We start from the raw sequence: 68602 nt of genomic DNA, 5'->3' as shown, positions 1-68602 counted from the left end.
TTAATAGTGCTTTCCCAATGATCTCAGTGATTGACTTGGGCTGTACGTAATATACATGTCATATGATCACATCCGGCTGTAAATACAAATTGGGCAATCGGGAACAGGGCATTTAAACAAATGAAACTAAAAAAGAAGCTCAGGGACACAAATCCTCCAACAGTTTGAAACCAGCAAGGGATTGGAGGAAGGAGCTGGTGATATGGATAAATTCTGTTTGGCTGCTATGGCTGGGCTCTTCCTCTCCTAACTACTTGAAATCATAGAATTGTAGAAATGGAAGGTACCCAAAGGGTCATCTAGTTCAATCCCCTGCAATGCAGGAATCACAACTAATGAATCTATGAGAGATGGCCATCCAACCTCTGCTTAAAACCTCCAAGGAAGGACAGCCCATCAACTTCCAAGGTTGCTGTTCCACCGGGGGTGGGTGTTTGTGTGTGTATGTGTTTGTGTGTGTTTTTGCACCTGAGACAAACAACAAAATGCTCCCACTCTAGGGAAGAAGGGGTGGGTGAAGATCTACATCAGGAACAAGCAGGAAATGAAGAAGAAGAAGAAGAAGAAGAAGAAGAAGAAGAAACGGAGGAGGAGGAGGAGTTTGGATTTGATATCCTGCTTTATCCCTACCTGAAGGAGTCTCAAAGCGGCTAACATTCTCCTTTCCCTTCCTCCCCCACAACAAACACTCTGTGAGGTGAGTGGGGCTGAGAGACTTCAAAGAAGTGTGACTAGCCCAAGATCACCCAGCAGCTGCATGTGGAGGAGCGGAGACACAAACCCGGTTCACCAGATTACAAGACTACCACTCTTAACCACTACACCACACACACAGAAGACACATGGGCAGCATTGTACTTTGAGATTGGCTGTCTTGGTTGATAGAAGCAGCTCTTATTGTCAGAAAGTTCTTCCCAATGTTTAGTCTGAATCTCCTTTCTTGTAATTTGAATCTACCTTCTGGAGCAAACAAGCTTCCACATTACAGCCCTTCAGATATTTGAAGTTGACTATCATAATCACCTCTCAGTTTCCTCTTCTCCAAGGTGGAACATACATCGTTAGAAGGGGGAAGAGAAGGGAAAACAATATTTCTGAGCACCAACTAGAGACCAGAGTTGCGGATTTCCTGCCCTTCGAGATTTTTCCTCTTCACCGCCTTTATTTCAGCCTGGTTACCTCATGGCAAATTCTATTCCAAGGAGCTCAGTAAGTAAACATGGGGTGGGGGGGAGTCAGGGATCCATCACAGCTCTGCAATGTACATGGAACTTCCATGCAGGAGCCCTCCTGCTTTGTATGTTCACCTGTCAATTTATGGGGGGCAATAGGAATGCAGGCAGCAAGCAGCAGGGAAGGAGGGGAATTCAGGTCACATTTTAATTGTAGCCTTCCTAATTCCCAGAACATTACATAAGCAGAAATGCAGTTACCCTTCAGACTTCTCTGAATTTTCCAATTCTGAAAAATGTATACAAATACGCATAGTGAAAATAATGGGAAAATGCATTATATAAGGAGAGATGTCATGCAAAAATGTGTCCATTAGCTCATTAAAAATGAGCACTAAAGCTCTGACAAAATGATACAAAAATATGAACTGAACTTACAATTGGAATATTCAGAAACTGAGTGAGACCAAAATTTACAGATTGGCTGATTTAGCGCACCAATGCCTGAACAGGGCTTTTATTTATTATTTTTTTGCTTTAAGCATGGCTTGTTTTAGGCTGAAACATAACTTATTTGGCATAAGAGGCTTTTGTCACATTCGCTTTGTGGTCTTTTGGGGCAGTTGGAGACATTCTCCAATGCCAAGCCTGATTATTAAGCTCTCTTTCAGAATGGATGGTTCGCTATGATTCTAGCTCAGTTAATGAATCCCTTCATCTGTCAGAGAATAAATCGGAAGTGTCACCTAGTGCTCCTGCCACTGTGACTGTCCCAGGCTCATTCAAGCATCTCAGACTTCTTCTGGACACAGCACAAGGCCTGAGGGTGTCTCTGGAGCACTTTTAATAGTTGCTTCCACACAATGTCTCAAATGCATGTGGGGGGTAGTGGAGGGTGAAGGAAATCTTAAGCAGCAAGGAATCCTTGTATCTCAATTTGCTTTGGGCTTAAAAGGAAAGATACAAATCCCTGCTAATGAGATTGTGCTGCTGCTATTTTCTTCACTATCCTGAAGGAGGTAATAGCCTCTGGTCATCTGGTTTCATTGGCTTAATTCTTTAGGGCAGCCTTCCCCAACCTGGTGCCCTCCAGATGTTTTGGTCTACCATGACACAGCTGACACGGCTGCTATGGGGTGGGTATTTATAAGCAATGAGGAAAATGTCTGAGATTATTACTCTCAATTCTGTTACGAGCAGTGACAACAGTCAGCACTGATGAACTCATTTGCCACTTCATATTCTGGGTGTCACCCTTCCTTAGTCCCCCTTGCATAGCAGCAAGCTCCTCTGGACTCAAATTTTCCCCATCAGAATTCCTGTCAGGGCTGCCCCTACCCCTCAATTTAATTCACAGCTGCCAAGCAGTGCCTGTTCACATAGTGTGCTTAGAAGAAATGAACTTATCTAGACTTTCTCCTGTATGGTATAACTAAATTTAATTGGGTGGATAGGGCACCTGAGTCTCTAGTCTCAGTAAAATTGTGACCAGCGCAGCACAGCACAAATGTAGCTTGTTCTTTCTGGAATAGACACAAGGGATCAATTTAAATGAAGAACCATTATGGAATAGAATGCTATTATGCCTAGGAAATGAAAAGGATATTTATTAGGTGGAACAGATAGACTGCCCAAGGGGTGGGTGGATGTGTCCATTTCAGCTTCTCATTTTTCCACCCTTAAGGTCAGCTTGTCCCATTACACCATCTATTTGCAAATTTTTATTTTAAAAGTCCACATTTTGAAAATGGTATGAATTTGTATGCATGTTTCTCCTAACATATGCATTTTTTTTTGCACACAATTTGGCCTAGTGTGCACATTTTTGCAAGCACATTTCCCTAATACAAATACAGTTTTATAGTTACTTTCACTAATGTATGCCCTTTTGTGTGGACTTTTATGGTAGGAAAACTGCATCATTAAAAAAATTCAGATGTGCAGATTATGAAGGGTAACTGTGTTCAGGTTCACTTATTGCTTCAGGAAGTTAGAATCAGGAAGGTTTCTCATTTTAGTGAACCAAATGAATTTCTACTCCATTCCTTCCCATAGCTGTCAACTTACAGATTTGAAAATAAGGGACCAGCAGCCTTGAAAATAAGGGACCATCAGCCAAAATAAGGGACCTGCAGCCTCACCTGTTCCAGGCACTCCAGTCTTCCTGTCCTCCTGCAGTCTGATCAAACTCATGCTGGTAGCTTCGAGAACATTGTCCAACCAACTTTGTAACCAGAGGTTCAACTGAATAGAATCTGAATCACATGCACCACAAGGCCTATGCAGCCTCAACTTAAGATGGCTCCCCGGCCTGGCTTTGCACTGCAAAGTTTGCAGCAGCACGTGCAACAAAATGGCATCCAGCATTCAAAAACCTCCTCAACTTGCATTAACTAGCCACACACAAGGCATGCAAGCTCCACCCCCCAGTCATTCTTAGACTTCTTATTGCGTGAGCAACACAGCCAAGCAACACAGTTGGAGCCTCCCTCCTCCCTGGCTGGCAGGGAGGGAGAGAGAGGAGCTGCTCCCTTTGAAATTTAAGGGACATCATTTAAGGGACATTTAAGGGACATCCATCAATAAGGGACAGCAGCAGGACATGGCGCTGGAATATGGGACTGTCCCTTCAAATAAGGGACACTTGACAGCTATGTTCCTTCCAGCTATTGATATTCATTCTGTTCCCTCAGTGGCCTGAACTACAGAGAGAGGGAGGGAAACATAATAATATATGAGCAGTGAAAAGTTCCTCTTTCACTGTGCTGTAAGTACTTTAAAAAAATTTAAAATAAAAGGGCATTATTTATATTCTGCTGGAGTAAGGGGAGTTATCTGGCAAAGGCGAGGAAACCAGAAGTGGGTTTGTTGCAGAGGCACTTGACAGCGGGCCCACACTCAACTTTTTCCTGAATGAGGGGGGTGAGAGAAAGAGATTGCAGTTGCTCAGTAGTGTCAGAAAGGCACTTGGCACATGCTGGGATGTACTTTTCTTCCCATGCTCCAGGACTCGGCGCCAGTGCTCAAGTCAAGGTGCATGGGCTGAGGCCTGGTAAGTCTTGGTGCAAATTGGGTCGATTGCAGAGTGCTTGTTCAGAGAGGGGAGAGTCATGAGAAAAAGAAGCTGCTTTGTTTTGAAGAGTTGCTGCAAAAAGGGGGGGGGGGGCTAGGAATCAGCTGGTATGTGGAAGAAAACAGAATGCCTGTGTTCTGTGGCTGAGTTTCCTGGCAACAGAAGGGGGAATCAGTGCTTAATTTCTAGAAAATTCCTTGGGCTTTCACATAAGATCTGCTTCTGGGAAGGAGAAAGGCTGCAGTTGAAGGAGAAGCACTCTGCATATGGCAAAAGGTACTTGTATCATTAAAACGCAACACTTATTTCTGCTTAAGAATTCTCAGCTATGAAGTCAAGATCAGTCACTGAATCATTGGGCAGAATTCTTAAAGGGAAATATATTGTGCTCTTGCAGTGCCTTGGCTTTCCTCAGTTCAAATATGGGACTAGTATATATTAAATAGTATAAATGCATACAGTGGTACCTCAGGTTAAGTACTTAATTCGTTCTGGAGGTCTGTTCTTAACTGGAAACTGTTCTTAACCTGAAGCACCACTTTAGCTAATGTGGCCTCCTGCTGCTGCTGTGCCGCTGGAGCACGATTTCTGTTCTCATCCTGAAGCAAAATTCTTAACCTGAAGCACTATTTCTGGGTTAGCAGAGTCTGTAACCTGAAGTGTATGTAACCTGAGGTACCACTGTAATTCATTGTTCCAGCACATACATGTATCTGAAGCATTGTAGTCTGGGAGTTGCCTCACTGCTTTTGTCTTCTGTCTTCATGGACTTAGTCTATTGCAGTGGTAGGCTGAAGGTAGATTGGGATCTAGATTGGTTGATCTGGGGCTGATTTGCTGCAAATCATCTGAGTTTACAATTAGCAGCAACAAAAATGCTTCCCTCCTTCTTTAAATTAAGCTGCTGGGATGTAGGGGGTGGGGAGGAAACCAGGAGTGGATTTTGTGTAACAAGTCAAGAGTTATGGTACTAAAAATCAAGTTATTGCATTGATCATGTGCTCAGAGGCATGGTCTCTTCTTTAAGCCTATGCTGCTTGACTCCCCCGCCCCCAGCCACCACTTTATATCCAGCTCTGGTTCATGGACCTTGAGCTTCTAGGACAAAGTAAAGTACAGTAGATCATGTACGCTTGGAGTTTGCCTACCTCCTAATCTATGGCATTCACCCACTTGTAAAGATCCTGTTTGCTGCTTGCAGCATGTTAAGAGTCTCAATTGTCTGAACTGTGTTGGCCCCACCATGCCATTACTGCTCATGCTTTTCTTATCATCTGTGAAATGTTGACAGGGAAATAGCAATATAAATAACCAAGGTGCTTATATCATGATCATATATTGAACTCAATTAAACACTTATTTGAACCTTAATTCCCCCCCCCAATCATATTGAATTGTTGTTGATCTGTTTTAGTCTGTATTTAGTTGATATTCCTCAATTGCTAACTTCTTGTAGTTGATTCTTTTCATTCAAGACAATACATTTCTTTCAACAAAAAAGAAATTGTGTGGCTAATCGCTGGAGAGTCTCTTGGAAATGCTGTCAAGGCAGTAGAGGATTGTCCACTCCAGTTCATGTTGGTTTTGTGTTCATTTAAAATGAAACTGATACATGCCTTAGTGGTGAAGACTCTTAAAAGAAATGATGACTCATATGAAGACCATTTCATGCTATTGAAGTCTCTAGAAAAACAAAAACGAAAACCTTTCTGAACCTTCTGAGTTCAGGAGAGCCAGTTCGTATTTTATTTGCACAGCAGAGTGCAATGGAGACAGAAATCAAAACATCTCTATATTTAGTGTGCCTTCTGCATTAGCTAGTTACTGCCTCAGGCAAATGTTTAACCTATATTTGTAAAACTACCCCATAACTGCCAGTGAAGCAGGGAATCTACTGCTCCAAATCCAAACACAGTAACACAGAAAGCTTTTCTGTTGAACAGACCCATTACTACTAGAAAGAGGTGGAGGGAAAGTCTGGCCTGTACAGTATCAGTCCATCTAAGCATCTCAACATGCTACTCTACTGCCCTTTTCAGGTAATCAGGTTTCAGTGCAGTGGTGATTCTCATCTGTCACTGTTAATTGCAAAGCCAGTAGTGAGGGAGTGTATCAGGCATCCATAATCCTACCCAGAATTAAGCTGCTGCCCTTGCTTTTAGACTCTCCTAGATGAAATGCATGTGTTGATTCAAATATATTCATCTGAGTGCAACCTTCGCCAGCCCGGTGCCCTCCATTTAGGACTATAACTTTTATCAGTCCCAGCCAGCTGGGCTGGTGAAAACTACAGTAAGAATTCAAAATGTGCATTCGTGTATGGCAATTATCTGCAAAACAGTGTGGCTTACGTAAGACAACTAGCACCCATCTTTCATATGAGGATTCTGCTTATGTGTCACACTCAGCATGGAAGACGCCATGGCCAAATCTGAGGAAATGGTTTGTGACATGGTACAAGAATATCTCGATTTTTGTTTTGAGGAATGTCTACCTATGCAAATCATGGTTATGGACCATGTGTTTTCAATGGCCTTTTCTGTGGTGGGACCTTTATTTTGGAGGTGCAAATGGTATAAACTTGACTTGACATTCTGGAGCCAATCTAAGGCCCACCTTTTTACCTGGGCTCTTATGAGTAGCTATATGCCTATGCAGCTATAATGTGGTTATAATGTACTGCTGATTATCTGTTACAACTGATTGTTTCATTGGGTTTGTTAGATGTTTCTTTCTTTTATTGTTTATCACTGTTGGTTTTTTTAACGGTCGTACCTTGGTTTTCGAACAGAATGCATTCCAGAAGTCTGTTCGACTTCTGAAATGTTCAGAAACCAAGGTGCGGCTTCCGATTGGCTGCAGGAGCGTCCTGCAGCCAATCGGAAGCTGCAGAAGTTGCGCTGGACGTTCGGCTTCCAAGGCAAAGTTTGTAAACTGGAACACCTACTTCCGGGTTTGCAATGTTTGAGTTCCAAGTTGTTCATGAACTAAGCTGTTTGAAAACCAAGGTACAACTCTTATTATTACCAACTCTGGGATTCACACGAAAGGCAGGATATTATTAACTAAATACATGCAATGTCTATAGTCTATTTCATATAGTCTACTTCTAAAAACAGGCAGGCAGGAGACAGGTTAAAGCAGAAGTTTTGCTCTGGCTTCAGATCAGGTGAGCTAATGATAAGGGAGGTTGTGCTCACGCTGTTTGCCAAGGTCTAGCTCTTAACTTTCTGAAGGTGTACCTAACCTTCAAGAAAACCATTCTCCTTGGGGAGGAAGACTACAGCTCTTTTTGTACTGTGATAACTTGGCCACAGTAGTTTACAGGCCCTCCATGTGCCCCTATTTTCCAGGGATGTTTCTGATTTAGATAAGCCATCCCAGTTTCTGATTTCATCCTGGAATGTCCCACTTTTTTAGGAGGTCCCTATTTTCATTGGAGAAATGCTAGAGGGTATGGAGTTATCCAACCTCTGAGCCATCTGAAGAAAATCTTGTATAGGGAAGGTTTTTAATTTTTTAAAAATGTTTTATTATGTTTTGATATATGTTGAAAACTGCCGAGAGTGGCTGGGGCAACCCAGTAAGATGTATAGGGTATAAACAGTAAAATGATCATTATGGAATGGGACGTCCCTATTTTCATTGGAAAAATATTGGAGGGTATGAGTTTATGCTCTGATAAACTCTTGCCTGAATTAGTGCCATGCGCTCTACATTGGACTTCCCTAGAAAACACTTCAGAAGTTGCAACTAGTGCAGAATACTGGGATCACGTTACAGTCAAACCTCGGCTCCCGAAGGCCTTCGTTATTGTACTTTTCGGCTCCTGAATGTCAGAAACCTGGAAGTGTGTGTTCTGGTTTTTGAATGTTTTTCGGAAGCCAAACAGACTTCCAGAACGGTTTGACAACTGAGGTTTGACTGTATAATAATCCTGAAAGCACTGCTCTGGCTGCCAGTGACTGGTGGTGCCAGTACAAAGCCCTAAATAAGGCCTAAGCCACATTCCTTCAAGGACTGCCTTCCCCACAACCAGCCAACCCAGGTTTTGCCAACTGCAGGGGTGGGGGACCTGTTGGGAGCTGTGAGATGAAGCCTTCTTACTGGTAGCACCCTGGATCTACTTTTGTTTTTAATGCTGTGTTTTTGCCAGCTGCCCTAGGCTCTCAGGAGGAGGGAGTGCTTAAGAAATAAAATAATGGTGGTGGTGATTAAAGGGCTTATCATTGTTTTTAATTATCTTTTGAATGCTATAGCTTTGAATGAAACAGCAGTTTTAAACTGATAATTTTACTCCTTTATTCTTTTTGCTAATCCTTTTGGGTATTTTGCTTTGCATTTTTTACAATTAACATTTTTATGAAAGAAATAAAATCATACAATAAACATGTCCCTCCGAACATTCCACCACACTCCCAAGGTGGCTAATAGAGGCCAGGATTTGCCCAGGAAAGTAAAAGCACCGCTGTTGGGGTGGGGGAAAGAACAGCGGGAGCTCCTCACTCCCACTGAGGCAAATGAATACCGTTACAGTATTTACTGGTGGCGCGGGGGAAACCAAAGTACCCTTGCCTTGGCTGGCTTTCGCCGCGCCCAACCCACTTACAGGGGAAAATTGCAGGTTTCTTTTCCAAAAAAAAACACCCCACCCCACGCCCGTGTGCTCGTTCCCGGCGCTTCCTCAGGAAGGCCGGAGCAGGCGGGGTTGCCATGGCAACCAGCTGCAAGTAGGCGCTCGTTCCTTGCGAAGGGGGCGGCGGCGGTGGCGGCTCCCGCTCTGGCTCTGTCGGGAGCGCGCGCGCGCGCGGCAGCATGGGCTGCCTAGACAGCAATGCCTCTGCCATCGGAATCTCTCCCTGAGGCGCCTGTCCCGGGCCGGGCCTTTTTCTCCTCCTTTTTCTAACTGACAGGGTGAAGGTGGGCCTAGGAGGGAGGTCGCTCGGGGACGCTGTTTCTCGGCTGGCCGACAAGCCAACGACGACAACGTCTTCTGAGGGGGTGGGAGGGGCGGCCACGTGCGCGCGAAGGATCCTGACGAGACGCGAGTCAGCCGCGGCCACGCCTGCCTCGGAGCTCCGAGGGAGGCGGGCGGCGGCTCAAGAGAGCGTTAGCTTTTCCTTCTCGGCGAGGGCGAAGCTCCTGACTCGTCAGCGGCCGGACGCAACGCCAGGGACTAGCGCCGTGGCCAGTTTGAAGCGGCCCGCCGAGGAGGAGTTTCCGCGCGCGTTCGCAGCCGCCGCAGCAGCAACAACGAAGGAATTGGGGAGGTGCTTTTCGCCGGGCCTCTGGGCGCCGCCCGCGTTCGGGACGTGCTGGCTCTGCTCCGGCGTTGGTGACCGCGGCGGCCGGCCAGCCGGTCAAGCTTCTTAGCACGTCTGAACCGGGCATCTCCCGATTACCTTGTCTGCAAACCTTTATAAGCTGCACCCTTGTTGCCCATTTCGGGGCGCGGCTTGCTGTTGGAATGTGAGAGGGAGGGCGGCGGGGGAGCTTGACCCGAAACCCAGGAGGGGTTCAGCTGTCTCCGAGTCGAAGCAGGCTCCTGTTTTCGGAAGTCTCCGTCGACATCTTCTTCTGTCTCGGTAAATGTCAGGCTGGGAGGCTGGCAGGACAGCTCCTTCCCTCCTTTAGTCAAACTCCCAGAAGCCGGCCCGAAAATTGCCCTGCTTAAAGAGACAGAGGGCTGCCTGTGCCTTCTGGCAGGAGCTGATCCTCCTCTTGTGCTTGTCACAGGGAATCGGCACCTCTAGACCCCAGGTTTGCGTTTCTGATTCCGAATGTGCTAGTCAATGGAGTAATTCTGCAGAGGAGAGAATCAGCAATCCTAGGGCCACCAATGAATTGCAAATGGAAAAGAACGTCAGGGAAGCCTCTGCACGACTGGTATTCTAAATTGAACTTGTTAAGGTGCCCTTGCTGATTACTCCCAGTCCCAGTAGGTGGGCAGAATGGGCACAGAGGGCAGCGACCTACGGTTCCGTTGAGTGTTTTTTAAGCCTCCTGTTCAACCACTGACTTTGCTCACTGGAGTGACATCTCAAGCACCTTTGTGGTCAGACACCGCAGAGTGAACAAAGGCTGCAACCAGCATCCCGCCCCGAAACATAGGTTGCTAGCTACATTTTTGAGGTGGGGAAACAGCCTTACTCATTTGCAAGTACAAAAGTGTCTAGTGGCAGGCATTGAGTGCTAAAAATGCATCTTTTGCAATCTACAAAAAAAGTAGCACTTAATTCTGGAGCAGCCGAGACATCTGTGCATCTTGTCTTTGTTTACTAACTTCTGGGATTTTGGAACTGTGCCTCCTGTTGAAATACCTGTTCTGTTTTCTTGCAGATGCCTGCCTTAGAATCCCACGTCATGACCTGGGACCTGCCTGAGTGAGAAACTTGCGGGGGAAGGCACCTCCTACCAAACACAGTGTGAGTGTTGCCTTTTGGATCATCCTCCATGCCTCCTCCACCCTTTTTCTCACTGCTGCTGCTGCTGCCAGGAGCGACTCAGTAACCAGCACTGCTGCATTTCTGGCATTCCATTCTAGATGCCACAGATGAGTGGAGGGTTTCGGAGGAAGAGAGACTAAAACAGACACCAACAATTAGGCAACTCCAGGGCTTGGCAGACAAAGGTGCTACTGCCAGGCTGGAGGACGAAGACTTTTGTCCCTACTCTTTCCTCCAGAGAAAAGTTACATTTTAACAGCATTGGAAAAACAAATCATTGGCTTACATTGGAGAAAAGCACGTGGCCTCACTTTGTCCTTGTGGTTTTATCTCTGGCAGCAGATAAAGCTGGGTAAGTGCACTTGATTTGATACATTTTTAAAGGGACTGGCTCCTATTGAACTGATGGTGGCTGTTTAGCTTGCCGTCTACACGGTGAGTCAGAACAGCATCCTTTTTCTGGTTCCTCTCTACCGTTGGGATTACTCTAGGGCAGACTTCTGTAACTTGATGTGCTCCAGAGGTTTTGGACTTACTTACATCTGCCTCACCTATATTGTCTACTCCAGCAGAGCTGGTGCTGTGAGAGTTGTGACCCAAAATATCTGGGGCATGTATCAGGGTTTGGGAAGGCTGCTCTAGGGCTAGATGCCGAAGCTCAGTTGAGAGAGAAATAAGCAAATAGGGTGTCTAGAATTTTCACATGTATATTTCAACCTCTAACTCTTATGTTCCATATTCTCTCCTGTTCCCTCTCTTAAGTATTAAAAACGTATCATATACAGCAAGGATGACAATCCGCTAATGTCACAATATGTCGGAAATTCTGGCAAAGACGAATGTACAATTGGACTAGAAGAAAATATAGGATTACACTTGAGCTGTGCAGTTACCTATATCTTTTTCCATCCTAGTTCTGTGCAGGGCTTAAGCTAGAGTTCTCCAGAGCTTAGCACCAAAATCAAGTTTCAATGCCAGAACTCAGTCCTGAAACATGTGAAGCTGTAAAGGTTAGAATGCCTCTGAGCATACACAGAGGGCCTTTGGTCACTAATGAGTAAACACATTTTGTCTGTGGACATTTGGGATTGGGGCAAAAGGCTTCAAGGTCAGAGACTGTACCTTTCAGGCAAGTTTAGGGATGGCGCGCTATGGTTGTGCATTTCTTCACTGCCCCCATTACAGACTCAGGAGAGATCTGTGGGATCACTTATCTGTCTTTCATGGAGAAGCAGGGAGGAACAGAAGGCACTGCAAGTGTGTTCACTTTTTCTTAACTAGTCACATTCTTTTTTCCCTCCTTGAGGAAACTGAGTAAGATGCATAGGACCAACATGTGTCTGACTGGTATGTGTGGAAATAGTTGAATGATCTGACATTGGGTTGGCTGTGTTTTCCTAACAGAAAGGTCAAAGATTGTCTGTACCTTTATGGAATATAAAAAATTCTTACTTTTTTACAATTAAAGCATGCTTCAAGCAACTAAACTAAAATAATACATAGCAAAGCATTAATTCCATTCCTACTGGCATTAGAAACAAGAATTTTTGGTCATACACCTTTATAGTAATGCTATCGTTTTTATCTGTATTTCTAGCTTGCAGCACAAACTGTTTTTCATCCTCACAACAGCCCTGGGAAAGGGAATTGTTTAATAGGTAGAGAGTGTCTGTCCCCTTGTTATGTCCCTACATGGCATGTTAGATTCCACCGTATAATAGGATTGCCTACTTTAATTGATTTAATCAGTACAATTAATTGACTAAACTTTAACTGCAGATTGAAAATTGACTTCCTGTTAATCACTGGGAATAACAATGAGCAAATATTACTGAATTCACAGCAGTGAAAAGCCATTCAGCCATGGTTGCCCCACAAACTTGTTCTCCCATCCCACCCTTTGTAACCTCATGAATTTTCCTTCCAGTTTGTATCCAAAGCTAGCAAAAAGGGACACTTTTAGAGTGGCATCACAAAGGCTTATGTTCTTAGTAGCATTGAAGGCAACTGAAGATTGCAGTCAATGTCAAGGTGCCTTTAAACTTGAATATTTCATAATGCTGATAGTTCTTGACCTCGTTTAGTTCTCGAAACCATTGTGATTCTGGTATGCAACTGTTGTGGGAAGTATCCCATTTCCCTCAGAGTTTGATGAAAATTAATAGTTTGCTTCTGTCAAGATCCCTCAAAGGCAGTTTCATTAAGGTTTTATTAATATAGATATACTTTTAACCAGTTAAACAGCCAGGTGATTAACAGTGCTAATAAGTTGGCAGTTCTACCTGATAACATGCAGCATTGATGGCAGTCACTGATGTCTGCACTAGTTTGTTCCAGCCTCCTATTCCAGTACCTTTCAGTGTTCTTTGAAAGCTGCAGATTGGTTTGTTGATAGTGATTCTTGGCCTCTGCACTAATTTAATTGATTAATGCTGGCATCTCTGCTGATATATGGTTGCAAAAGCTGTGATGATTATTTGGCAGGATGGCCTTTCTGCCATATTAATGTGCTTCAATAAATACAGTGGTGCCTCGCAAGACGAAATTAATTCGTTCCGCAAGTCTCTTCGTCTTGCGAGTTTTTCGTCTTGCGATGCACGGTTTCCCATAGGAATGCATTGAAAATCAATCAATGCGTTCCTAGGGAAACCGCGTTCAGACCAGGTCCGGGGACAGTCTGTCCCCGGACCTCTTCTGAAGGCTGGGGGGGGGGACAAGGGCTTTTCTTCCCACCCCCAGCATTTTAAAAAACCCCAGGACAGCGGAGGACTTCTCCGCTGTCCGGGCGATCTTAAAATGCTGGCGGGCGGCATTTTAAAATCGCCCCGGACAGCGGAGGACTTCTCCGCTGTCCGGGGCGATTTAAAAGCCCCTGGGAAGGCAGGCAGGGGGGACAAAGACTTTCGCCCCCCGCCCGCCTTCAGAAGGTGTTCCCGCCCCCCGCCCCGCTTCGGAACAGCGTTACGAAGTGGGGCGGCTGGGGCAGGTGTTCCGGCCCCCCCCGCCCCGCTTCGGAACAGCGTTCCGAAGTGGGGCGGCTGGGGCAGGTGTTCCCGGCCCCCCGCCCCGCTTCGGAACAGCGTTCCGAAGTGGGGCGGCTGGGGCAGGTGTTCCCGCCCCCCCGCCCCGCTTCGGAACAGCGTTCCGAAGTGGGGCGGCTGGGGCAGGTGTTCCCGCCCCCCGCCCCGCTTCGGAACAGCGTTTTAAAATGCTGGGGGTCGGGAGCGAAGCGTTCGCTGCCGACCCCCAGCATTTAAAAATCTCCCCGGGACAGCAGAGAAGTCTCTGCTGTCCCGGGGAGATTTTAAAATGCTGGGGGTCGGCAGTGAACGCTTCGCTCCCGACCCCCAGCATTTTAAAATCTCCCCGGGACAGGGGGAGATTTTTAAATGCTGGGGGTCGGCAGTGAACGCTTCGCTCCCGCCCGCCAGCATTTTAAGATCGCCCGGGGCAGGCGGGGGGAAGGCAGGCGGGGGGAGCAAAGACTTTTGCCCCCCGCCGGCCTTCAGAAGAGGTCCTCTTCTGAAGGCCGGCTGTGGGCGAAAGTCTTTGCTCCCGACCGCCAGCATTTCCCTATGGGCTTTCGTCTTGCGATGCAAGCCCATAGGGAAATTCGTCTTGCGAAGCGCCTCCAAAACAGAAAACCCTTTCGTCTTGCGGGTTTTCCGTCTTGCGAGGCATTCGTCTTGCGGGGCACCACTGTAGTTTGTCAGGGTGTTTCTCCTATAGCTTCCAGTGGCACATGCACACATTGTCCATCGTAAAAGTAGTAATTTGATTTCCAGTTTGGTTTCCCACCTATCCCATACAAGTGGAATCTTACTGGGCGGGGTCACTAATTCCTGGATTTCTCTGGAAAAATGCAGAATAGCAGACCTTCATAATACAGAATAGCAGACCATTTATTTCAATTGCTTTTCCCTTTTAAGTTTGCCCTACAGATCTAGTAGTGTCCATTGTGTATAATATATCACTCTTCACAGGAGCAAGGAGGAATTATATCTGAGACTGATGGGCCTCTCTGTCTCCTCTCATAAGAACATAAAGAGGAGCACTGTTGAACCAAGTCCAAACATTATTTACACCTCATTTTCCATTGTGGCCAACCAGAACTCTAAGAGAAGCCAAGCAGGAGTATGATAGCCCTCTCCCATTGTTGTTCCTTACTTTCCATGCCCCACCCAAACAGCCATATCAGTGTGTGTGTGTGTGTGTGTGTGTGTGTGTGTGTGTTTGCGCATGCACACTGGGTGCCTAACACAGAGACATTTTGTAAAAGTTCTATGATCTCCCAGAAATTCTCTCTCTCTCTCTCTCTCTCTCTCTCTCTCTCTCTTCCCAAGAAGGATAGAAGTAATATTTGAGTCCTATCAATTCTGCAAACATGTATTTATTTTATACAATTATAGCTTTAATGACTTCTCTAAAGCAATGTGGGGCAATGTCATTTGGAAAAAACGCTGATAATTACCTATTAGCCGCATTCCCTTGCATGAGTCTTAAACCAATGTAGGTTTGTTGTGCCTCAGAAGCATGAGCAGTTTTTTCCTCTCAACAATGGAAAAGGTACCTTTAAAGCCTTTGATTATATAGAAAATAGGTTTCTCCTGTAGCTAGCACCACACATAACTAATACCATTAAACTCTCTTACCAACCCTCTACAGCTAAGGTTAGAATTAATGGCTATGAATTCAAATTCATTAAAAAAATCTAGAGGTACTAAGAAGGCATGCCCCACTGCCCTATTATTATTTGTCCTCACTTTGGGACCTTTGGCAGCAGTGATAATAGTTAATGCCATTATTAAAGGTCTTAAAATAAAGGGGAAAGAACACCTAATTAATTTATGGTTATGGAAATTATGGTTATTATGCTGTTTGACCCATTAGCTACAGCTCCCCACTTAAAACAACTATTTGGAAATTATCAAAAAGTGGCAGGTTTGGAAATTATAATAAGACTGCATTTTATAGCATTCCTCCACTTAAAATACACAATATAATAAATCAGGGATTAAAAGTTCAAATTCACCTGAAACATCTTTGGTTTTAGAGGCCAATATACACTTAGTATACAACCCTTATAATGAAAATAAGGGTAGGGGGAGGTATGATGTGGGAGGTGGGGCAGGCCAGGTAAGGGGCACACTACACGGGCAGTTAGTGACGGTAAGAAAACTAAAATATTTTTAAAGGTAGCAAAATTTCAACCTGACTGTGAAAATCCCCCCCCCCCACTTCCCTTGGCCCAACTGATTTGCTAATAATTGGGCTTGTTCTGGATGTAGTGGAGTCTACTCAGACTGCTTGTCTAAGGTCAGTGGTAGTTCTCATCCTGAGCCTAGGGGAGTTAGTGCAAACACACAGTCCCTCGTCTTGTCTTGGGCCCTGGTGCTGCTGGGATTAAGAGTACGCCATATGTCTTGGTGAAAATGGACACGGCTGCCAAGATGAGCAAGCACTGGAAGTATGGAGGCTGGTGTGAGGCCTTTCCATTTCTGCTGTCTCTGGGTGCCAGCCAGCCAGAGTCTTATGAGCCTTCCAAATGATAGCTTCCTTCCTCTCAAGTGTTGGGACCATCCCATTCTCCTGCCTGCTGTGCTTTCTTTGGGGATCTGGCACAGGTGCCTGACTTACACAATCTTGGACTGGTTGGGCTTCTTTCCTTGCCAGTATTTCTTCTGACTCTTCGGTCTGCTGTTGGATGACTCCTGATTGCAGCAACCTGTCTTGTCAGCATTATTGAGATCAGACACAACAAAAAATAAAGTTCTTCAAAGAGATTTTCTTTTCTGTATCTAGTTTCGCATCTGATTTGCTGCAGCCTTTTGCTTTATTTATTCAGAACCCTGTAAACTTGCTTTGCTTCTAATTAAAATGCATCCTGATGCACATAAAATGTTTACTGTAAATTAATGCTGAAATTCTTCAGTCTTCCCCAGGTGCTTGATGGGACATCTTTATAGAGTGATCACTTCATTTGCTGCTATTTTGGGTTGTGCTTTCAGTGAGCCTCATAGAAGCAGCTACTCTCACAGCCTTAGTAGTTGAGATAGATAGGTGGGGGCATGGAGTCAGGACAGCTGTTGAAGCTTGGGTGGGTGTGGCAAACCAGGTGCTGAATTAAGTAGAGGATCAGGAGAGACAAAGACACAGGCTGGTTCTGTGTATAGTTTATGGTCATAGCGCTCTTCGCTGTCATGCATGCCTCAGTGACCTCCAGATTAGATTCTGTGGTGCATTTTCTGTGGGACTGTGTTGCAGATAGTCTACAGACTTTGGTCTGCAGTGCACCTTCTTCTTTATTAGCTGGTGTTAGGTGGTCCAAATGCAAACTACAGAGCCCTATGCTCTCTGGTTTACAAGCCTCAAGCCTAGTGTTAGTAAAGCTCCTTTCTGCAGGTATCTGCTGGGTGATTGAGTTCCTCTTTGGAAACTAGGTTGCACAGCCAATCCTGCAGGCTTAATATTCAGTCCTGCTTTTTGCAGGGATTGGCTGCGTGATCCAAATTTCTCACAGGAAACTAGGTTGTGCAGCCAATCCAGTAGACTTGAACTCACCACCTATCAGCTCATAGGTTGTGATTTCAACCCTTCTTTTTGTAGGGATTACCTGCACGATCAAGTTCACCATGCAGTCAATCCAGCTGCATTTCTACATGATTTCACATAGGTCGTGAACCAAAGGTTCCTCAATCCTACTATAAAACTCAGAAAGTGAGGTGGACATTTGGGTTAAAATATGTGTTTGAAAAGGCAAGTTCCAGTTCATTTTATAACTTCTTATTTTATATATTCCTTCTACCCTTTCATTATATTTCACCAGATATGTCAATTTCACAATAAGCAACACTTTCCATATTTCATTTAACCATTCAGCAGTGTATGTTCTTTCATATGCTAGTCCCTTTGATTCTTGCAGCTATTAAGTTAATTAGAAAGTTCTTGGAAATCTTTTATTACAGTGCATCTTATTACAATGACACCAGTTGAGATGATAAATGATAGAATGAATGACTTGGAATTTGTTCTTCCGCCTTATAAAATACTCTTGCTGTCTTACTGCTGTCTGTGGATTTTTTTAATCACCTTTTCTCATCTTAAAACATTTAATCTGTGAACTGCCATGAAATCTTTGGGTGCAGGGCAGCATACAATTATAATAATAATAATAATAAACCAAACAAACAAAAATAATACTCAGAGGAGTCCAATTGAAATTGAACTAAGATAGTCATTAATTTTAATTGCTCTACTCCGAGTGGAACTTATATTGGATACAACCCAATGCTAAGTATGAGCGGTATCTTCACAGCTGCTATTCTTGCTTTCCATGACATTTAAATATTCTTTCATATTTTATTAGCTTCTATTTTTTATTCACAAGCAAGTACTTTCACCTGTATAAATCTCCCAGTTTTATCACTAGATATTTATTTTATTTTTTCTGTGGTGCTTGTATCATGTCTGACATAATGTTGCACATTTGACTCCTAATATTATGCCCCAGAAGATTTCTTTTCATTCAGCTTATAACCAGGGCATTTTTCATAACATTTAATTTTCTGTAAACTTGAGCCTTGCAGCTGAGTTCATGTGCATGTGGTATCATTCACATATATTGTGAATTTACAGTATTGTGAAATATTGTGCCAGGGCCTTCTCAGTGGTGGTTTCCCATTTGTGGAATGCTCTCCCTGGTGAGGTGTGTTGTTGACTTTTAGGAAGAAGTTAAATGAATTCTTGTTTCCCCATACAACCCTGAAATTACTGGTAAAACTGTGTTTTCTAAATGTTCTTAGAAAAACATGTTTAACTGTTTTTAAAATGCTTTTATACTACTGCAGGCTTCCTCAGACTCTGCCCTCCAGATGTTTTTGGCCTACAGCTCCCATGATCCCTGGCTAGCAGGACCATTGGTCAGGGATGATGGGAATTGTAGTCTCGAAACATCTGGAGGGCCGAGTTTGAGGAAGCCTGTACTACTCTGTTTTGTTCTTAGGTTTGCTGCCTGGGGCTTGTTGAGGAGAAAGAGCAAGATATAAGTTGTATAAATAATAGAAAGGATACGTGTGAACTTTAGAATGGTTTCTGAAAATTTACAACACACTGTTTTTTCCTGTGACAGAAATTTGTATTGTGCTTCTCCATGCATTATTCATGCATCCTCTTGTGTCTTGAAATCCGAGAACTTATTCCGTGGAGTTTCCTAAAGTTAGTGCCTACATTTGAAACTGGGCCTGGTGTGTCCTTGCTGGGTCAGTAGAGAGACAAAAGACTTGTTGAATCTCTTCTTCTCTTCAGCTCATGAGAGATGCCTGTGTCTTGGGTTTCAATGGGAAACTTGCCATTCTTCCACTGACCTGGACTATTTTGAGCCGCAGGATTTGCAAACTTCAGAGAAATGTTGGCAGATTGCCAGAAAGAGGAGGGGATTGCATGCCAGCTTCAGATACTAGAAAACATGGAAGGAGGTAGCTTTTTGACACTAACTATACTGTCTTTGGTGAGATTTAGTCAGATGTGCCTCTGAGATATATATTATTTTTAAAAATCTGTTGTGAAACAACAGGCAGGACTTGCTGTCTTCTGAGCAAAGTATCTTCTGAGGTTGCTATTTTGCTACTGTATGCCCATCTTCTGTGTGTGGAGCAGGTATATTTGGAAACCTGACCATGCAAGTGAGGATGACCTTGAAGGATTTCAAAGTCAGAGATGAAAGAACAAGACTACCTGTCAGGGAACTACCTTTTCTTAAAAATGTAGCAGGGTATTGTTTTTCCTCTACGGGATCGCACGCACCAGCTCTTAATGGAGCTTCCAGCAAGTATATACTTTACATTATTGTTTAAGAGGAAGTCTAGCCAAAGCGTTCTTCCAAGGAGTCAGTGGAAACATTGCTTGTAATTTTTTTCTGTGCCATTCTGAGTAATGCACTGTCCATTCAGGAAAGGAATTATAAAACACATGGGGAAAGTCTGCACACCCACACTCACACACCATCAATCATTGGTAGATTGGGAATGTAATAAGTGATACAAGTGGATTCTTGAACTGGTTTTTATTGTAGTGTAGTAGCCTGTAGATAGCAGTGGGAGAGGAATTGCATTGCCACAGTAGCTGTAGGAACTTGAGTGCTCTTCACTTCTGACAGTAGCAACATCCTGGAACAGATGGCAGTGAGAGTGAACAGACAGCAGTGGACACAATGGCTAAAGTCATACTTCTCTTCACGTGGTGGAGGAATTTGCTCCTCATGGTCAATGTCATAATCATTCTACTTCAAAAAAGACAGGTGAAATGGCACAATCTGGTATCAGTGTTCTGCTGCCCACTTCATTGGCATGGGGGCTGGCAGGCAAGGGAATGTGCTTGTGAAGAGGAACAACTTTTTGGGTAACTGGGCCTGTGTCTTTAGATTGCTGCATGCAGTTTGGCCCTTGGTTTGTGGGAAGAGGTTGTAAGAAGCAGGAGTTGCAGTAGGAAAAGTGCAGGGGGAGGGGGAATAAAAAGAAGAATGTGGAAGCTGAAGTTGGGCATGTTTCTTGCAAGGGTGTTAAGCTGATTTTCCATCCATCCATCAAATTATTCTAACGCAGTGCATAGAAAATTATCCTGTACACCCCCTTCACTGGGCTATGGTAGCAAAGGGAGTGATAGGAAGAACACATCTGGATTCCCCGTAATCCAATGGATAGTGGTGGTGGTTTTTAAAAGTGGTGAGAAGTTCAATATGACTTTATCAGAGTGAGTTTTTCCATCTTTATAGACCATCTTTAAAGTGTTCAGCAACTGATCTGCTTGTGTGGTGGGTTTCCAGATTGTAGAGGGCAAAGTAAAAGACAATTCGCCCTGGCAGTGCTTTCCTCAGTGCCCATCATGTCCTTTTGCCCAGCTTCAGTGGCTGCTTCTATCAACCAAGACAGCCAATCTCAAAGTGCAATGCTGCCCATGTGTCTCCTGTGTGTGTGGTGTAGTGGTTAAGAGCGATAGACTCGTAATCTGGGGAACCGGGTTCGCGTCTTCCACATGCAGCTGCTGGGTGACCTTGGGCTAGTCACACTTCTTTGAAGTCTCTCAGCCCCACTCACCTCACAGAGTGTTTGTTGTGGGGGAGGAAGGGAAAGGAGAATGTTAGCCGCTTTGAGACTCCTTCGGGTAGTGATAAAGCGGGATATCAAATCCAAACTCTTCTTCTTCTTGGCACAAAAAACCTCGCAGAGGAAGTTGTAGCTATGCAGATAAATGTGGGTTGCTCTTGTTAATAAGCAGGCACCTCCCTGGAAAGTTTTAGACTTCAAGGGATGGGAGTTCATTTCACAATGTGCATGTGGCAGAATTGGATGTGCCAAAGTGTTTCTTTCGGTGCTGACAAATGGCAAGTTAAGAAAATAGTTCACACTTATTGACCTTGTAGCTAGTGTTCTACTCTGAGTAGACCCATTAAAAACAATTGATAAATTTTTGCAGACATTTTGGCCAAGAGATTGAAAAAAGTATTGATGAAAGAGATTCATAAAGACCAAGCGGGCTTTCTCCCGGGAAGACACCTGTCAGATAATTTGAGGAATATAATTGATATTTTGGAAAAATTAGAAGTGAATATAAACACCAAAGCAGTATTGATATTTGTTGACGCGGAGAAAGCTTTTGATAATATCTCTTGGAGTTTTATGAAGAAGAATCTGCATGGGATGGGGGTAGGCCAAGGTTTTGAAAATGGTATAGGTGCAATATACTCTGAACAAAAGGCTAAATTAATTGTAAATAATGTGGTTACGGAAGAATTTAAGATAGAAAAAGGGACACGACAGGGGTGCCCAATTTCCCCACTGCTTTTTATATCGGTCCTGGAGGTTTTGCTAAATATGATTAGAAAGGACCGGTTGGTTAAGGGCATACAGGTCGGAGCTAAACAGTACAAACTGAGAGCATTTGCAGATGACCTAGTATTGACGTTACAGGAGCCAGAATCTAGTACTAAAAGAGTTTTAGAATTAATTCAGGAATTTGGTCAGGTGGCAGGTTTTAAATTGAACAAGCTAAAAACTAAGGTTTTAGAGAAAAACTTAACACCGATTGAAAGAGAGAGGTTTCAGAATGAGACAGGATTGAATGTGGTAAAGAAAGTGAAATACTTGGGGATTAATATGACAGCCAAAAATGGGAACTTATTTAAAGATAATTACGAAAAATGTTGGACGGAAGTGAAAAAAGATTTAGAAATTTGGTCAAATTTGAAACTCTCGTTGCTGGGCCGTATTGCTGTGATAAAGATGAATGTATTGCCTAGAATGTTGTTTTTGTTTCAGACATTACAAATTGTAGATAAGATGGACTGTTTCAAGAAGTGGCAGAGAGATATTTCTAGATTTGTCTGGCAGGGCAAGAAGCCCAGAATAAAATTCAAGATATTAACTGATGCCAAGGAAAGAGGTGGATTTGCCCTGCCAGACCTTAAACTTTATTATGAATCAGCAGCTTTTTGCTGGCTGAAAGAATGGCTACTTCTTGAAAACACAGACATTTTGGATCTAGAAGGTTTTAACAATGTATTTGGATGGCATGCATATTTATGGTATGATAAGGTCAAAGCACACAAAGCATTCAAAAACCATATTGTTAGGAAAGCATTGTTTAATGTTTGGATAAGATACAAAGACTTATTGGAAAATAAAACCCCAAGGTGGCTATCACCAATGGAAGCAAAAGCTCTGAAAAGGCTCAATATGGAGGCCAAATGGCCGACATATTGGGAAATTTTGGAGCAAGAAGGAGATAAATTGAGATTGCAGAGTTTTGAAAAATTAAAAAATAAAGTGAGAGATTGGCTCCACTACTATCAGATAATGGAGGCATATAATTTGGATAAGAAAATAGGCTTCCAAGTGGAAAAGTCAAAATTAGAAACAGAATTGTTAGAACCCAAAACTAAAAATTTGTCAAGAATGTATAACTTGCTGTTGAAATGGAATACTCAGGATGAAACGGTGAAATCTGCTATGATTAAATGGGCACAAGATGTTGGACATAATATTATGTTCGCTGACTGGGAACAGTTATGGACCACAGGTATGAAGTTTACGGCATGTAATGCCTTAAGAGAGAATATTATGAAAATGATATACAGGTGGTACATGACCCCAGTCAAGCTTGCAAAAATTTATCATTTGCTCGATAATAAATGTTGGAAATGTAAAGAAACTGAAGGTACATTCTTTCACCTTTGGTGGACGTGCCCAAAGATTAAGGCTTTCTGGGAAATGATATATAATGAACTGAAAAAGGTATTTAAATATACCTTTCTGAAGAAACCAGAGGCCTTTCTCTTGGGCATTGTCGGCCAACTGGTGCCAAAGAAGGACAGAACCTTTTTCATGTATGCTACAACAGCAGCAAGAATACTTATCGCAAAGTATTGGAAGACACAAGATCTACCCACTTTGGAAGAATGGCAGATGAAGGTGATTGACTACATGGAATTGGCGGAAATGACTGGCAGAATCCGAGACCAGGGAGAAGAGTCGGTGAAAGAAGACTGGAAAAAATTTAAGGACTATTTACAGAAATATTGCAAAATTAAGGAACTTTAGAAGGATGTTGGATAGAAACTAAGAGGTTTTTAGCTGTAATGCTTTAAGAGACATGGAAAAAAAAGGTTAACAATTGGGTAAAAGATTAATGGTAAGGATTTGCTGAACGAACAAATTGAATTGGAATACAAAGAAGGGAGGTACGAGGAGGTCCGGGGAAATAAGAGTAAGGAAGATAGGTTATGGAACATTATTGTGTTTTTAACTGTTTTATTTTGTATGTTTTTTCTTACTTTTTACCTTTTTGCTGTAATTTATACTTTTTTCTTTGTTTTCTGTATTTTTGTGAAACTTTAATAAATATCATTAAAAAAAATAAAATAAAAATAAAAACAATTGATAACCAACATGGATTTCCATTAATTTCTATGGAAATAATTTAGCTTGGGGCAAACCTTAATCCCCCCCCCCCCCATTAAACAAATAACACTCCGGACCTAAGCAAGGGCTGTCAACTATAGTAGCATAATAACTATGCTAACATAGTATTTTTTTTTACTGTGGATCTAATAGAGAAAACCCCCAGCAACCATTATCATATTTGTCAGGCAGAGAAGACGTAAGATATCATCAACAACTTTAATTGATGACAATTCCCCAGGCACTTGAATCATGAATTATTTGCAAATAGTTCCGTATTGGGTTGGGAGTGTCTTAGTGCTGTTGGTATTATTAGCATGCCTCCCATACAAGGGTTTTTATCTTCCCAGCAGGCTCTACAAGCCAAGGTGTGAAAGGCCAGTTGCCAGGTGAAGACTGAGGGAAGCATTGGCTCCATCGCCAAGCTGGGCACAAGACAGAGGCTGGCAGCTGTTGACAGCTGCTGCGACATCCTGGAGCAGGAAGCTGACGTCAACATGGATAACTCAGGTACAGCAGATGCACAAAATCTGCGTCCATCTTGGTTATTTGGGAAAGACAGTCCGGGAGCCGATGAGGCGTAGTGACTGGAGCATTGGATTTGGACTGGGGAGGCCTGGGAGCAGATCTGTTTGGCCAGGAAGCATACTTGGCACCTTGGGGCAAGTCAGGAATTTTCCATTTAAGCTCCCTGGCAGAATAAAACAGGATTGCTGCCATGTGTGCTATCCTAAACCCCAAAGAGGGAGACAGATTGGAACCCAATGGGTTAGTTAAGTAGGTATTTAAAATGTAAATGTATTTAATTTGTAATCACTTTTTGATTGGAGTCCCCAAAGCACCATTAATAAAATATGACTTTAAAAAAAATAAAAAAATGGATCCATATGGATATTGGAAACAGAATGCTAAAATAATTAATTCAAAGAGGAAGCAAAACACAGAAACCAAGAGAGGCAAACACACCTTCCACATGTGGAAACTGGAGACTGTTTAGTTGCTTGGAACGTGGGTGGGGAGGACAAAGTGGGTGGAGTTTTGAGCAGGGCAGGACCTGAGCAGACCTGTGATGGTGTCTGTCTGCCTCCTCCTCCTCCTGGTTCTATCTTGTGAGGCTTGCTATGGGGTTTATTTGGAGGCAGGGGTCTGTATGGAAAGACAGTTCAGCTGAAGTAGGATTAGTTGTACAGTATAGCAATGTCTTTGTCTTCTTGCCTCTCTCTGATCATTAACATACACATCCCGGTTGATAGGATAGGATAAAAGCAGGGGGTGTCTTCATGTAGATACTAATGCTGAGCCAGTGACTTATTGCAGGATTTGTCATAATAAGGGTTTAGTGTCGAGTTGGCAAAATCTGTTCCTCCTTTTGCTGTGAATCCTCACATAGGGTGTGGTGATCATCCCCCTCCCTCCCTGTCTCCTTAGCTTTTGGTTTTATGTTCATTGTCCCTTGATGGTGTATGTTGATTAGGAGGCAAGTGAGAACTGAGAGTGCTTAGAGGCTGTTTAGTTCTGCTACTCTTTTGCAGGAACTATGTGTTTGGTCCTAATGTTGTTACAATCCAGATGAAGACAGTAGGAATGGTAAAACCCCTAACAGTGCTGTCTTTGAATTCTGGAAGTAAGTATTTTGCAGTAGTGTAACTGGCCATAATATTATTTTAAGATGTTACTTTAAAAAGTACTCTGTTTATCATATGAAAGAGAAAGAGACTATTTGAATGAGAGTTGATGTTGTTGCTTTTAAAAAGCCTTTTTAACAACCCGAAATTTCCACATTTTCCACAGTATTTGGGGGGGGGGGGAGGTGTCAACAGAGCAACTGGCTTTCTCTCCCCATGCCCTCTCATCTGAAAGGAAGTCCATCATTGCCCTATGAATTCTGTTGAAAGTTCCATGCCGTGCACTTGATATGCAGCTGCTTATTCTTCGGAAAAGCCCATGTGCAAAAGGCAAAGGACATTCCATGTGAAGTTTGCAGTGGAAACTTGAACTCCAAACTATGTCAGCAGTTCACTAGCAAAAACTAGTCTGAAACTGTGTCCCTTTGCTGGAGGGATTCAAGATGGTGTATGTGTGCAGACTTTGAGTCCCTTCTTTCAGGTTGAGCCATTGACCTTGTTCACACACCGTGTAAAGCCATAAGCCATGGTTTGCTGTGCGTAAGCAAATCACTCCTTCTCTCAGCATACACTGAGAGGAAACAAACCATGATCACTGGCTTAACTATGGGATACTGTGATGTGTGGGCTTCCTCCACCTATTTCACTCCAATTTTTGCTCCTCTGTTTTCTTTCAATGCTGAACTTGTGGTTTACTGGCCAAGGACTTTTTTAAAGTTGAGTTTCCAGCTGCACAAATTCCCTGTCAGACATGCCACACCATAAAAGAAAAGCCAAATGAACACAAAGCATTCTTTTCTCCTATGTACTCTGTTAGTGGCGGTTTCTCCCCAGGAGTCATTATTGATTATTCATTTATGAATTTGCCTTAGTGTAGTAACTAACAGATGCAAAACCAGGAGTACTTTAAGGGGATTTACAAGCATATAATGTAGTGTTGTTTGCCCAAAGATGGAGGTGAAGAAGAATAGGAGGTTCTGGCCAAAAAGAAGGTGTTTTAATATGGCTTGGCTAATTTTATTTTAAGTATAGAAACAGAGTGCATTCCATCCTTATATAATTTGTATACATGCTGCTCCTGACATTACTTATCATATAAGTGCCTAATAAACACATATGCACATTGTCAGTTTTCCATTGGCACATTTCCCCCACATGTTGTGCCTTACTGCACCCTAAGTACCCCTTGTTATTGACCTCCCTCCAAAAAGGAAGAATTGATGCCAGGAGAGAGTTACAGTTCAACTCTTCTGGCTTCCCTTTCTCTGGTCTTCTGAGCCTTAATTGCCTGAGCTTGCCCAGACATATCAGAGTGAGGAGGTGCTCCCTGTTTTGTGCTGATTTGGAAGTTGCAGCGAGTCCCATTTCTCCCCTTTGTGAGGCCTCACAACAAAGTGCTTCAGTGAAGGAGTGTGAGGAGAGAGTTTGCACGGAAGAGAGAGCATTAAAGCAAGATGGCAACACGGCTATGACCAGGAGGGGAGAAGAGCACTGCAGACAGAAAAGAGTGAGTGAGGGGCACAGGGTGGAGGGGGAAAGAATAAGTAAGCAGAAAATGAGTTCCGCACAGAAGCTTAGAAAGTGGAACTGGGTGGCATCTTCAGAAGATCCTTTGACTGAGACCAGATTGGTGGGGGTTGCTTGTCTGTTTCCTTATCAGACAGGATAGTAGTTAGAATGCCAGATGTGGACACGGGAAGCCTCCATTCAAGTCTCCACCTATTATGCAAGCAGCTTGCTTCTTGACTTTGGGCTAGCCGCTTTCTCTCTTACTGTAGCCTATAGGGTGGTTGACAGGGGAAAGGCAGCGTAGAAATAAAAAGGTAGAATAAATGGTGTATGAGCATCAGAAAGAGTGTTGGATGAGCAGCTGGACATATTGAAATAGTTTATCCTTCTGCAGACATTGGCTTAAAAATATTGTAGGAAAGAAAATAATGTTTTAACAAGCCAGCTACACCTGCTGCTTGATGTTTGTAGTGGGACTCGAGTACTCATCCTTTTCCTTTTAATAGAACCACACAAGTGTAACATTTGCAAGGAGTTATTAAGTATATTGGGTGCAGGACATACAATTAGGTGATGTGGAATGATGGTTATGAGATGACCCTTCTAAAAAAGGCTGGCACACCAGTTGACAGCTCTGAATGTTGGCCTTGTTAGAGCCCTTTCATTTTTATCCTTGGAGGTCTGAAATGGACTTTAGATCCAGGTCAGGGTTGGTAAGACATGCATCTGTTTCCTCCCAGGTATTAGTTCCCAGGTTTTTCTCAGGTGTCTCTTCTAGGCTCAGCACAGCCTATGGGAAATCATGAAGTGATGGGTGGGTATGTCACCTGCTTGAGACATGTGCAGGGAAAGCAGCACAGGGTAATTATAATCTGCTGTTACTATTTTGACTGGTTTTTAATTGGTGTGATTTTATCTTGATATTATTTGACTACCTGTCAGAAACTGCAGCGTTGTTATTGTTGCTGTTTTTAATCACCTTTCACATCTCTCAGGGTGATATATAATCCTACAATATACTGAATCAGACCCATGGATCCACCTGACTCCATACTGTCTGCACTGACTGGTAGTCATGCTCCATGGTTTCACACAGGGATATTCCTTGGCTATTTCGGACTGGATGTGATGGCTGTTAATGAAGCGCCTGCAAGTGTAGTGCATGCATTGCAGAGATGAAGGTCTTGCCCTTGTCTATCTATTTTCTGTTCTATAAGCATGTAAAAATATATCTGTACCGACAGAAGGCATACACTAAATGCCTTATCAATTAATATTCAAGCCATGGTCCTGTGATTACCTTAAGTCAGTCAATAAATAATTAAAATTTTGTAATTCCAACCCTCCATAACAGTTCAATATTGATTCACCTGAATGTTCCACTTCTGTTTCTTTTACCAAACAACAACATGATCACTTTCAGGATGTTTTTATATGTACTATGTATATATGTAACCACCTAGACTTTCTGCCCTTTCTGCCCTATTTTATATAGAAAGTCAGGGCAGAATGTCAGAAATAAATACGAGTATGAGCTGTACCAAAATGTTGCAGTGTCCCCTTAGCGTTTGTCTGGTGTACAGTGCAAAACCAGAAGTTCCTCTTCCAGGCATTAACTTTTGTTGCTTTATTATTTTTTCCTTGTCTTTATGCCATCAATATTCTGAAGCTCCCAGGGCTGATTGTTGTTATTTAAAGTCTTTTAAAGTTGGGTGCTTGCATACTTTTTATTCTCTGGTGGCCCAGTTTTACCTGTAAAGCAATTAGCACTTGACCATCCAAGTTTGTTCTTTGAGAGTATGATGATTCATTTGGGATTGAATGGCATTTTGGTTGGCTGTATTGAGACAAATGTTAAATTAACAAAAATTAAACAACTTTCCCTAGCATAAGGATTCAGAAGTGTAAAAAACTTCATCTATGTCTATCTGTCATACAGCTGTTAACAGCTCAGTAGCTCTCCTTGGAAGCAAAGGAATGACCCTGCCTATAATGCGCATTCACACACAAACCCCAGTTTAGAAGAGGGTATTAAGATAAATCCCTCCTCTGAAAGAGTACTATGTGTGCCTCATTTCAAACAGTCAAGGGCAGATTTGATGCTTTCCTCTTTTGGCCATTGCCTCTATTGTTAGGAGGCTGACCCAGATCTTTTGTCTCCAATCTTGAGTGTGGTATGGCTGCAGAAGTAATGAAGGAAGTTATGTAAGGTAATCTAAGGAATTCTCCCTGCCCCAGCCTGCAAGGCAAGGCCAGCTGCTCAGCATTGCTGCTTTTTGCCCTCTGACAAAACGGCTCCCTCTGGAGCTGCTGAACCTCTGGAGCAGCCTGGCTATCTGGCAGTGGGGTCTGGGAGCTCTTTCCAGAGCCATGTGCCTGGTCCAGACACGAGTAGTATCTAGCACTAGCAGAAGAGACTTTAAGGGAACCCTGCAATGCCAACTTCTTTTGAACAGCTGGTGCCAATAATATGTGGTGTAGTGATGCTATCCTAAAGTTGTTGATCATATAACTATTTCTTAGATAGATATTTCTTCATCTGTCATTAGCTGTTTATTTCTCATATGTAGTGACCCCTTTTTGCTCTCCATTCTCTGCTCCTTTCACAAACCAACCAGCTGTTGGGTGGAGGGAGGGAGATAGTATTTATTTTTAGTTGCCCACAGAACAACTTGGGTATTTTCGACTTTGCGGAATCATAGGTTCTGTCTTCTGTGTGTTCTTCTTTCTTCTTGCTTATGGTGACAGGAATTCAGACTGCTGTGAGTGAAGAGCTCCTCCACCTGGGGCACAGAGGCAGTGTGGTATTTATCTCTTCTCCATGCTTGTGTGGTCATTGTGTGCATCCCACTTGCCAAACTTCTTCAGGGAGTTTTGGGCAGCAAGAAGTGGTGATGTGGCATCTCTGTCTTTTCTGTCTTACTATGCCATCTCCCCGAGATGCGTACTTACGTCGCTGTGCTTGGAAAGCTGTTTCTCTGTGCTTTTTTGTAAGATCGGAGGCCATTATTTCCGTGTGCGAATGAATAATGCTTTCTTAAAATACCAAACAACCCAGGTTTCACTCAGACATACTCATTTTTGTTAGGTAAAGATGGGAAGGTACAGTAGCTGTGCCTGTCCATTAAAATAATTCTAAAATAAAAACATTAGGGTAACAATTTTCATTATGTCCCAACTAAAAAGTCACAAAACAGTAATCATATTTTTACATTCTGCAGAGCTAGATATTCAGTAAAAGGGAAATAAGCTATTTTGCGGAGGATGGGGAGAGAGAAAAACATATGTCCCCTAGGGCATGTGGAAAATGTTGTGAAGTCTGAATTTTGTAAAAGTTCATTTGAAGTACAGTCGTACCTTGGATCCTAAACGCCCTGGAAATCGCACGTTTTGGCTCCAGAACGTCGGAAACCTGGAAGTGATTGTTCCAGTTTGCGAATGTTCTTTTGGAACCCAAACGTCTGACGGGGTTTCGAACGTTTTGGAAGTCTAATGGACTTCCGGAACGGATTCTGTTTGACTTCTAAGGTACGATCATACTTGAGCGGTTATGCAGACTTTGACAACAATCCTAACTAACTGTGCTTATCTGGGAGTAATCTCCATTGCAATTAGTAGGGCTTACTTTTGAGTAGACACGCATAGGGTTGCACAACATTAGGTGACTATTAGGGGCAAAGCAGATTTCAAGTTGCCCCATGGGCTGTAAGGCCAAAGAGAGGACAATTTACCATTTGAGAATATAAATTTGGACCAACCTCTTAGCAACTGCTGAGGGTAAATATCTAACATGCAAGGTAAATTTTCTTTGACTTCAGCAGCATCACAGTACTCCTTTCTTTGGTCAACATGCTAATGTTGGGCTTTGTTGGCTGATGGCTCTGCCCAGAGTTTTGGTGGGAGAAATAGCCCGTGGCCAACGCACACCCACCAACAATCCTTCCTGCAATAATGCTTGGCAGGTGCATTTCATCTTGCATCAGAAGATCTTGCTTTGCAGTTTGTACTGTTCACGGCCCTTCATGGTGTAGCACTCCGCTTCATCACATGCTAATCTTCCCCTCATCTCATCCCTGCCTGGCACCTGCTCTGCTTGATAATAATTTCCCGCTTTGTTGCAGAGGGAAGATTCTTCAGTGGGAAACGGCCCAGCTTGCCGGGGGCACGTCAGCTTCCCATGGTACAGAAGTTGGTGGACTCTTTGGCCCAGCTACAAGAGGAAAAGTTGCAGCTGCAGCAAGAGTTGTTGCTGCTGCAGGAAAAGCTTTCTGCGCAAGAGAGCAGCCAACTCAGTCAGACTGTACAGCTGCAGAACCAGGTATGTTGTCATTCAGGCTCCTTGTAGCGGGACAACATGCATCTCTGCTAGCTATTTTTCTGGGAGCAGCTTGTGGAATCCTTGCCTCATCCTGGATGGCATCCTAGACTAGTCATCCCATCCCAGGATTTGTCTCAGTAAAGTAATTGTGTCATTATAGGACCCCCCCCCCCAAAAAAAATACATGGAAAGACCATGCTGTGTGCTTGTGATAGTTTTTTCTGCAAAAACAATACCTGTGTGTAGTACTTTTTTGAATTCCCTAGTAAGAAACTTTAGAATGGGCCTTTAAGAGCACTTCACAATCTGCTCAGTATTTTACCATCCTGAATAAGTTCATGCCATCCACAAATTTGGATACTTGCAGTTTTAGAACAAGAATAAGAAGGATTAATCTTACCCTACCCCACTAAAAGGTAAACACCAAAACAGGCCAGAATCTTTCCACATCATGATTAAACTAAGATCCTTAAACAGTGAAAAGTAATGTTTCCACCCAGTGAGCTGACAGTGTTGGCTGCAGGAGGGTTTCTCTGGGGAAAACATTCCACAATTGGGGAATCACCACTGAAAATGCCTTTTGAACTTGTGTTTCAAAAAAGACCCTTAGCATTCACTTTTTCAGTGTGGTTTTAAATAAGCCTTTCTCTTTCCCTCCCTCTCTCTTTTAGTGTGGTTTAAAGCTAACCTGCAAACTGCTTTGTACTGTTTCTGCTATGGAAAAATACTGTATTTATTCTTAATTATTCTATTATTTTAAATAAGCCACCTGTATAGTTTTATTGATGGTCAGTCTTATAAATTTAAGAAACTTAACTGTCAAGTACATCTCTGTTTTCCTTCCAACGTGGAAGTGATATGTATTTAAAGCTACCTTTCTGCATTGGTAGACAGAAAGTCTGAAGGACCAACTCCTGGAGCAAGCACAGGAAATGAACAGGCTCCATTCCGTGTTGGTGAGCTACATAAGCTTCTTTGCACTGCTAACATCTCCGAAAGACTTTCTTCCATAATACATGTATCATGAAAACATTTACATGTAGGCTAAACTATAAACAGAGGAAGTAACTGCTGTTGAACTCCTTTCTGAGTAGGAATGCATGTTACGGCAGCAATACTTGTGTGTGTGTGTGTGTGTGTGTGTGTGTACACGTGTGTACAGCTTTGGATTTCTTTACCCCAACTAGGGGATGGTGCTCATGTATGTGACTAAAATTGTACTGAATGAGCAACTTGGCTTTTGCAATTATATGTGAAGCAAAACCCTGAAGGTGGCTTAGCACAGGGTTACAAGTTTTGCAAGTTAAATGTGGTGAATTTGACCCACATTGACCTCCATTTTTCCTGAGGTCTCCCCAAAAAAGCATTGCAAGCAGCCTGTTTGCTGGTGTTTGTGGAAATTCAACATGCTCCTGTAAACAGCTGAGTTCATCACACTTTGCTTATTGATTTGGCCTAGGCAGGAAGGACTGTGGATTCTCCCACTCTTGAGTTACTTTGCTGAAATCCCCCTCCTTCCCATTGGAAAGGTTAATCCTGTTAATGCAGATTTTCCCTTAGTGTTTATAATCCTTGCTTTATGCTACTGTTGTTGTTGTTTAACAAACCCTTCCCTTAACATTGCTGAGGACTTAGCTCTAAATTGGTCCATCCCATCTGATGAGATGACACTTATTTCCAGTAGTGATATGCTCCCCATCATAAAGACAGGACTTGTTTCTGTGCAAGTTCAGTTCTTTTCGCCTGATAATAATTTCTTCTTGATGCTGGGGGTGGGGAAGCGCAGGGCCACTCCATTTGAAAACACCTGTGGGAGAAGTATAAGCTTAGAGACCCTGCCTGGTGTCTGCTTTTCTGAAGGAAAAAAGAGCTGAAGAGGAGTTGCCCATAAACAGCAGGATCCAAAATGCACCCAGCATTGAAAAACACATGCAGGAAACAAAATGAATATGTAATAAGTACACTACAGATATGTTAATAATTGAATCACAAAAGCAATAGTCCACACAATGCAAAATGCCAAGTGTACAAATTATAAGGGTGTTACCAGCACTGGTGGGTGTGAAGGAAAATGGCAATTAACCCACCTACACACAGTACTGCTAGATCAATTCAGCTAAATTTATTGAGAGAGTTTGCAAACAAAGTGTAGCCGGTGAGTCATTTTTCTGGGAACGTAGGGAGATGCCTTATGCCACAACAGCCCATTGGTCTATCTAGCTCAGTGTTGTCCACACTGACTGGCCATGGCTTTCTGCAAGAAAAGCATGCGCTTTGCCTCTAAGCCATATTCCTTCCACTCATATATATATTGCCTGTTTGTTCTGCTCAAACAAATGGCATGTTTTTGAACATAGATACCTTTGGGAGTTGGTGGGATGGAAACTCTTAAATAAATAAATAAATAAATAAATAAATTCCACTGTTGATTTTTTCAGTGGGCAACTTTCAAGCTTTTCTTGTGATTTCCCTCAGGTCCAGTAGGTGACTTGGTAGTTAAAGTAGTAAAATTGCTCATAATGCATAGGTTCCTCTAACACCCTGCCTGCCTCCCATGCCCTTTTTTTAGGGTGGCACAGATCTGGAGAAGCACCGGGACCTTTTGGTTGCAGAAAATGTGCGTCTGAAACAAGAGATGAAGATGTGTGAGGCACAACTGCAGGAGCTCAAGAAGAAGCATCCTGTGAAATGCGTGAACTGCGAGCACAGCCAGGTAAAAAGAGTTGCTTCTTCTTTCTGCTGGGGTGGGGCTGCAGGCTGCTCAGCTGAAGTCATGTTCATTATATGCTATATTCATTCCTCCCTGTTTACTACTTAGGAGAATGTGAAGTTGCAGGAAAAGCTGGCCCAACTAAAGCAAGAAGCAGAAGAGGTGAAAGGGCGCCTGTCGGAGCTGGACCTAGAAGTGGAGCAGAAAACCAATCGCCTGGCTGAGGTGGAGCTCCGGCTGAAAGACTCCCTAGCAGAGAAGGCAGAGGAGGAGGAAAGGCTCAGCCGCAGACTGAGGGATAGCCAGGAGACAATAGCCAGCCTCAAAGCCCAGCCTCAGCAAATTAAGGTGAGGCAGAATAGCTTGCTGTGAAGGCTTTAGTCCATGAGTTTCCTGAAAGTGAAACTGCTTAAAGAGTCATCAGTCCCCAGAAGAGCTTCAGTCAGAGATCCAGAGTATCTCTTATTTTCATAAGCTGCCCTCAAGTAGAGTTGTAGAGTTGGAAAGGATCCTTAAGGTCACCTATAATGAACTGTGGCCGTGTCTCACTTCTGTAGCTGTGTTTCTTGCTTTTCCTCCCCCAGTATGTAATCAAGACCGTGGAAGTCGAGTCCTCAAAGACCAAGCAGGCCCTCTGTGAAGCCCAGTCCCGGAACCAGTACTTGCAAGACCAAGTTGGGATGCAGAGACAGGTGCTGAAAGAGATGGAACAGCAACTGCAGAACTCTCAGAAAGCAGCAGTGCAGCTCAGAGCTCAGGTGAGCACTTTCTGAGTGTGGAAAAAGAGAGAGAAGCAGAGCTCAGGCAACTTGTTCAAAATGATGCAGGTGGAAAGAACAGGAAGCGCTAAGGGTGCTTCTTCATTTGTTGGTGCTTTCTTCTCTGCTTTTGGTCCCTTGCAAGAGAGTTATGCATTCTTTAGCTTCTAGGTCCCCCTCTTGCTACACTTCTGCAGCAGTATCCTCTTCCTCCTCTCTGGGCTCTACCTGCTGCTCCAGGGCCCTCTTTCCAGTTCTCTCTCTCAAGCCTCACTGGTGTGCAACCTGTCCCTGGATCCTAATGCCTTCCTATTGGCAGCAGAAGGCACTCTTTTGATGGATGTTAGAGGAGGGATGGGGGAGAAATTCCATTAAGTTTGCATTTAAAGGCAAACCTACCACATTCATGCTTCCTGAAACCATACATTAACTGAAACAGTTGTCCTTTGAAATTCACAATTCTTATATTTTTAGTATGGTTCTCTAGCCAAGTAATGTGTACAAAAATTCATATACTAGGATAATGTTTGCACACAAATGCATATATCTGTGAAAATAACATACAAATATAATTTTATTAGGGGAAATTGCGCACAAAAATGTGTGTCATAAGAAGAAATTCAGGTTAAAATGCTGGTGAATGTTCATAAGATTATTACAGTGGTACCTCGGGTTACATTCGCTTCAGGTTACAGACTCCGCTAACCCAGAAATATTACCTCGGGTTAAGAACTTTGCTTCAGGATGAGAACAGAAATCGTGCAGCGGTGGCGCAGCGGCAGCAAGAGACCCCTTAGCTAAAGTGGTGCTTCAGGTTAAGAACAGTTTCAGGTTAAGAACAGACCTCCAGAACGAATTAAGTACTTAACCCGAGGTACCACTGTATTATTTAAAAAAAACTGCAAACCCATGTAGAAATGTGGGTAACTGAACATAAGATTGAAAAAATGAGAAACAGAGAGGAACTGATTGGAGAGATTTGCCTGCCCTAGAGGAGAGGGAAAGTGGTAGCCTGGCCTCTTCACCCTGACAGGTTCCTTTGCTGTGTTTCCTAGGTTACATTGTATGAGTCTGAGTTGGAGCGGGCCCACGAGCAGATGCTGGAGGAGATGCAGAACATGGAGGAGGACAAGAATCGAGCCATTGAAGAAGCATTTGCTCGAGCCCAGGTAGAAATGAAAGCTGTCCACGAGAACCTAGCAGGTGAGTATCTTCAAGCTGGCCAAACATTTCTCTCAAGGGCCTGGTTTGGCTTTTGAAGAAGCAGCTGCCTTTCAGTTCAGAGATCATGTGAACCAGCATCTGCCTTATGGAGGTTTTGTTTAAGGAGGAGAAATGCTTTTTGCAAATGAAAATGGGAAAATGTATGAGTCTGTAGCGTTGCCTTAATGTACATTTATTCATCTCCGTAGGAGTGAGGACAAATCTCCTGACTCTCCAGCCAGCTCTTCGAACCCTTACAAATGATTACAATAGCCTGAAGCGGCAGGTCAAAGAATTTCCTGTTCTTCTCCAAGAAGCCCTACAGAGTGCCAAGGCTGAGGTCAGTCCAGCAGCAAGACTGTCCTACTTCCAAATCTCAGGGCTGATTCCCGCCCTCTAAATGGTGTGGTGCTGCACCTTCCCTGTTGGTTGTAAAGTTCCTTTTTAATTATGAGTGGCTCAGTTGAGATGGGAAGATCTGGATGAGATGAGGAGGAGTAAGATTCTCCACCTCACAGAGTGTGACATATTCCCCCTAACTCTTTTGTCCTCTCTTCAAAGATTGGCCAAGCCATTGAAGAGGTCAACAGTACAAATCAGGAGCTCCTGAGGAAATACCGCAGAGAACTGCAGCTCCGGAAGAAATGTCACAATGAACTTGTGCGGTTGAAAGGTCTGTGAGTCCCTATGTATGGGTTCCTTGAGGGCATGGCATAGATGCCACTTGACGACTGAGGCTATCTGATAGGAAGTTGAGGTGGTGTTTTCTGGGGTTCCCAGCTTGAGAGTTGGGGGAGCCTTTGCGGTGGAAACATCTTCCTATCTCTTATGCACGGGGTGTTCATTGTGGCTCAGGTGGTTTTGCTGATGGTTGTCTGGCAGACAAAGTGTGGATTTGCACACATTCTGCTTCACCAAAAACAAGGTTTTGAACCTTGGCCTGCCCCTAAATGCCATTTGGAAAGATGGTTCTTTTGGAATATAGCCTAGTGGTTGAGATAACCATCAGCCACTGTGATTCTCTGTGGGGTGGCCTAGGAGCCTAGGAGCTGTTCTCAGATTTATAAAGCTATAATTTCCCTTTAAGGCAATATCCGTGTGTTTGGCCGTGTTCGGCCAGTATGTAAAGAGGATGGCGATGGGCCAGAGGCTGCCAGTGCTGTGACATTTGACCCTGATGATGATGCCATCTTGCATCTGATGCATAGAGGGAAGCTGGTATCATTTGAACTTGACAAGGTTTTTCCTCCTGAAGCAACACAGGAAGATGTAAGTATAGTCACGGTGTTCTCCTGTTAAGTTAGCAAGAATGTCTGCTGGGTGAGAGGAGGAGGAACGTAGCTTGAAGGGAAACGTCTCATTTGTTGAGTTACTTAACTAGGTAGGAATGTGTTTACCAGCAGGCAAATTAGACATGTTGCTGTTGCTGCAGTATCTCATCTTCCTCCTTTACTCTATATGTAAAGAGGTTGTGATTCATTTAGTTTGGACTTAGTAGTCTCATGGATATGTATGAGCCTGATGGCAGCGGAGCAAAGTACTCTGCCAATGCCTTACGCAAACTTTGTTTTTTAAAGGTCTTCCGGGAAGTTCAAGCCCTGATCACATCCTGCATTGATGGTTACAATGTTTGCATTTTCGCCTATGGCCAGACAGGTGCCGGCAAGACATACACAATGGAGGTGAGCTGCTTTTCAGTTCCTTTTTAAACGATTTGCCGATTCTGCAGTTTCCATAGCCCTGTTGTGGGGTTGTTCAGCTAGTGCTAAATACCTATCTATTTGGGGGGTGGGGACTGAATATAAAGCCCATATTGCATGCCTGCGAGTGTGTTTCCAAGTTCAGTTCAAGGTGGTGGCTCTCACCTTTTAAAGGTATCCTTGGGCCCACATATCTTGGGGAGCACCTTTTCCCTTATGAACGTCCCGTTATTCACACCATCCCAGGAGGTCTTGCCCCATGGGATATTCATTTGGTAAGTCCCTAAAATGTGGCCCTGCAGCTGCTCAATGCTCTTCCAAAGGTTTTTCAGGCTGCATTGTTGTGCAGTTTTAGGTTCCAAAAGAAAACACTCCTTCCTGCTCGTACTCATTACAGGGGTGGAGTATACAGGAAAGGGTTACCTCTTCTTTTGGAAGGCAGTGTCAAAACTAGGAGTAAATAAATCTGGTTACCTGTGGTCAACTGGAAAAGGAGGGAATCTTCTCACCAGTCTTGATTCCTCCTTCACTGGAAGAGCACGGTTAATCCTTTCTCCCACCTGCTGTGCCTCAAGGGGTAGGAGTGGTCCAATTTCCTTTATTTCTTTTGAAAACACCACTTGCTATTTAGGCTTTCTGGCTGCTGTTTGGGGCAGACTGCGTTGTATAGTGTTTCCATGTTTGCTGAGGGGGATTTGTGGTATTAGAGTTCAAAATACTACCTTTTAGCCTTTATAAGGTTTTACTATTTTTTCATTTTTACAGAAAAACTGTGTGCCCCCACTACTGGGGATGGCAGGGAGATGGATAGAGGGAAGGGAAATTGATGAGTGAGTCAGTGATGGTGTGCTGGACTGCCTGGCATGAGCGCGCGCACACACGCACTCTTTCTGGTGTTCCTTTCTTCTTATGTAATGTTAATACATTGAAGGAACATGATGTCCTTCCTTCCATTTTCCTCACTAGGGAACTCCCGAAAACCCAGGAATCAACCAGCGGGCACTGCAGCTTCTCTTCTCAGAAGTGCAGGCAAAAGCCTCCGACTGGAACTACCAGATCACTGTCAGTGTGGCTGAGATCTACAATGAAGCCCTCAGGTAACCACAGGATGCCAAAGACCTCTCAGTCCCTAGATTCAAAACCCTAGGGTTTGGAATGTCCCAGAAAACAATCTCAGTGGTGGTGGTGGAACAGCTTGTGCTTTCTGCAGGAGAAGCGACCCCGCCCCATATAACAAGGCAATATCCCTATTCAGGTGCTCCGGAAACTAGTTCTGGTGTTGAAGCAAGTTTCAGAACTGAGCCCCGAGACAGAATTAGCTCTTGCAGTGGCAACTCTGTTCACCTGTTTTCAGAATTTAGTTCCTCTTGGGTAGCGGCACTCTTAGCCAAGGCAGTTCATTGTGACTTGTTAGAGTTTGTTCAGCTAAAAAATTTCCTTTGACTGAGGAATACTTGTTCCATGGTTCTTCCCTCCTTCCCTCCATTAGCCGTTCTCTGCCTCTGTTCAAAGCACTTGGAATGGTGTTGGTATTGGACACTGTCAGGTTGAAGAACACTGTCCACCTGCAATTTGTAACTTGGGAAGGATGAAACAGCTCTTTAGGCAAGGGACCTGATCCTGCTGCAAGAGAACCAATGTGGGGTTTTTCTTTTAGCAATCAAATATTGGGTGTCTATTTGTTACTGATTCTTCGGCAACTGTCTCTCACCTACTGCATCCCTAACCCATCTTTCTGTGCTGGAAAAGTGTCCTTTTGGAGCACATAGCCTTACAAAGATCTTGCTTGCCTCTCTCTTTCAGAGACCTGCTTGGAAAGGAGCCCCAGGAGAAGTTGGACATCAAACTGTGCCCGGATGGTAGTGGACAGCTCTATGTGCCAGGCCTGACAGAGTTCCCTGTGCACTGTGTAGAAGACATCAACCAGGTTAGAAAACGGGCAAGGAGGCTTCATTTTGAATAGCAAGTCAACCACCCCCCAGTCTAGGTCTAGGCAAGGGAAGTTCCGAAAGGCTCACTTCTGTAAATGAGATATACAGGAAGAATAAATGAAGAATTTTAATGAGTATTTTATGACACAAGTACCAGAAACTGCTTTGATTTTTAGGATTATATAAAAATGTGATGTGGGCAGGTATTGTGCACGTTGCACTGTGAAGCTGAGTTTACTGTGCAGCCTGCATCTTTTTTCCTGTTTCTTGGGCTTTGAGTTTTCAGCTGTTTTCATGTGTAGCAAATCTTAAGGACTTCCACTGACTATGTGGTGCCAGGGAAGTTCTGCAAAGGCACTCTCTGCTGCTCAGAGATTCTGCTGCCCTCTGAATGGGCGCCAAGTGCCTGGGATGATGGTCAGAGAGGGAGGCCTATGTGAGAACTGGCTGCTGAAGGCAGGTGTGGCTTGACTGTCTCTCTCTCTCTCTGTGCACTTATTCTAGGTCTTTGAATTTGGTCATATCAACCGAGTGACTGAAAGCACCTACTTGAACGAGCACAGCTCCCGATCTCACGCCCTCCTGATTATCACAGTGAGGGGAATTGATTACAGCACAGGAATACGAACCACAGGTTGGTAGAAATTTACTCCTAGTTGTTGTCAACCATGAATGAAACATGGTCTCCTAACCTAGGTTGTAAGTGAATCACATAGGAAACAGATCATTGAGGAATGTCAATTAATTTTGTAGATGATAGCCAAATTACAATGTAGCTCAGGCCAGTTGATACTTGAGACAAGGTCCAGGAGAGGTCCATGCAATGAGCCACCAGGTTTAATTGAGCAGAATAAATTGTAAGAAACATTATTGGGCATCACTTTGGCTGGTAGCTAGGGATAGTTCCTTTGCATTGTGTTTCCCACCGACAAACCAGTAGCTGAACCCTTGGGTTCTCGATCACCAGTTTCTACATACATCCAAGCTCTTTGGTTTCTTGGTGAACTTAGAAGGGTGCTTGATCATTGATAGCTCTGGCTGTTGTTTGCCGAGGCCCAAAGTCTTGTTGAATACTAATAGCTCAGTCCTAAACATATTTATTCGCAAGTAAGTATGCTCAGGATTGTAGTTCAGGTGTGCCTGACTTCTTTCCTCCTAGGGAAGCTGAATTTGGTCGATCTGGCAGGATCTGAGCGTGTGGGGAGGTCTGGTGCAGAGGGGAGCAGGCTGCGTGAGGCCCAGTACATCAACAAATCGCTCTCAGCTTTGGGAGATGTGATCTATGCCCTGCGTTCCCGCCAGGGCCATGTGCCATTCCGCAACTCCAAGCTGACCTACCTACTTCAAGACTCTCTCAGTGGTGACAGCAAGACCCTCATGATGGTCCAGGTGGGTGCTTCCATAAGAGCTATAATTGGGGTGGGGGGCTTTCAAGTGACACATAATGAATTGTATATTCGGTGTATTTGGCGCAGTGTGATGCGCCTACTTCTCCTTGAGAGCTATGCCATTCCTGGGTGTTTTCTTTTGCTATATTGTTTTTTTATTTTCAATAATATCTGGATACAGAATAATAAAAACGTATTCAGCAGTCCAGTTGCTCGTTATTTTAAAGTTAGTAACGGTTATTGCAAAAGATTGACAAATGCAATACATCAAGTAACAATAGAACAAATAACTATTTCCAGCCCCCACCCCAAATAAAATTCTTTCTTGTTAGCAATCTACACACAGTGTATTGTATTGTATTGTATTGTATTGTATTGTATTCTGTATTGTCCAGAATAACACTTTAGCAAAAAGGCCATTCCTGTTTTGATTGCCATGTGCAGTTGTGCATGCAACAACTGGTGTAAGTCCCCTGCCTGCACTGTTTGGATATTAAAAAAATGTTTTATGTGCTTGGCTGTGTAATCCCAGCCCTGGAGCATCCCCCACCCCCCCCACCCCCACCTAAGAAAGAAAAACCCAGCATAATCCAAAGTTGCAAAGGGCAGCAAGACTCCCTCTGTTTCTCTCCCTGCTTCTCATCTCATGCACCTTTGGGAAAGGGGACAAACAGCATAGATCTATAAGCGGGAGGCATCAGCAGGAGCTCACCACTTCTCCCTCGGTTCTTTCAGCTTTAAATATGGATAATCATGAATGTTCCCTTTTCCCTCCCTGGTCAGGTCTCTCCTGTGGAGAAAAATACAAGTGAGACACTCTGTTCCCTTAAGTTTGCTGAGAGGGTTCGCTCTGTTGAACTGGGCTGTGGCTCTCGGAGGACAGAATTGGGCTCCTGGACCAGTCAGGAGCACTTAGAGGTAACTGGCCCTCATTCGTTTCATCCTGCTTTCTTATGCAGGAGTGTATCTTTGGGCTTATTCTTGCTTCATACTTTGCTACAGGGAAGCGCTTTTGGTATAATCTGGACACCAAGCAGGTGGTGGTTGGGTGATCTAGTGTAAAGAATAACCTACAAGGCCTTTTTCACTTCAGATTTCATATTTTTTAGGTAAACAAGAAATAGATCTGAGGGGAAATCAGCCAAAACAAATGTAACATGATGTAGTATATGATACTTTTAGTTTGATAAGTTTGTTGTATTCTCATGACTTTGTATGTCATATTGAGGGTCGGCCCACCCATGAGACAAGGTGAGGCAACTGCATCAGGCAGTAGGATCCACAGGGGCAAACCCCAATGCTGATCTTCCTTACCCCCTTGTTCCTGATGTAGATCTCCCCTTACCCCTTCTTCCCTGGCGCCATTTGGGGTCTACCTCAGGTGCCAAAATGTCTTGGGTGGGCCCTGGTTATATTGGCTTAACACCAAATCAGTTATTGTGTATGTTACTACTATGCAAATTCCAATTTTGGTGTTTTACAGCTTCTATTTTGGAAATGTGTATGTACTGCTAAAATCATTCTCATTTAAAATAAAACCACAAACCTCCACAAAGTTAATATAAAATGTTGCAAACTCTTCTTCTGTGGCTCTTCTTCTAGGCAGACTCATCATCAGTCACAGCACAGCCCTGCATCCGAAGTCAGTCTTCTCCTCGGACTCGGCGAGCGAGTTCACTCCGGGCAAGACTCCAGACGTCAGGTAAGACTTGCATAGAAGCCGGCTCTTCCTTTTGCTCCTCAGGGCACTCTGACAATCCCAGAGATTCTGAGACACAGTGCTGCTCTCTGAGTTTTCATGTAGAGTGGAGCTGAATTCCACAACTGGTACCTCTGGTCGCTCAGAGTGTGTGTGCATGTGCATTGGCCTAACTATTTCAAAACTATTTTGAAGATGAGGCCTGCAGCAGGGCAAGCCCTCTCCTCACTGCTGCTGTGTAATCACCCGGGGGTAGAAGGAAGGAAGGAGAAGCATGATAGAGGTATCAGGAAGGGTGCAGTAAACAGGAGGCTGATGTCTCAGTTACCATATGATGTCAAGACACACAAATAGGCCTTGAGACGTCCCTCAAGGAAGCAGATCAGACAACCTTCCTGTTCCAGCCACCCCTCCATTCTGTATATACTGTAGGTAGGGGTGGCAGTAGAGAGTGGGATTGATTTGGACCAGGATGGATGCTGGGTACTTAGAAAATCTTCTGGCTGCTCATGTTCATGAGTAGTGGCTTTCTGCTCTTCCCGGGGCAAATCAGGTCACAATGGCAGGGGAGGGATGGGTGCATAGAACGTCAAGTGTATTCCAGGAGAAGCACAGAGTGTAGGTAGCCCTCTAGACAACATTCATCTCCATGCACCTTTGCTTTGAGATCAGATATCCTCATTTACAATTAGAACAGAGATAGTCCTTTTGCCTCCAGCCTCAAATCCATCATTTGCCAGGCACACTCCATGTTCACAAACTTTTCTAGGAAGTTCAAGGATTAGAAATGCTCTTGTTGGATCACATCAAAGGTTCCAGCAGCCATGGTGGGCAGCCAGATGCTGTGAGTAAACTCATCAAAACATGATGGTGTCACCCAGCACCAAGCAGCTAATTGTTCATTAATGCAGTACACGCCCGGCTGCTTTTTCTCTTAATTTATAAGTGTGGGGATGCAAAACAAACCTGTTGTCCCATTTGATTTCAGCCTGGAATTAAGAGAAGCTCTGTCTGCCTCCAGGTGAGTGTGGACAGGTGCTGGGTGCTGGAGACTAAGCTGCTTAGCAAGGTGAAGGGCTCTGCTTTGGCCAGGGCGGCAGGGAATGGGCACAACCTCTCCTGCTTTCTTGGGGGTCAGGGCTTGTAGTTAATGGCATTTTCACATCTGTAGAATCTGGGAAGTGGCACTGAACCTTGAGAACTTAAGTTTCCACCTTTATTTTACTTTTTAAAGCATATTTTGATTGCTTGTAACCATGGAGGTGCATTACGAAACCTCCAGCATTCTAGGGATGGAGCCTCTGGGCATTGTATGATAACTCTTCTTTGATCTAATTGTATACAGTACTTAAAGTGCCTGCATAACTGCCTGCTCCTTCATAGATTCCTTTTCTGCTTCAGATCTCAAATCAGATCTCCAAATCTGTCGCCAGAGGTGGCTTTCTGCCCTACCCCTGACCAGCTTCTCCTTTCTGTTGCTTTAAGAAAGTGCTCCATATTCTGAAACTCTTCCTGTGCAAGAATCAATAACACAGTAATCATAACTTGAAGGATCATTTGCCATTAGATTATAGAACACAATTTGTAAGTTCTTTTAGTTTTGGATTTTTTAAACTTAATTAGCATGACACATGACATTCTGCACAGAGGTTTTGGCTGGAGCCTGGCCAGCTGCCACTCATGGGTGACCTGTTATGCATGTAGCAAAGAGGTGGTTGGCACTCACCATGGATGCAGTGTAGGAGTAGAAAGCAAAGTGCCCTAATATTTTCCCTTGTGTTGTTTGTTTTTTAGGGAAACTGAGGCCAATCCCTGTGTGAAGCAGCTGATTTGAGGAACATGCTTTTTTAAAAGGAGTTTCAGAAACCATGAATCCTTTTTAAAGAGACTACTCGTTTTCCTGCCCACCTCAGAGGCTAATGGACACTGATTTGGGAGACACAAAGAAAGGGAAGCCACAGCAAAAAGAAGGGTGGTGCCATCTGCCAGCCCTTGAATTGCGAAGGGTCTCTCCATCAGACACACTCCCATCCTGAGAGAAGGTGACATGCCAGCCCCCTCTTGTACCTCATCCGTTGCTGGCAATGGATGGACTTGGGCTTGGATGCAACTGGACTTCATCTGCCTATTTGACATGAGGTGAATTTTACTATATTTTTAAAGGGAGAATGGAGGTCCTAGACCCATTCCCATCCTTTTGGCCCTCTGCATTGATTTTTTAATTTAATAAACTCTTTGCACCAAGATGTGGCTTCCAAGCACCATGTTTTTCTGCTTTTTATAAAACGAACAACTCAGCGGTCTTCCTTGTAACAGAAAAGCAATATTGGAAGCAAAATTCAGCTGGACTAGGGCAGAGCTTAACCTGCAACACTAGTACTCACTTCACACAATGAGTAGTTGGCTAGGCCAGAGCAGCTATGAGAATAGCTGGGACTAAAGGCATTTTCTCTGAATTTCATCTTTCCTCCCCCATACTCCAGGTGATTAGAAATCCTCCAATGAGCTCCACAGAAGGGATCATTGTCCCTGTAACATACAGAATTACTTATTTGCTCCTATTTGTTTTTATTATAGTATTTAAGGATATATCTGTTTATTTTCAGTCCATGTCACTTTTGTCTATGTTCCTTCTGTTTTCTCTCATTTTTCTATGTGTATTTTTTTAGAAGTCTCAAGTATGCATTTCTCTGCAAATTTAATTGTTATGAGGTGATCTATGGTCTGCCTTTTTTTAAAAGGGGGGGGGGGGAGAAACACCTTGGGTCTCCAAGGATCCCACCCATGATGTGTAACAAGTGAATTCACTCTGGAATATATACATCAAATTCCTTGAGTATCCCTAGTTTTCTCACTTTCAAATAATAAACTTACTCCAAATATAAGCTCACACCACTCAACAATTCAATACAGTGCTAGTGCCGAGCACTTTATAGAATTAAATGACATGCAGACATGCCATCAGGCGTATAAAATTAAATAGACAAAACACACAAAGGAAGTAGCATGTAGGGAGATCAGACTAAAATGGCAAGTTGTAAACTGGCATTTACTAAGGGTGTTCATGAGCCAAAAGATTCAATTTGGATATGTATCTGTTGCTTTGTTCATCAGCCCAATCTGTTCTGAGTCAATCTGTGGTCTATCTGATGCAACTTAATTCAGATTCAAATCATTTTTAACAAAGCTGTTTCCTCCCATCTGCTTTCATAAACAGCTATAACATTTTCCTTTTGACACAAGTGGATAAAATTTGCCTCTGGGGTGGATTTAGTCTACAAATTGGACTTAACTTTGTCATTAGCAGACATCCAACACCAGAGGGCGTTCACCCCCTCCGTACTTGACTCCACAAACCAGGAGAAAAACCTCTGGGTATGTCTGTGGGCTGCTGGGGTAAACAGAGCTGGAGCTACCCGCTTCCTCTCTGCTTTTTCCTAGGTCACTTTGGGGGCCAAGGGTCACTTTCATTTTAAAGAAAAAATGGTCATAATATATAAAGTAAAGCATTGTAAGACTTTCCTCTTGTGGGAGTTAGAATATGAATCTGTAACCTAAATAAAATTATGGGCTACGGAAGGGGAAAGACACAAAACTACTGTTTTTCAAAATAAAGTTACAAATGTTTTAATGAAATTCATCATAACTTATCAGTTTATGAACAGCAGACTGCAGCGTATTAACAAGAGATGAAGGGGAAAGAGCAGGCCATTCCTCAGTATCGAGCCTTTCCACCATGGAGCAAAACAAGAGGGGGGGGCAGCAATGTGGGGCTCAACTCCTCCAGCCCAAGAGACTAAGCTGCACAGGCAGGTGGTCCAGTCCCACCCACTCCTGCCTCAAGTCCCACCACAGTGAGGATGGAAAGGAAGCAGGGCCGGGCTCATCACTAGGGAGTTGGTCCCAAGCACTGTTGGTTGCCAGGGTCTAGAGATGCTGTCCATGGTTGGATTCTAACACAGCATTCCCATTTGCTGCCCCCCCCCGCCCAAGGCAGCTATGTACACAGAAAGGCAGGGGGGCTGTGCCACAGCAGGACAGTCCGGTTTGCAATGTAGCCTGTAAGGCACTGAACATGGAGCACCCAACCCTTACCTCCTGGAGAACTGTGGAGAGATGGACACCAAACAAAACTACCCGAAGTGGCTGGAGTGAGAGGCCATGGAGGGAAGACGAGCCTCAGGCGGTATGTGTGGATGGATGAAGGGCACCACCCCATCACTCAAGGACAGCCATCAGGAGGTGCAGCTCACGGAAGGCACTGCCATGGCGGCCACTGAGTCCAGATTTGTTCTTGATGATGTTGCTGATGTTTTTCAGCTGCTTGTAGCACAGGCGGCATTTGTGAAGCCTGTCAATGGGAAAGAGAGACTGGGATGAAGGAACGGAGGGGCTACCATGACTGATCAACATCCACCAATATTTTATTAATATTATTTAGATGCCCTGCTCTTCTGCATTTCCCAACAAGAAAAATACCGAACTGTTAAATTCAGAACATGCTCTTGAAGCAGCAGCAGCTAAACAAAAGTAAAGAGCATGGTAGATAAACAAACAAAAAGGTTCTTGGAAAACAGAGAAGGCATGTGATCGGTTTGGCCCAACGGGAATATTAAACCCACACCACAACTAAAAAGGTCCAGCTTTCAGTGCATACCTGCTGATTGCTAGCCAGTGCAAGGCAGCAGCAAGGCATACAGGCTTTACTGGCAGAAGTCAAATGAGATTTTCCCCTTCTGCACCCCCCCAGTAGATAGAGGCAGTTGTGTGGGAGGGAGCCCAGATATTTCCAGCCTAAAAGCAACAAACTGGAACTGTTCAAGATTCTGTGGGCAAGTGTGACCGAGCTAGCTGTGGGATTCAGGTTTGCAAGGAGGCTAAATTGGTACTGGGGACGGTTCTGATAGGATTTGCAACATAGGAACAGAAACAACAGGGATGCCACCCTACCTCTCTTCTCTGCTAATGTCCACCCCCACGGATGGCGGTGCAGCAAGGATGTCTGTGATCAGGGGCAGAAACCTCTGCAGGATCAACTTCAGAGAAGTGCAGCCTGTCTGGACGTAACTGACAAGAGAACAAGGAGAATCAGAATAGGACAAACGTTTTCACAGCTAAACCTAAAATGCAAGTGGAGAAGCAGGTGAAGGAGGAAGGGCAGAGCCACAGCAAAATCAGTTGTCCTTCCAGTTTCTTTTCTTGTAAATCTGGATGCAGGAAGGCTTTTCTGCTGGGCAGCCTGCATCTGCCCAGCAGGCTGCTGTTAAAAGCAATTGATGTTCACATGAACTGCTTCTCACCCAGTTCCTTCTTCAAAATGCAACCACACTGCTGCAGGGATTTCTGAATCACTTCCAAAAAACAAAACAAAACACCGGGGCAGAATTTGTGTGTGTACACGCACCCCTGGAGGGGGTGACACAATTGTATATAAGCGTCAACACAAAGTGATGTAAACATAGATGCTGCAACTACTCAGGTTTTGAAGTGGTTTTAATATCGGGGCAGAGGAATCACTCCCTGAAAACCACAGCTTGGTGGTTAGTAAAGCAAAAGAGGAAAAAACACAACATCCAACAGTCTTAGGAAACTCCTGCTTGAACTGCAAACTTCTCATGTTGGATGGTGGGGCAGCCAACTTTAGGATGGGCCCTTCTCAGTGCTTATTTCTTCTGGTGACATCCCCTCATGATTTAAAGCTTCAAACATGACACCAAATTTGGGCAGAGGGGGAACCCTGCCCAATATAAAAGTGCGCTGGGACCATGTCGACAGCAAAGTGGGCAATGGTCCCCTTCTGTTCAGCACCTGCAAAGTGAAGTTGTGATAAGCCCAAAGCTGGCAGGCCTGCTTCCCTGCTGGCCCACCTCCAGGCCTGCAGAGATGCTTGGGCAAGTCACAACCCCACTCCCTCCAAGAATAAGAAAACCCCACTCCCTCCAAGAATAAGAAAACCCCACTCCCTCCAAGAATAAGAAAAATGTACAAGACATTAACACACAGGTGTGCAGCAGCTACTGCCACTTCATCAGGACCATCATCAAATACAAGTTGACAAAACTCTCAAAAGCTGCTGGCTACAGCTAGCCAATAAAGCACTTGACTGATCAGGCACTCTTCTTACTCAAGGACGTACATTTGTCAGAAGACTCACCTTTCATATTTGCTTTGCAGAAGTTTCTCTATCTGAGGCAAGATGACTGTGCACAGATCCAGCTTCCAAAGAGACCTGGAAAGAGAATACAGGCTCCAGAGAGATACCCCAACCCCTGCCCTGCAACAGCAAACCCCTCTGACCTGCAGAACACTCCAGAGACCTTAGCCAGAGAGCAGCTGCTGGTCTCGGGCTAGATGGACCTCATTCAGGACAAAGAAGCTTCATTTGCTCACCCCAAGGCAGAAAGGAGCCAAAGGATGAGACAGCGGATGACTCTCAGCCCAGGGAGTCCTCATGAGGGAGCTGAGTTATGCCATGGCTCCAAGCTCAGCACAGGGCTAGCAGGTGTAAGCACCAGGTGGCACCACCAAGTCCCACACAAGTTTTCATGGGGCAGGACATGGGGGCTGCCAAGAAAAAGGCCTGGGATCCTGTGGGTAACTGTTGGCCACAACCTCCACTCAAGAAGTGAAGAGGCACTTGTAGGTTACCCAAGAAGAGAAGAGGATCCTGACCCACATGGCAGAAAGCATTCCCTTGAGGCAGGAAAGCAAACTGGAACTCACGCCTTCTGGTTGACGATGTTCAGGAGGTCCACCATAACGGAGAGGTCGTTGATGGCCACTGCGGAGTCCACAGATGTCTGAGAAAAGGCAAGAGAGGCAAATCAGGATGAGGGCAAGTCTCCTAGAGATAGACATCATGAAGGCAAGCCAAATGATGGTAAAGCAGAACGTCTTCCAAGGCTTTCAGCTACATCTATACACAGCCTTTGGCAGAGGGGATCAGCCATGCAGGTTTCAGCCCTTCCATCGGACAAAAGTGTCTCTTTATACACAGCAGGCTATATTTTGTCAAGCAAATAGGAACAGGGTCACCTGCCATGATGATGCTCTCTTAGGCAGGAAGAATTCAACCCAGGGAAGATCCTGCCTCAGGGGCTGTAAGAGCCATTTCTCATCCCGAAGCTCATCTCCAGACTAAGACAAGCACTGGCTGAGAAGCTGCCAGAACACACCAAGCCCCCCCCCCCCCCCCAGGGAGCAGCCAGCAGACATCTTGAGAGGGAGCATCCCCTAAAGGCCACTGAGGCACTTGACAGAACACCAAAAATTAGCACAATTCTTTATGGGACTTCAAGGCTCAGGCGAGTGACAGGGATAATGTGGCCATGGAAATGCTCCTTCTGAGTGGAGAGCAAGCAGGCAGCCTCCGCTAGTAGGAATGGCATCCACAAGAGAGAATGTGAATGCCTATTCTGAGCCTGTGTCACATCTTGAGTTACGGGATCTCCTTGCAGGTCACAGTCCTGCCACCCACCCCACTGCTGAGAATGGTTCTGGGCTACTTCCTTGTCAGGTAGAGCAAGACTGTGTGGAAGCCCTCTCCTTCCAGCATGGGAAGGTGAGATGCTGCTGATTACACCATCATAACCAACTTGTGGAATGTATTCCTACTGCAGACTCCCCACCCCCACCCTGAGTTTCAAATATTTTGGCCTGAATAAAGGGATGTGTTGGCTGCCCAAGGTCAGCAGGAAGAACAGGAGCCTTCTTAAAAGGCACAGGGCCTGCTCCCAAAGCAGCCCCTCTCCCCAGCTGGAGCAAAAGATGCTCATTCATCATCTGCATCTCTCTTGGTCAACTGATAACAATGAAACTTCAAGCTTTTTGTATCCAAGTTGACAGTGGTGGGAGGTTTGAGATCTGGACCTGCTAAGCCCAAAGCCCCTGGCACTGTGCTGCTTAACAAAGGCAACAAAAAGGCCACTTGCCTTGATGTCTCCAGTGCTCCACACGGCCCTCACGGTGTCCAAGTTCTTGTGGCGGCTGGTAAGCACCACGCACATGGTCTCGTGTCCCTTCCGGATTTGGGACATGGCCTCTTCATCCACAATCTCCGCCAGGTTTTGGTTGTTCACAGCCTGCAAGGACAGAAAGGAAAGAGAACTTGGCATTGATGGTCTAATTTGTACAGTGGTGCCTCGCAAGACGAAATTAATTCGTTCCGCAAGTCTCTTCGTCTTGCGAGTTTTTCGTCTTGCGATGCACGGTTTCCCATAGGAATGCACTGAAAATCAATTAATGCGTTCCTAGGGAAACCGCCTTCAGACCAGGTCCGGGGACAGTCTGTCCCCGGACCTCTTCTGAAGGCTGGGGGGGGGGACAAGGGCTTTTCTTCCCACCCCCAGCATTTTAAAAAACCCCGGGACAGCGGAGGACTTCTCCGCTGTCCGGGCGATCTTAAAATGCTGGCGGGCGGCATTTTAAAATCGCCCCGGGACAGCGGAGGACTTCTCCGCTGTCCGGGGCGATTTAAAAGCCCCTGGGAAGGCGGGCAGGGGGGACAAAGACTTTCGCCCCCCGCCTTCAGAAGGTGTTCCCGCCCCCCGCCCCGCTTCGGAGCACCGGGAGAAGCGATCTCCCCGCAGCCCCTTGCTTCAAAAGAGGTCCGGGGGCAGCGGGGAAGAAGCGCTGCGCTTCCCGCTGCCCCCGGACCTCTTTTGAAGCAAGGGGCTGCGGGGAGATCGCTTCTCCCCGCAGCCCCTTGCTTCAAAAGAGGTCCGGGGGCAGCGGGAAGCGCTTCCCGCTGTCCCCGGACCTGGGGCTGCGGGGAGAAGATCGCTTCTCCCCGCCGCCCCTTGCTTCAAAAGAGAAGACCCGCTGTCCCCGGGGCAAGCTTCGTTTTGCGAAGCAAGCCCATAGGGAAATTCGTCTTGCGAGGCAACTCGAAAACGAAAAAACCTTTCGTTTTGCGAGTTTTTCGTCTCGCGAGGCGTTCGTCTTGCGGGGTACCACTGTAATGTATTACATACACAAACACATAAATTATACCTTTTTGTATAGTTTATTACAGTTTTACTTAACACAACTAGAGGCACAAACATTACTGTTAAAAGAATAGAACATATTAGGTCTATCACTACAATTGGAAAGATGGGGATGCTGGGCTGTGAATTCTTTTCTACTGTCTCCTTGATAAGATTACCTTTGATTTGTCCAGAATGGCTGGCTGGCTCTACTTTTTGTCTTGATTCAATCATACTATTTACTACCCAACCAAATCACTAGCCATACAATTAAATTATTTGTACCCTAGCTGAGAAATATCTAAAGTGTTTAGCCAGGGAGGGGATCTGCTACCATCCATGCTCTTGCTAAAGGCTAGTTTCTGATGTCCTTCCATCTAAACATTATCCCTTCTTTTGTGGACCAGTTTACCTGCGGGATTGCCTTACCCCATCTGTGAACTTTTGACCACTTTGATCTGTGGAACTGGCACTGTTACAAGGGCCACAATACAAAATTGCTACTTTAGTGCAGCAGCACCCACACTTTGGAACTCCCTGCCTATTGACATAAAGAAGGCACCTTCACTGTCCCCTTTTTGACACCTGCTAAAAAATTCTGAAGCAGCCAAAGAGCAGGGTATGCAAGACAGGCAAATCACTAGACTTTCCTCCCTGCCCAGGTGACAGCCACTTGTCGTTCCCAATCCCTCTTCTACAGGGAAGAAACTTACTGGCAAAAAGTCAGAGGCCTTCAGCCCGATAGGCTCATTCCTGGCTGCAGGGATCACAGATGGCTCAACCTTGGTCTTGGGGGTCGAGGATGCTATTGGCGACCTCTGAATAGGGTCAGGCTGCTGTGGGAAGTGGAGATGGAGTCAGGGCAGACACACCTAGGCTGTAAGCTTTGATACCATATTTGCAACCACCTGGCTATACTGAGCACCACATACTGAGCACCACTGATCGTCCATGGCATGTCAACAAAGGACTTGATGCATTCCTCCTTCATTTTCTAAGCAGACCCACTAGAGGCTATTGGCAACTTCTGAGTGGTCAGCTCCAAGGCACCTGGAGCACTTCAAATGAAGTTAAGGATCAGGTGCAAGATAGGATCTGCTCAGGAAATCCCTGGGTCTCATCTTGCCCCCCACCCCACCTCCACCACATTTGGCTGTAAGAAAGAAGCTTGCAGGGAATTCCAACCACCAGAATCAAGATCTGCAGGGGAAGGCCTTTCAAAACCACTTAGAGGTTTTGGCAATTAAGTGGTGTGTAATTTTTTTAATAAAAAAAAAATTATAGTAATTAAAAATTCCTCCACTGAGCCCAGCCTTTCCCAATCTGGAGCCCTCCAGATGTTTTGGATTACAACTCCTTTACAAATAATGGGAGTCGTAGTCCAACACACCTGGAGGTTGGCAATGGCTGGTCTGGACTTCCTTGCTTAGAACACAGTGACAGGCCACTGCCTCTTTTTCATGCTGCTAGAGCAGGGTTTCCCAAACTTCGGCCTCCAGCTGTTTTTGGACTACATTTCCCATCATCCCTGACCACTGGGCCTGCAGGCTAGGGATGATGGGAGTTGTAATCCCAAAAGAGCTGGAGACCCAAGTCTGGGAAATCCTGGGATAGAGGCACCATTATTTCTGGAGCCAGGATGGGGGAAAGCAGGAAGAGGAGAGGGCACACCAATGGATGCAAGGCACTTACATTCTCTTGGCTTGGCAACGGAGTCGGAATATCTGCCACTTGACTGAGCCTTGAGGCTTCTTTGGCAACCATGGGCTCTGAAGGGAAGAAAAACTATGTTTTCTTACTATCAAGACTGCACAAATAGTGGCAGCAGGCGAGAGCTCTGCCCTAGAAGTCAAAGACCCTGGGCTCTATGGCCCTGGGCTCAAAGGCTCCTGCCACTCCCACCCAAGACAGTCCACGGCTCTTTTGCCCCAAGGGCAACACGCTGCCCTTTGGAGGCAAAACTGAAGAATCCGAACTCGAGAAAAAGATAACTCATAACTTCCCCCAGCAACGTAGACATTGTAAATGTCCATGTGAAGCCAGCAATACAGTAGCTGTATGGAGATCTTCTCTGGTTCTTTCTCAATACTTGAAAAAGAAATTCCAACTCACCATCCTCTGGAGGTGCAGGAAAAGGTTCACTCTTGTTAGGTGGAGTTCGAGCTGAAAAAGACAAAAAAATAAAGCGCCCAACCTTGCACTCCATTTAAGTTACACAAGAAATTAGAGGATCCTGTGGTCTCACCTTCATGAGTCTACAGCTTGTTTCCACTATGGCAGTAACACTTCTGCATTACAGGTAAAGAGATTAATAAATATTTCTCCCTCTGAGGAAGAAGAAGTGGGTACAGTTATGCCTCTTCACTCCTTCCCACATTTCTTTTCAAGAGACGGCAACAACCATTCCATGTGCTAAAGATGCATCCTGGGAATATTGGGTAGGATTCAGACTAAACTAGTTGTACTTAGGTTCCACTGAAATCAATGGGACAAGTTAATAATGACTTCAATGTGACTTATGTTCAGCTAGTTAAGTATGGCTCCAAATCGCAGTGTTTTGGTGTGGGGCTTTTTGCTGGTGGGGGTGGGGGCAGTGTAAGTTATATTTTCAGATGTAAATTCTCACTGTGGACTGCCCTCAGATGTATTTGTACAAAAGATGGTGTGCAAATACTTTAACAAATACATGTTGAAAACTTAGATGCTAGTACTCTACCTCTAAATGACTGACCATGCCAGAACACAATATTCAGTAGCAAGTTGTGAACCTAAGATTGCCCCTTGAAAGTCTTTGGAGGCAACGGTAAATTAAAACAACTGTGGGAGAGTCACATGCTTGTTCACAACTGCCACACAAAGATTGAATATTACAAAATGGGGAAAACAGCACAAGACACCTTGGTTTGCTTTGTGGCATCACACAAATTACTTCAGCAGCACTCACTTATGGGATTCTTTGGCTGGAAGATCTCATTGTAGTCTTCTGTGTTCTGGATCTCCGCTGTGGATTCCTTATCTTCCCTGTCGTCCTCACTGCTTGGACTGCGCCTCTCGCTCTCTGAGTTGTGTTTCATTCTGTCATTAAACCACAGATATAAGAATACCAGAACAGCCCTGAAGCCAATGGGGGCTAATAATAATAATAATACCCCGCCCATCTGGCTGGGTTTCCCCAGCCATTCTGGGAGGCTTCCAGTACATATAAAAATGTCAAACATTAAAAACTAGCCAATGATGGCTGAATGATGGAGGTGGAGATGCTCCTTCAGCTATATCTGAAACCCAGCGTCCTATTTTCCCCTGAATGGCCAACTGGATGTCCACAAGCAGGAACCAAGAGCAAGAGCAGCCCTCTCCCCTCTTAGGATTCCCAGCAACAGGTATTCAGAGGCATTCTGCCACCAACAACATTGCCACCGTGGCTAGTAGCCACTGATGGCTTTATCTTCCATGAATTTGGCTAATCCTCTTTTAAAGCCATGCACAAAAAAATAGGCAAACAAGTTTTTCTTAGAAAAATCCCCCAGAACCAATGGAGGGGACCACACAGAAACCACTGAGAACATCCCTTTGCTTTCAGTTTCCATCTCTAAATCCTTTGGCATACAGGGGCTGCCACCTCTAAGAGGAGTCTTCCTTCCTTGCCTTTGGGGTTTGCTGCATGTCGTCGTTGGCCTGTCGTAGATGCGTCGAAGGGAAGAGCCTGCAGGCAAGGGCTGAGTGAGAGGCTTGTCATCCCGGATCAGTCCACGGGTGCCAGGCCCACATTTTGTGACTCGGCTGAGGTCCACCACAAAGGAAGAGACTGTGCTTTGTGTGAAAGAAACACCAATCTGTGAAGAACAGAAAAGAAGTCATGTTCTGTGCAAGTCAACTTTACATTAGGTTTGCAGCCAAAGTGCTCTGGGAAGTCAACAAGAATCCACCTTGGCAACCATGTGAGGGGAACGGGAAGCAAATTCAAAATGAAAACTACCAAAAGACATGAGGAGGAGATGACTCGGGGTCCATTTGCAAGAGTCAGGGGCCAAGTGTGCACTAGGAATGGCCCTGCCATGCTACTGCCAGTGTCAGAAGCACAACTTGTGGCATGTCCACTTGTTGCACCCACTAGCAGAGCAGGAAACCCAAGTCCCTTCCTGCCCCTTCAGTCACTCACCAGTTGATTGTTACAGATAGACAAATCAGCCACCTTGCCCCAATTCACCAAGACCACATCAAAACAGCGCTCAGGCTCCCAGCCATACACTCTCAGGGTATCATGGCAGCCAGCATACAAGCAGCAGCCATCGGGGTTAAACAGCACACACCTGAAGGGGAGAGGGGAAAAGTGAATGTGCAGGTCATCCAGACACGGGTGCAAAACAAGGTGTGCCACTGATATTCTATGTCAGGAGATGGTCACAATCTCTGCTAGCCTTTAACTGCATGCGTTCCTCGCTTCGGCCGCGTGGCCAAACCAGAGCTTGGAACTGAAAGAGCATTAAGAGTCTGGGATCCCCACAGCAAAGTCACACAAAGCAAGAACATGCCCTCATGCCTCTTGACACAAATCACTGCCCAAGTCCGATGTACCTGACAGGAGTGGCCTCCTCTTCAATGCAGCTCACCACCTGGAACTTCTCCAAGTCCCAGAACCTGACCGTTCTGCAAGACAGGGGGGAAAAACACCTGTGTGATCTCCTAGGCCCAAGGCAAGCAGGAGTTAATCCAACACTTCATTATTTGTTGGTCTTTGTTTCTAGCAAGAGTCTGTGGGCCTAATAAAAATAAGGATGGAGCACAAAAAAACAAACAGGTGTAGATGAGTGTCTGGGATTCCAGGCAAGGAACAGAGCACTCAGTTACTCTTGTCTGTGCCCAGCAGAGAAACCAAGTGGGCTGCCAGAGGAGGGAAGCCCCCATGTCTGTAGGTTGGGGGAAGAGGAAAAGAGATCTCTGTTCCTCTTTTGACAGCTCTTAGCATGCTAGGAAAAATTAGCAGGCTAGTAGCTTTAACTGGGCTAACACACAAGCTTGCTCTAGCCATGACCAGCCAATAGATCTGTGACAATGATGGCAACCTCATCAGAAACTCCTCAGACGTTCTTAAAATCACATGGCAGGACCTAAGAGCAAAGGTGTCCAGAGGCTAGGGCACTTTGGGATTTAAAAGGAAAACACAGCACTCTGAAGTGCCCAGAAACCAACTGGTAACCAGGGCAGCTCTGTAACAACCACTCTCTAAGGTCAGTCCCAGCTGCTGTGTTCTAAACCAAATAGTTTGTGAGCTATGTAAAACACTTCCCTGCAATGACCGAGACCAAATATTTTATCTTACACAAGATGGTGCAGCAAATATATCTGGTGCAGTTGGGGAAAGGCACAGCTGCAGCAGTAGTACTGAGTCAAATATCACCCCTGAGCAGCAAACCTGTTCCTTCAGAAGGGGCGGCAAGGCCATTCAGACAGATTTTACACCTACTCTCAATAGGCCCACTGTTCATCTACACCCCCATTTGAACCTGCTTCAGTTCATCCAGCCCATTTATCCAGCATCATTTCAGAGACTCTATAGTCTCACCAAGGTTCAAGGAAGAGAAAGAAGATTGAGAGCCATCAGCATATACCAAACTCCAAAATCTAGCATGCTGACATCTACCAAAAGCTTTGTCATAATTCAAACAACACGAAAGACTGAATTTTGGGCAAAGCATGGGCAATATTATGACCTTGTTCTAGGTTCCAGAAGAGGATAATGAAGAGATCAGAAGGGCCTCCCTAGACAGGAAATTCCAAAGGTAAGCTGTTCTAATCATCACCAACAATTATTCCAATTCCACAAATGAAAATATAAATATCTGCAGGAAATAATTGCAAGTTGCAGATGAGTCACATCACATGCTATTGTCCACCACTTATTTCCCAACAAGATTTTACCTGTCAGAGCTACCAGAGGCCAACAGGTATTCATTGGGATGGAATTCTACAACGTTGACTGGCCCCGTGTGTCCTGTGAACTCGAACATGATCTTCCCAGCAGCCAGGTCCCACAACTAGATAGAGAAAGAACTTTAAAGTCTTGAGGTTGCCCAACCCCATTCCTGATTGTTTGGCACAAAAGAGCACCTCTTGGTGTGGCAAGCAGCCAAAACTGCGACAAGGAAGGAAGGTGAATGCCAAAGGGGTCTGGCAAAATCAGGCCAGTACCTTCACGGTGTGATCGTCTGCAGACGACGCCAGCCATTTGCCGTCAGGACTGAATCGGAGACAGCGGACAGCTTGAGTATGGCCCTGTAAAGGCAAAACAGACCCAGTTCATTCCTAGCAGAGCTTGGCACTCCCAGGATTAAATAATGGGTCACACACGGGAAACATGAAGGCTGAGCATGTCTCACAACAGCTGTAATGTTGTGAAATTACAATATAGCAAGAGAGAAAATACAATCCCTTAGACTGCCTTTGCCAACCTGGCACCCTCCAGATGTGTTGGACTGCAACTCCCATCAGCTCCAGCCAGAATGCAAAACATCTGAAGGGCACCAGGTTGGTCAAAGCTACATTTTAGACATAGCCAATATACAGCCTCAAACATTTCTAGTAAGGAAGCAAAATGAGATTGGATAGGGAAGAGCTTAATGATTTGCCAAGTACTTGGGCTCCTTTTGGAGGGAGGGGAGCCTTTCTCAACAGCTGTGAGGGACAGCTGGCATGTTAGAGACCAGATGAGGGCTCCATCAACAGTGGAAAGAAATCATGAACTTTGGAGGATAGGAGTTGAGCACAGAAAAAGGGTTTCCCTGGAAACGAGTCAGAGACAGCTAGAAAGACAGGAGGAGGAGAGGTTGTATTTTGGGAAGAGGTGCAGGGGGTGCTATAGTTCAGTGAGTTAGTGCATGCTTTTCAATTGGAGGGCCCTATTTTTAAAAATAATGCAAGGTGGATGTGAAGGTCAGTACCAAAGTACAAAAGAGATGAGAAGATATTAACTTGCAAGATTAATGGCATCAAGCCTCTCTGGGCACCTTCAAGAAACAGTACCCAATGGACCCCTCTCCCCACTGGCCCTTCCTTTGGTTGGGTGGGGCCTGAGGGCTGGCAGCCAAAAAATGTAGACCCTGTTTATGTAATAGACGCTGCAAATTTTGTAAACTGCCCAGAACCTGTGGGTGGGATTGCCTCAATGAGCTCTCCAAACTGAAACACTGTAGCAACTGGACATGGAATAACTTCCAGAGGCAGAAGGAGATTTGAGGGGTGCCCTGCAGACAAAATAATATGCTTTCCTTCTTACCTTGTACCTGAAGACGCAGCCCTTCCTCCTCACGTCCCAAAGCTGCATGAAGGAAATGGACAAAAGCTTTACAATGGCAACTTGGAAGTGTCTTGAAGATCTTCAATTAAAAAAGTCTCCAATTAAAAAAGTCTTGGGGTTGAGGGACATTTTCTTAAGAGTATGCAACTATTTGAATTTCAAAAACAGGATGTCAGCTGAATTGCAGAATACACACAAATGAGGTCTTGGGTGCACTATCGGTTCATAATTAAAGGGCTGGGAAGAGCTCTGCCCACACCACTGGAAAGCGGCTTCTGGTCCATGAGAATATTGCTGGGCTGCATGAACAACTGTTGTTGTTTAGTCATGTCCAACTCTTTGTGACCCCATGGCCAGAGCAGGCCAACAACTACTCTGACTTAATACAAAACAGCTCCTTACATCCACTGATATGCAGCCCTCTGGGTATCCTGCTGTTCTGAAATACACATGCAGGGAGTGAGGGAGACTCAAAAGTCTTACCTTAATGTTGGTGTCCATGGATCCTGAAGCTACAAATCCTCCAAAAGGATGGAAGTCTAGGCTGCAGATATTTGCTTTGTGGCCCATTAATGTACGGAGAACTGGATGGGAAAGGGAGGGCAGGGAATTGAGATGCAAGCATGGTCTAAGAAGATGCAGGATTGATAGTTTTTCAGTTCAAATCAGATTTGTTATTTCAATGGTTCAGTAAAATTCTTTTTAAAAAAAATAATCGGGTTTAGAATGAAATCAGAAAATCATACAAATGTTTTAACGTTTCCCTGTAGAGTCTCTTAAAATAGAAATCACAAGCATCTACCAAACACATCAAATTAAAACCTGTTTTTCTATGAAAGTAATGGAGGAAAGATTGTTGACTGCTGAGGTTAAGCACTGTAAACATAACACAAATGGATAAATATTATTGGGGGAAATTATAAAGATCTGAGTGCAAACAAAACAGTTCTTCTTATTCATAGGGCTGGCATCTGAACAGTACCAACACCTCCCCCACCTAGGTGGAGGAAGAGGTGCCCCTGCAGTTTTCAAAGTTGAGCATATCGTCCTTCCTTGTGTGCTTGCGCTCTCTCATTCTCTGCTCTTTGCTAAGTAAGGGGCTGCTGGGCAACCTGAAAAGTGGTAGAAGAATTGGCTCTGAACCTACTTTTGGCAGCTTCCAGATCCCAGATCCGAATGGAGCCTGACTGGGACCCCGCAACAATCAGCTCTTCATTCGTATTAATCTTCACACTCTCCACGGGTGTGGTGTGACCTGTTAGACTCTGGGCAAAATGAAAAAGCAGCAGTGAATCATCTGAAGATGGCCCACTCCACAGGAAGGCATGCAACAACAAGGACAGCTAGGATGTTTACACTCATCACACCACAAGTAGTGAAATGATTAGGTGAAAGCCACGTTCAAAGCCGTGGACAGACACTGAAGTTTCAGTATTCCAGCAAGAGCAGAAATTTGATTCCTTCCTATGTTCACCAGAGGCCCTCCTTCAAGTGTCTCTTTCTCACACACGTCACCTGGTGTCAAACTGGACCTCCTTTATACACCCAGTGAAGACTTATTCATGTTACAACAACTGGTCATTAATTGACTAATAAAATCCAGCAGAATATACACTCAGAAGCACCTTCCCCACAGAGCTTTGCTGCAATAGTGGGAATCCCCATGCCCCATTGCAGGAAGGTTGAGGCAAAGGCCAAGAGCCATATAGAGCTTGGCCACCACATTAAGTGCTTCTTAATGGTGCACTAAGCACATCACCCAGAAATGCAGGTTTATGGCTAGATGTCTACCTGCACAAAAGTAAATTCCACTGAGTTCAGCAACTTACTCCTAGATATGTGTATAATGAATTGCAGCTCCATCAGCTAGCATGAAATGAAGCTGCATCACAAACTTCCCACAAACTATGCAGTAGTACAAAGAACATCACTCTCTGTACTGCAACAGTCGAAATGCCCACTCTAGATTCAATTCTGCAGCACTAGTAAGTTACCGTACAAAAAACGAGGGGCAGGAGTGGAAGAGGAGAGAAATGCCCTTTTCAAAAAGTGCAGGGGTTGGATCGGAACAAAAATCATTCAAAAGAAAAACTATTTCAAGCTGGCCATTGCTGTGGAAAGGGATACCATTGCAGCTTTTTGGCCCTTCCAAGTCAAAGGATTACACATATATTGGGTTCTACAGCCACAGCTCCTAAGGCAGCCACTCATACAAGTCTCAATAGCTCAACTTAGCTCCTCATAGGTCAAAATACAGGGGGCAAGGTGGTGGTGGAGAAAATGTCTCCAGATCTGCATGAAAAACAAAGGAAGGACACTTGACTGAAGCCCTGCTAATGTCAGATCCAACTACTTCCTGGTTTTTGAAGAGACCAGAATGTCATATTTAGGCCTGGGCGATGTATTGATACATCACCCAGGACCATTTCAAGGGCCAGAGTGCAATGGCGCCTTTACCTGGTAGTACAGTGGTGCCTCTAGTTACGAACTTAATTCGTTCCGGAAGTCCATTCTTAACCTGAAACTGTTCTTAGAGGTGTGCTTTCACTAATGGGGCCTCTCGCTGCTACTGCGCCGCCGGCACATGATTTCCGTTCTCATCTTGGGGCAAAGTTCTCAACTCGAGGTAACTCTTCCAGGTTAGCGGAGTTTGTAATGTGAAGCGTTTGTAACCTGAGGCATTTGTAACTCGAGGTATTACTGTATATCCTGAGCAGCAGTGCCTGCAATATACTGCTGGGTGAAGGTGCCATCATGCTCTGTCCCTCAAACTGAGGGAGGAACAATCCACGAGGCGCCAGTCAATGCAACTTGTTCTTCTCTCAGCACTTTGGCCTTAACTGCACTGTACTTTGGCTCACTTAGGTGTATTTAGCCAAATTACTGAAAGCACAGATTAAAATAAACCTCCCTTCTCATGTTTGATCCTGTATAGAAAGGAGGGTGGCTAAAGCTAATGCCAGAGGTTGCTCCCTGACTCACATTGCCCACAAGCAAAGAGAAATTAGCCAATCCTTACCATAATGCAGTTCGGCTTGTTAATTGACCAGATATTAACTCGACAATCATCTCCACCAGTTGCAAGGAGCCGACCTGAGCTTTTGCCCAACACAAGTGAAGAAACATTGCTGCTGTGAGCAGTGATTTCCTCTATACAAAAAAAGCAAACGCAGACATGAGCACATTTCATCACCACATCTCTCCCATTACAGCCCCACACAAAAATCAATACATTTAAGCTGGCATTTACTGATGAGGTATACGTGAACAGGTACACATATCTGGTATGTATTGTAGCTTTTTAAGCTAATTATTCTATGTCCACTTGCCTGAATGTAAGCCCTTCTGGCCATAGTAAGATTTTTTAAATATAATTCCACACAAGACACTAAGTCATCAGCTAAGCAGCTGGACCAGGTACCTGACTCCAAGTCTGATGCTAGTGATCAGGAGAACACTGAAACCCAAGCTGTCAAGCAGGAGTGGAAGACAAAATTGCAGGCACTGAACACATCCCGTTTATAAACGCAGACGAGTGGACTTCACTTACGCAGCTTCCAAGCTGTCTTGGTGGCAACTGCAGCTGCCATTGCAGTGATTCTCACACAGCTACAGAAAGCAGTCTTCTTTTTTCTCCCAAAGCTCTGTTTTCATCAGCATGTGTGGGGCTCAACCCCCCAGATACAAGGTTCAAGTTTCTGAACTGTCCTGCAGCAGTCAAGGCGATGGCACTTTTATTTTTAAAATATAAATATGTCTCCTAGGCTTATTCAGTGGCCTATTTCTTCCAGAATGCAAGCAAAATCCCAGGAAGCAGTCATTAAAGTTACCTAGGAGGAAAGTGTTCATTTTAACCAGTTCAGCTAACACAGCAGAAAAACAAACTACATTAAAATAGAGCTTAGCAGGTTTCTTCATTTATCTTTTTTTTTATAACAATAACTTAGAACAGGTGCAGTTGTACCTCGGAAGTTGAACGGAATCCGTTTGACTTCCAAAACATCTGGAAACCAAGAAGCTCCTGCAGCCAATCAGAACCCACGGAACCCACGTTGGATGCAAACCGAAATACTCACGTCCGGGTTTGCGGCGTTTTGGAGCCAAAACGTTCGACTGGTAAGAAGTTCGACTTCCAAGGTATGACTGTATTTCCAGAATTGGGCTGCATACAGTATTAGTCCTCCTCAGAGTATACCTACTGAAATTGATGAATATGACTAAGTTAGGTACGTTAATTGTACTGGATATATTCCAAGTAGTACTTGGCTGGATACAACCCAATTATGTTTTTTAACATGGAATGTAAGTGATCAGGAACTCCTACGGTACTTTTCTGTGTATCTTCCAATAACAATAAAAGGTACTTTTGTCATTACATCAATGATCAATAAATTAGAGCAGACTTTGACAACTTGGTGTTATTCAGTTGCTTTGGGATACAACTAGCACATCTATTGGGAGTAGTTGCAGAGACAGACAGTGGGGCACAGAATTGATCCTGAAAGCAGGATCCCTAAAACTGACAGGTAGCCTTCAAAAATACACTTTGTTCACAGCCTCCCTCCAGGAGGGAGTTAACTCTTGTCTGCATGCTCCACTCCTCAATTTACTGTCAAATTTCCACCCACACATGTAATTTCTAGACTGAGGATTACTACCCCATTGTACAGAACTGATGAACTGGCTCTGTTACAGGTGGCATATAATACTTATTCCACATTGGTAAGAAATCAATATTTTAGTGTGGTAGGGCCCACACTTTCACAGTACTGTTTTTGGCACCTGCTAATAACATGTCTGCTTAAGCAAGCCTACCCATGTACGCATGATGCTGACACATATTTTAATTATTATTTTTTGTTTTTGCTTACTGCCAACCTTAATTACTTTTCAATGTTTTAAAATATTGCCTCTGTTTACTAATAACTGCAGTGCTTTATTCTTTTTGTAGAACACTTCGAGCTTTTGCTTTTATAATCAAGCAGCACATAAATTTTATGGAACAAATGCGTGTGTGCTGCATCCCTACAGGTGTTAGGCAGGATGGAGTTTTTATGGGTGACATAGGCGAGGTGATCTCAGCAGCTTCTCAGAAGAGCCTTGTTAACTGGATCAGGCTAAAGGCCTATTTAAGACCCAGAAACCAGATCTCGCCCCCCCTCCCCCAGAACCCCACAAAGCAGGGCACGAAGGCAGCGGCCCTCTCCCAGTCAGCACCTCCTAGCCACCCGTGTTTAGAGCAAGTGACTCGAATCCGAGGGAGCCAGCCGAGCTTGTGAACATTCCCACCCCCACCCCGCAAAGTGCTGTGGGCAGCAGATCCCATTCAGCCCCCAGGAAACCCCTTCTCTTAGATCAGCCAAGTCTTCCCTGGGAGAGAAAGATCCCACCCATCCACCTCATGCGCTGCCCGGAGGAGAAGCAGCCCTCTCCCCTCCGGCGAGGCCTGGCCGGGACCTCCCAGGCACACACCGCCGGACAGGCGAGCACCTGCTCGGGGGAGGGAATGTAAACAGGCCGCCGCGGCCCCGGGTGGCAACCCGAAGGCCTTCCCGGGCCAGCCGCCGCTCCAGGGAGGTTTCGGGTGGGGGCTGCTGCGGCTACCCACGGCCTACCCCGACGTGAGGCCCGTCTCGGCCGGCCTTGCTTGTCTCCTACCCGCGCGCTCCTCCGTCTGAACGGCTCTCAGTGCTCTCCGCCTCCACCACCCGCTCCCATCCCCCACCCTGATTGGCTGCCGCTTGACAACCGGAGCCCTGGCAACTCACCTTAACGTGGCCCCGCCCACCTTTCGCACCCCTGACCAATCACGTCCGCCCCTCGAGCCTTCCGGCTCGCCAATCAGCCCAAAGCCCGCCTTCCCAACACAACCGAGGCCCCGCCGTCGTAATTTGTTTTCAGAGCCCGCCTCCACCCGCCCGACTGGCCAATTGCTACGAAGGCTTCGAAGAACGGCGGGGAGAGGGAGGGAGTTCCTCTGATACGTATACTATAGACTGAAGGAAGGATGTAGAGTCGCGCGCACTGCGCAGCTCCCGGGTCAATTTGAGATTTTTCGTTGCAGGCTTTGCTAGTCGAAGCCGCGTCTGTGCTGCGAGTGAGCGCCGACTTGGGAAGAGAGTGGCGAGCAGGCCCCTTAATTAGCACGGTCTTTGCTGCAGCCTGACGTGATGTAAACTCACAAAATTATGCATAGGGCGGAGAAAGTAAAGTTTTCCTCCCTCTTCCGTCACGCTAGAAATTGATTGGCACACTCTTCTCTCTCTTATACACACATAAATTCTTTCACTGTAGTCTAACCCGTTTAACTGGCTGGAATTTTAAAAACTCGGAAGTTTCTTAGTCACACCGGGATATGGACTACTCTACATTTAATGATCTGCATTCATGTACGGGAGCTTCCGAGGCCGCACAGGGGCAGCCAATCGGTGCAAAGTATTGGTCCTTTTGCTCCCATCAACCTTTGCGTCGCGGCCCACTTTTCGCGTGAGGCTTAGAAGCCGCTGCTGCCGCTCCCTCCGCTGGCATGTCGGTGGTTTTCGTGCCGGAGAAACTCCGAGGCAAGGCGGAGGTGAACCAAGAGACGTTGCAACGGGTGAGCGAAAGGGGCGGGCGCCACAGAGAGAGCGGAGGGGAGCGTCGCTCACGCAGCCATCCTTTTAACTCCCGTACGCCGCCATAGGAAAGGCAAGAACGTCGGGAGGCGTCAGAGCGCCGCTCTACCTTCCTCTCTCTCTGTTTTCCTGGCCAGGTTCTTTGTATTGGGTTAGTTCGTCGGTTAGAACCGGAAGTGTCTGTGCCATTTCATTCCCCGCCTCTTGCAGGCTGCGTGAAGATGGTCCGGGCTGCTTAAAAGCTGAGAGCGTGACGTCAGTGACCCTGGGCAGTGCACTCTGTACATTCTCAGGGTTGGCCGAAATCAGTGGCTCTGCGCAGGTCGGCTCCTTCACTCTCCTCGATCGTGATTGCTTAGCGAAAGGCCATAACCAAGTACAATAAAAAGAAAGATGACTAAAACAAATGAATAGCATAGTCTGCTACAATATCCTATATCTTTTGCAGTAACAGTAAACTCTTAACGTTACCAAAAAGAAAACTCGCCGTTTAATATTTAAGTCTTTAGTTGAGGACTGAAGTTGACATTCTTTTAGTACCGGATATTCTTCATCCACCACTTTAATAATCTGAAATCAGGGGTCATCAGTAGGCCACCTGTGGGCACCATGGTGCCCTTAAAATTGCTCCCTGGTGCCTTTGAAGCCTCTGACCACCCACCCACACACTGCCTCATTGATCGTGAGATGGTAGTTCACAGTACCTATGCTATAAATCATCCTCAAAATTATCCAGTGTAATTGTTAAGTAGTTGTTCTTGAACAAGTTTCAGTAATATGCAGTTGATCCAGTGCTGTTGTAACTTTCAGCTGCTTGAAGAAAATGACCAGCTGATTCGATGTATTGTAGAATATCAGAATAAAGGAAGAGCTGAAGAATGTGTGCAGTAAGTAAATTCAATCTAAGAGTCGCCTATTATGCATTTTTCAGGACTTCATTTTTGTATTTGCTTGATTAAAGCAAACAATCAAGTAATTGTTTAGAGAGCTTGCGTGTCTCATTGCAAGACGTGGGTTTGAATAAATCTCATTGGTCCTGAGCAAATTTACAGGGGAGGTGAAGGAGAATTGAAATCAGGCACATTGTTGCTGAAATGAATGCAGTTAGTCTGTAAAACACAACCAGACTGTGCAAATCTTGTTTATTTCGCTGAATTTAATGTGGGAGGTAATAGCTTACAGATGTACCAACCCCTTCTTCTTGGCAGCCCTAGACTTCTGAAAGGCCATTGTAATAGTGGCTGTTTTATTTTAATTTTATTTCCTAATAATCCCTAACATTTTCCCCTTTTGCTGCCACTGCACAAGCTTGATGATTTTATAGAGCTGTGTACCACAACAGCAAGATCTTCCCTGGTTAGACACTGCTAGCTCAGACTTCATCAGTGTGAATGTAAAGTTAGAATGATGTGCTCCAGTGTGCAATATTGCCCACTCATCTATGCCTTTGCAGTAATTAAGTGAGCATTAAACATCATTAAACAAGGGCAGTGTTCTCGAAGCTACCAACATGAGTTTGACCAAACTGCGGGAGGCAGTGGAAGACAGGAGTGCCTGACGTGCTCTGGTCCATGGGGTCACGAAGAGTCGGACACGACTAAACAACAACAAAACAATTGACTTAATTAGTATTTTTTAAAAAAAACATTTCCTTCAATTTAAAAATAAAATACTATCAGGAACAGGGGAAAGAAGCTAAGAGGATTCAAAAATATTATTGGCTTCATATTAATTAACAACTCTTCCCTTCCCCCTGCTTTCTCAAGTATAAAGTGAGCAAAATAGAGACCTAAATCCTACTGTCACTTATATGCTGGCTGCTAGAGCAATTCTGTTATTTCAGTTGCCCTAAGGAATCTCATTCTTCTTTTTCTCTGTTACAGACACCAGCACACACTGCACAGAAACTTGATTTATTTAGCTACTATTGCGGATGCATCTCCCTCTCCGAATGCAGGGAAGACTGTTGCAGACTGATACTATGCTCCTTGGCACACTTGTGAATCCTTGAAGGAAATGGGGTGTGAATCTGGAAGATCCATTAGTCCCCTCCTCTTTAACGGAGAGGAATAAATCCAGCACCTGATGGAAAGCCAGCTGAATTGTGCTTCCTTAACAGAACACATTCCTGCCTTCATTTCATCCTCTTTGCCATCAACTAGTAAATGCCATTTGCTTTACCCCCACCTTGGGTGCAAAAGGAAAAATGACATAGTGCACTGCATATTCCTTCAGCTACAATGTCGCTGCTTAAAAGGTCAAGGTTGATGGGTATTATTATCAACATTTGCCATTGCCTCAGAGCATCAGTTCTCAAGGTGACATTACATTCTAGCCCAGTGACCCATGAAGAAGGTTGGTAAAGAAGGGGTACTTAACATTTTTACATTAAAATCTTATTTCGGATATGGTGAAAAGAGCAAGAGATTATAACAATGTGGTGGTGTATGCAGTTACCCGTTAGCGCTTGGAAGAGAGAATTGTCACATGCCTACTGACAAAACACCTCCTTTTGCCTCTTATTTGTATGGAATTAAACATTATCACTCGTAAAGGGCACTGCTAAGCTTTGATTACTTTAATGTGTATTCCTTTTCTGTAGTAAAAACCATATTGATCCTGATACATACATGCAGTAGAGGAAAAAATAAAGATATTTCAACTGGCTGTTTTGAACCACTTAATATTTTCAGATCAATCCATATCTCCATAGTTCTCAGTGTGCTTTTATGAAGTATTTTCTTTCCCTCCTGGACTGCTAAGGTTCTAGCAATGTTTTAAATGTTTCTTGCTAGTACTTACTGAAAGATTCTAGGCAGTGAACTGAGGTTTTCCCATGGATTCTTAGGGAAAGGATAGCTGGTTTTGTAGCTTAGCATGAGTTGTTTTCCTCAGCCAATGCCCTCCAGGTGTTTTGGACTAAAACTCAACGGCTCCAGACAATATAGCTGTGCTATCCAGGGTTCATGGGAGTTGAACTGTCTGAACTGTCTGAAAGGCTGCAGGTTGGGTAAGATTGCCTCAGTAATAACACTTTATGAATGAGTGACGAAAGAGCACCACAGCTGCTTTGGAATGCAGAGGAGCTAGTGCATTGCTGCTTTTCACTTAGAATCATAGAATTGTAGAGTTGGAAGGGACCTCAAGGGTCATCAAGTCCAACCCCCTGCAATGCAGGAATCTCAACTAAAGCATCCCTAACAGATGGTCATCCAACCTCTGCTTAAAAACATCCAAGGAAGG

At 44.7% G+C, this 68602-nt stretch overlaps 3 protein-coding genes across 10 annotated transcripts; 2 read left to right on the top strand and 1 right to left on the bottom strand.

Annotated features, from left to right (window-relative positions):
• Window positions 1-10584: 10584 nt before the first annotated feature.
• On the top strand, window positions 10585-44729 carry KIFC3 (kinesin family member C3; the record flags this gene model as incomplete). Of its 5 annotated transcripts, none has more annotated exons than XM_081017007.1 (19): window positions 10585-11043; window positions 23995-24154; window positions 30900-31096; window positions 31987-32052; window positions 33666-33809; window positions 33915-34154; window positions 34391-34564; window positions 35620-35767; window positions 35977-36107; window positions 36329-36440; window positions 36855-37036; window positions 37345-37449; window positions 38434-38564; window positions 39271-39394; window positions 39903-40032; window positions 40558-40787; window positions 41570-41704; window positions 42389-42488; window positions 44280-44729. In XM_081017007.1, 18 exons carry the CDS (start codon window positions 24142-24144, stop codon window positions 44303-44305), a joined length of 2388 nt encoding a protein of 795 aa, XP_080873133.1. In that variant the 3' UTR covers window positions 44306-44729. The 5 variants fall into 5 exon arrangements, with proteins under 5 accessions (XP_080873133.1, XP_080873134.1, XP_080873132.1 ...); XM_081017008.1 differs by lacking the exons at window positions 10585-11043; window positions 23995-24154 and adding exons at window positions 25177-25268; window positions 26651-26776; XM_081017006.1 differs by lacking the exons at window positions 10585-11043; window positions 23995-24154 and adding exons at window positions 25214-25268; window positions 43474-43506.
• A 1367-nt stretch (window positions 44730-46096) lies between these two features.
• On the bottom strand, window positions 46097-64483 carry KATNB1 (katanin regulatory subunit B1). 4 transcript variants are annotated; one of them, XM_081017021.1, is made up of 21 exons: window positions 64361-64480; window positions 62822-62943; window positions 62296-62575; window positions 61765-61895; window positions 59893-60010; window positions 59229-59329; window positions 58725-58766; window positions 57641-57724; window positions 57371-57486; window positions 56027-56098; window positions 55611-55761; window positions 55097-55284; window positions 54396-54526; window positions 53564-53614; window positions 53144-53220; window positions 52165-52287; window positions 50417-50566; window positions 49209-49285; window positions 48640-48714; window positions 47436-47552; window positions 46097-46836 (listed from the first exon to the last, which is right to left on the bottom strand). In XM_081017021.1, exons 3-21 carry the CDS (start codon window positions 62333-62335, stop codon window positions 46704-46706), a joined length of 1977 nt encoding a protein of 658 aa, XP_080873147.1. In that variant the 5' UTR covers window positions 62336-62575; window positions 62822-62943; window positions 64361-64480; the 3' UTR covers window positions 46097-46703. The 4 variants fall into 4 exon arrangements, with proteins under 4 accessions (XP_080873147.1, XP_080873150.1, XP_080873148.1 ...); XM_081017024.1 differs by having other exon boundaries at window positions 52165-52284; XM_081017022.1 differs by lacking the exon at window positions 62822-62943 and having other exon boundaries at window positions 64361-64483.
• Window positions 64484-65178: 695 nt separating this feature from the next.
• SS18L2 (SS18 like 2) lies at window positions 65179-68026 on the top strand. The gene is made up of 3 exons (XM_081017104.1): window positions 65179-65340; window positions 66170-66246; window positions 67243-68026. The coding sequence occupies exons 1-3, from the start codon at window positions 65272-65274 to the stop codon at window positions 67334-67336; spliced, it is 240 nt and encodes a 79-aa protein (XP_080873230.1). The 5' UTR covers window positions 65179-65271; the 3' UTR covers window positions 67337-68026.
• The last annotated feature ends 576 nt before the right edge of the window (window positions 68027-68602 follow it).

The sequence above is a fragment of the Podarcis pityusensis genome (genome assembly GCF_964106645.2).
Source record: "Podarcis pityusensis genome assembly, chromosome: 8".
Lineage (NCBI taxonomy): Eukaryota > Metazoa > Chordata > Lepidosauria > Squamata > Lacertidae > Podarcis > Podarcis pityusensis.
This window is presented reverse-complemented; position numbering and strand designations above follow the sequence as displayed.

What these genes read in the sequence shown, in the direction of transcription:
- KATNB1 (XM_081017022.1), bottom strand. Translation starts at nt 62,335, where the DNA reads ATGGCAGCTGCAGTTGCCACCAAGACAGCTTGGAAGCTGC. An exon ending in GAGGAGGCCACTCCTGTCAG is followed by an intron (nt 55,762 to 56,026) that starts GTACATCGGACT and finishes TCTCCCCTTCAG; the next exon opens with GTGTGTGCTGTTTAACCCCG. An exon ending in CTGCAAAGCAAATATGAAAG is followed by an intron (nt 47,553 to 48,639) that starts GTGAGTCTTCTG and finishes TTCTCTTGTCAG; the next exon opens with TTACGTCCAGACAGGCTGCA.
- SS18L2 (XM_081017104.1), top strand. Translation starts at nt 65,272, where the DNA reads ATGTCGGTGGTTTTCGTGCCGGAGAAACTCCGAGGCAAGGCGGAGGTG. An exon ending in ACCAAGAGACGTTGCAACGG is followed by an intron (nt 65,341 to 66,169) that starts GTGAGCGAAAGG and finishes TGTAACTTTCAG; the next exon opens with CTGCTTGAAGAAAATGACCA. An exon ending in AGAGCTGAAGAATGTGTGCA is followed by an intron (nt 66,247 to 67,242) that starts GTAAGTAAATTC and finishes TCTCTGTTACAG; the next exon opens with ACACCAGCACACACTGCACA.